Here is a 72089-nt window from a genome sequence, read left to right as displayed (position 1 = left end):
ATCTTTAGATTTCACAGTTAAGTTCGAATTGCTAATCCATGATTAGAAGTTTTAAACATTGATTGAGTCATGATTTCACATGTCACATCTAGCTTACACATTAAGGTTTTAGTTCGATATTGAATTATTAACCTGGTAATCACTAAGCATGGAAGGAACCAGCCTAGGGAATTTGTCCATCATGATCATTGAAAAAAGAGAAAAAGAGAGAGAGAGAATACCCAGCTAAAAAAAAATAGTTGTGTTTGAAAACGACTACCTGTTAAAGATCTTTAAAAAGGTTGACACAGCATGAAGCCATCGATGGAAAAATCAAAAGCTAGAAGAATAAAAAGGCTGAACTGTAAGGCAAGTTTCGGTTTAAGTTTGGCTATTTAGAATGCTTTTATTGATTACCAATAATATCATGAAAGTTGAGAATTGGACCTTTAATTGTGATAAGCAGATATTACACTATACACCCATGGAACTCAATGTTTAGAATTGTTCTAATCGATGGATTAATACTTTGAACTTGACTATGAAGTTTACCGTGCGCTTGAGTACAAGAGAGTAATGCCCAACATTGTTGTATCTTGGAATTCTATGATCTAGATTACTTTTCAAAAAAATTGCTTGAGTTTATAAAAATTTATCTTGTAATTCTCAACTTATTTTTCACATACTTTTCTCATGTTGAGCTTTTGACTCCATGCACAGGCACATATGATTTCCACTGTCAAACGCAAGATGAACAGCGAGAGGATTCGAACCTTTGGGCCACACCAAACCCAAGCAAAAACATCCATTTTCGATTGAAATTTCAAGGGGAGTTCAATGAATGGAGTGGATTTTTTCTTCCAGAGATGATCAGGGGCGCACCGATCATCACAGCGTACTCCGTTTACTCAGGTCCTGCGTCTGTGAAAACCGGTCATGGTGGGCCATTCAACAAACTTGGTTGTGATCGGTTGGATGATCTGAGCCGTTCAGAAGATGCCCAGGCCAAGGACAACCCCAACCATGGAGTCAGATTCAAGGGTTGGGAGCATTAGCCATCCCAACATGTGTCCAAACATAGCTGTGTAAACAGAGTCGGTTCGTCCGACTCCAAACCGCCTTCTCTAGCCGATTGACCTAGCCTCCTTACTGGCTATAAAAGGAGAAGAAAGAGAGAGAGAAAAATCATTGAGGGACGTGTGAAGCAAAGGCGAGAGAGAGAGAGAGACCGTGGGACGGTCAGCCAGATAAGTTTTCCTTCTTCCCTTTTCTTATTTTTTTTCCTATTTATAAGTTTAGGTTAATCATGCTTATGGCTGGCTAAAACTCTTAGCTGGGGCTAAAAGGTGAATCTTGTAGTGTAATGAGATTGCTTCTATGGTTTTGATTCATGTTTAAATGAACTCTCTTTGATCATAGTTTGATTATAAGGAATGCCTTTAGTTTTTAATGGTTTGTTGTGACTTAAATTACAATGGATCTGTGATATCTTTGAGCATATTCTTTTCTTTATTGTGATTATGAAATTAGGAACCCTATTGTTCACCATCCCCCCTTAGACATGGTTAGATTGTAAGACCCGTATCATAGTCTGTACCTTTCCGTAGGCTTCCACGGACCTTCCGGTCAAATTCCGGCAACCCTCGACCAGTTTCTGACGTTTGTGCGCGATCCTAAGCTGAGTCCCACATATCAGAGTCAACTCGACTCGAAACTTGTACCCCTGTGATCGCGCCATCGCCGCAGTTTCAACACCGTGACTCATGCACCGATCCATACCCAAGCCGGGAGATGTAAGCCTGCGTTCATTTCGAAGAAACGCCACGAGTTATGAATTTCGAGAGAATCTCTACAACATGTTCCATCAATCAATCAATCAATTAAGTCAAGTACACACCATACCACAAGTACAAGTAACCTATCCCTTTTTATTTTCCCAAAGTCAACTCTCTCTCTCTCTACCCATCCCTCTTTCACCCAAATTTCAACCAAGCTCATACCCTAACCATCCTTTCCTTACAACAACCACTCCATCCATCCCTTTCATCCATCATTTCTCTCTCTCTCTCATTTCTATCTATACTCTCCAACCCCAAGAGCAACAAATTCCAACATCCAAGCTCTCTCTCCCAAATCCAAGTGTGGCCCACTTTCCCACTCTCTCATCTCCCATCTCAACCATTCATTCATCATTTACCTCCATTAAAATTGAAGATAAGGAGTATTGGAGTCTCAGGGACCAAGGAGGAGTGCAATAGGTGGGTGATCCACCGTTGATTTTTATTTTAAGGGCCCACTTGTTGTGGGACCCACTTGATGTATGTATTGTAAAGAGAGGGGCCTGTAGTGGCGGGGTCCCTCCATCTCACTGATTCGTCTCTCTTTCTCTATCTCTTGCTTTCCCATCTAGTGGCCCACTTTGATGCATGATATTATCCACGCCGGCTATCATATGGACGATGGAGTGGAAACCCGACCTTGATGTTTGTGTTGCACATCAACCGTCCATCCATTCATAGCTGGGACGGGCAGGAGCTTTGAGTAGCCACTGTGATGTATATGTTACTTCCAAATCGTCCATTCATGTGGGGCCTAATATATATTAGGTGGGCCCCTTTCATCCAGGCCATCCAGTGTCCCTGGACGCTGGACGTTGCCGCTTACACGGCTTCACACACACACATGTATATATATATATATATATATATATATATAATACATATAATATATATATACTATATAATATAATATATTATATATGAATTACTGTGGTGGGCCACTGCTACGTGGGACCCACCTTTATCTTGATCATAAATACACCGTCCAGATCCATCTGGACGGTGAATATGGGCAGTCTCCTATCACAGCAAGGATATATATATATAATCTATAATACTATATTATACAATATATATTATATTATATAATATATAACAATGAATTGGTGGTTCCTTACATGGACCGCACCATGATGTATATTCTACACCATCCAGTTGCTAGACGGTGCAGCATGCATGATAGCCGAGCCGTCCATCCAAATCTCATGTGGACCCACCACGTTAAATGCATCAGATCTGAACCATCCAGAACATCAGACCCTCTGAACGGTGGGCTTTTTATAATTTTTATATATTATATTATACTATATTATAATATCTTCTAGGGTGAGCCAGGTACGTGGGACCCCTGTGATGTTTGGGTCCCATCCACGCCGTCCAACAACCTGGACGGGTGGAGCCCACCGTGATGTGTATTTATATCCATGCCATCCATTCATCATTTGAACGGGTGGAGCCCACCGTGATGTGTATTTGTCTCCACGCCATCCATTCATCATTTGAACAGGTGGAGTCCACCGTGATGTGTATTTGTATCCACGTCGTCCATTCATCATTTGAACAGGTGGAGTCCACCATGATGCGTGTTTGTATCCACGCCGTCCATTCATCATTTGAACGGGTGGAGTCCACCGTGATGTGTATTTGTGTCCCACGCCATCCATTTATCTGGTGAGCTTTTCTTTGGCTCAAAAAAAATAATGATGAAGCAGATTCAATCCCCTGGTGGGCCACGCACGTGGACCCCACCCCTGATGTTTGTAATACACCCAAACCGTCCATCTATTTGGCGATCCCGCCTCAATGCCTGAGACCAAAATAAGACAGATCTAATATCAAGTGGACCACCCTACAGAAAACAGTGGTGTTGAACGCCCACCAATGAAACCCCTTTGGGTTACAAAAGTTTTGATTCAATATAATATTTATTTTTATGGTTCAGATGATCATTTAGATATGATTCATTTTCTTTATGCATATATTGATCCCTAGCAATGGATGCATGGTGATTGGACCCGGTCCATTCAACTCGGCCTATTCAACTCGACCATTTGACTCGGCCTATTTGACTCGGCCTATTCGACTCAACCCGTTCAATCGGCCTATTGATATAGCCCACTTGATGTATATGAGCCCGTTGGTGCAGCCCATTGATATGGCCCACTTGATGTATATGAGGCCCATTGATTCGGCTCACTTGATGTATATGAGCCCGTTGGTGCGGCCGACTTAATGTATTTGAGGCCCATTGATTCGACCCATTGATATGACCCACTTGATGTATATGAGGCCCATTGATTCAGCCCATTGATATGGCCCACTTGATGTATATGAGCCCGTTGGTGCGGCTCATTGATACTGCCTGATGTGATGTATTAGGGCCCATTTGGTAAGGCCCGATGGGATGTGTACGAGGCCCTTGTGTGTAGCCCAATATGATGTATTTAGGGCCCATTTGATGAGGCCTGATGTGATATATATATTGGCCATTTGTTTGAGACCATGGACCACTATGTGTTAGGCCCTATGTACGTCACTCTTTGGGAGCAATGTTGGTTAAATGTCCACATTAATGGCCAATGATGGTCGAATGTTCACATTGTGACCTTCCCTTAGGCCTTATTAGACCCATTCTCACTGATTCCAATTGTCGAGGCTAATTCTGACTGTCGAGGTCGATTTCGATTATCGAGGTCGATTCCGACTGTCTAGTCCAACCACCGATGCCAATTCTGATTGCCGAGGCCGATTGACGAGACCCAATGTGATATATATGCGGCCCGTATTTGAGGCCCATTGTGATGTGTATTCAGCCTATGTTGAAGGCCCATTGTGATGTATATTAGGCTTATGTGATGGGGTCCATTACGATGCATTTGAGGGCCAGGTGATGGAGCCTGTTGTGATGTATATTAGGCCCATGTGAGAGGCCCATCATAATGTGTATTAAGCTCTTGAGTGAGGCCCATGGTGTTGTATATTAGGCCCTTGTGTGAAGCCATGGGTCCACTATATGTTAGGCTCTATGTGGGTCATTCCTTGGGGGCAATGTTAGTTAAATGTCCACATTGTCGAGGCTGATTATTGATGTCGGTTATTGATACTGATTATAAGTATATGACAGCATAGCATCATGATACATGCACATACGCATCATCTGCATGTTTGTTATGAGGTGTGGTTGACCATTGCATATGTCATTAGGCAAGTTGTTATGAGACTCCCTGATAGGCGGAGGTTATCTCACATGAGCGCACGATATGCGCAGGATTGATGCATGATTGGATTGTGTGACTCATGCATCTTGCATTGTGTGTTGTGATTACTGTACACCCTAGTGACATTAGGGTCGTAGCCTCCATAGGCATATCGTAGACCAGATGGGACATCAAAAATATGTTATTAGCATTGGGCCGTCAAAGATGGCCCTGGGTAAAAATCTCTAAACTCTCTTGATACCAGAGGATGCCTCAATGTCGAGACCAAGTGGATATATATGAGCACATGAGGGCCGTATACCAGTAGGTCGCGTCTCCCACTGTGTCATGGTCGGTTGGGAGGGAGTGTCGTCGTACCCATATGAGGGAGTAGGCATAGATAGGCTGAGTTTAACCAGCTCGTGAATGGGTCCGCTATCGACGTGCCGGGTAGATATTGGCTAACTACTAGCTAGGCAGATAGTGAGGTCTCTTCCACTTACCTAGTTGTGCGCTTGATGGGGCGGCAAGCTAGTATAGAGTGTACTAAACCCCGATGATGATTCCAAAGATGAACAGTACTAATATGTAAACTTATTGAGCATGAGTTGCATATTCATTCATCACTATCCACTCGGGCTGGTGGTGCACAACTATCTGTTACGTGTGTCTTTGCAATGGCTAGGATTTCGGTTGGAGCGCGCGACTAACCTGAGATTAGGACTTTACCACATTGAGTCTGACTATCCAAATTTAGATATGGGACTAGTTTGGATAGAAGTCTCTTGTGATGGACCCCATAGCCTGCGATACTACGTACTATCATCCTGACTTCACACTCCAGCATGGTCATTTCATTCACACCGTATACTTCATTACATCCCCGACATATGGCATTTTGGGTTACTGTGTTTCTGCATTTATATTGTCTAGATAGGCTGACCATATTCATGAACTCATCAGGAATTGTATATTACATTGCATCCTCGGCATCTGATATTTGGCTCTCTATGACTCCTCATTTACATAGCTGATCTATATTGCATACTCTGATATTATATGATTTATAGACTTGCAGTATTTCCGCTTACTCTAATATCGTATGATTCATGATCTTACCAGTATTTTCGATATTGTATGATTATGGCATTATATTGAATACTTGGCACTTACCTTGTGCACACACTTACACCACCCTCTAAGCTTTCTATAAGCTTATGCATGATAGATGCGTGCAGGTGATGTTAGGTTACAGCAGCGTGGAGCTTGTAGCATGTAGCTGACTTCTGGAGTTTTGATTTTGACATATGTGTTTTTCTCTTCAGCATTGTATTTAAATGTGTATATTAGTGGATATGTGATGATGATGTTGCCCTTGTGATTTGGGTAAACTTATGGTTATGCTTCTTACGAGATAAATGTACATTGAAAAATCCTCCTTGTAGGATCCCAGGATCGGAACCTGACATATGGGCGCTGGGAGCCGAGAATGGGGTACTACGGAGGCTATCGGCACCAGGTTCGGCGATCAGGATTCCTGTGAATCCGATTTCTAGTTTTAGGGCGTGACATGGATGATGAAATCCTTCCTAACATTCATACATCTCTCAGATTGGTTGTGGATTGGTTAAATTCTGTTGTTTGCTTTGTCTCATGGGCATAGCCTTGTAATGGAATCCATTCTAATTCACATCCTTCTCATCTCTTGAAAACTAGATCAAAGAACGTTCAGATTTGATTTTCAATTTTATATCCTCCAACCGAATGAAGACGGGACTCTAAATCCAGTTGTGTTCATGAATCAAGCATAGATCTCCCTGATCTCTACAAGTGGATCCTTGGCACCCGAGTTTCCCACCTTTGAATTTTACAAGTTTTAATTAAAGTGATTCACCATTACTATCTCAAATTTTCCTGATTTAGATTACATCTTCTTGTAGTTCTAGTTCTAGTTACTTTCAGATTACGTACAAGGTTCAGTCCCTGTGGATTCAACCTCAGTCTTACCAAGATTATTACTGCATCGCGACCCTATATTTGGGGTGGTGAACATCTGCCATTATCAGTTGATCTCTTCCTCATTGAGAAATGTCAACCGCATGATCGGGTGGAGGTACTGATCCGAGATCTAATCCATCCACTAGGAGGCCCATCTGATGATTAATCCATTATTGTTAGATCAACTAAGATCCATCAAAGAGTAAAAATCTAGAAGCCATCGTCGAAAGAAACTATGCGCGATCTATTATCACACCATGCCGAGTCGTTGAGTCTTGGACCGAGTCATCCTAGTTTTAAGTCGATTCTGGGTCGATTCCAGACTTCTTTTAAACATTCAGAGAGAAAGCAAAGAAGGAGAAGAAGACCAGTAGGGGATCTTGCACTGATTTACAAGGATGCATTGTCGAGTTGCTAGGCGAGTTAGCCAAGTTGTTGAGTTAGCCAACTCGATCGAAGCTTATCAAGAAGCTCACTAGGATGTTTAGAATGGTAGCAGTAGAGAAGGAGAGAAGATAGGGGAGAGAGAGAAAGAGAGAGAGAGAGAGAGAAAGGGAGGGAGGGAGATAGATCGGATCGGATCTCACCGACTGGAGCTGAGTTGCTGACTCACTCAAACTCAGTCAGGTGGAGTACATATGTTTGTCGAGTCCAGAGTTGTGTTGTTGTCCATTGTAGTAAAAAAAAAAATTTAGAGAAAAGAATGAAATAGTAAGTAGGTGAGGATTCAAGGCTTCCCTTGTTACCAAGTCAGCTCGATTAGTTCACACCAGCATTGCCGAGTCAACTCGATTCGGGTTACTGAGTTCAACTTCAAGAAAGTCTAAATTTAGGGATGTTTCGATTTAGTTTTACAAAGGCGGGAGAGTCGCAATCTGTCAAGTCGGGCCCGAGTGGAGGTGGATGCATGTTGAGTCAAATGATTTAATAAGTAATCTATTGGATTACAGTTATGAGTCATTTTACTGTTAATTAGATTCTTATATGGGAGATTAAAAACCTTTAACTCAATGTATAGGTCTTCTTTATTTGAATCATGTCGAAACTAAGGTAAACAGAGTTCTACCATGTGGAGTTGAGTTTGTTCAAGTTGAAGTCTAAACGGGTCACTCTCCTAGGTGAGTTAAACCTATGATTGAAATGTTCATTCGATTGTGGTTAGTAACTAATTGATTATATGTAAGAGATTAAATTCCTAATTCCTATGTGTAGATTATCCCATCTATGTTAAAGTGGTTTGAGTGGGTTTGCACTAGAGTGGAGTTGAATCAAGTCCGCCATTTAAATCTAGAATTTGATCCTTTTGACCAATCTTACTTTCCATTGACACTTGGTTGAGAATTGTATTGAAAGGTAAGAATTCACCCTTCAAGTTTTCCTTCATTATAATAGTTATATTAGTTAACTTTCATTTGTCTTTCATGCTAGACTTATTATTCATGTTTAGTTTACATGGATGATCTAGTTGCATTTAACTCTATACATGTTTTAGGACATGGCTTAAATCATTATGTACATTGTCGAATTGATAGGTTTTATATTGTAGAATTGTCTCTCTAACCTAATTCAGTAGAATACCTTATTTACATATCGATGCTAGCTAAGTAGAATACCTTATTTGCATATCGATGATATGCTTGTAAGTTAATGGAAGTAATATTTGTTTGTATTTGTAGGGTTGAATTGACTATGGCTTAGTTTGATACTTGGTTGTGTTAATAAATTGTATTTGAAATCTATTGTTATATTTTGATGGATATACACATTAGAGGTTCCTCAAACTAGTGGCCGGTTGTGAACGGATTAAATATTATTTGGTCATACACTCGTGGATTTTTTATGCCAATGTGACTTATAGATTGTATTATTTTGTTATGTCCTTGAAGGACTTAGTGTAAGACCCTACCCGAGTTCCTGCAAGTGCATGTATGTGTGTGAATATGCATTTCATTTCTTGTGGTCCCGCGGTCTTACCGGTCGAATCCCAGCAACCCGAGACCCTCAGATAGTGTATGCGGTCATCCTTGAGTCCGGTCCTGTTGACCTGACTCGGATCAGCCCGAGACCCATGCCATATTGATCGCATCGTCACCGCGAATCCAACGCCGCGTCTCATGCATGATTTCAACATGTGCATCTTGAGATATAGATCCCACCATTTTTGGCCATCCATCTTGCATGTGGGACCCACTTAGGCCCTTGCACATTTTCCAAGAGTGGGCCCCACCTAGCACTCTAACCTAAGCAACCTACCCTACCCTTTTCATCATGCCTACCCCTATAGCCTAGCTAGTAGGTTTGCTTCTCTAGAAGCTCATGATGAGCTTTGGTTCCCCATGGGCAATGATGAAACCACCCTTCCCAAGCAACCCTCTCTCTAAGAACACTCATTTCTTAGCTAGAACTCTCCCTTCCTCTCTCTCCTCTTTCATTTCTCTCATTATCCTCTCCGGCATGGTGGAACATCCACCACCTTCCCCATTTTCCAGCAATCCCACTCTCTTCTCTCTCCCAATCTCACCCTCTAATCCTCATCACCACCATTAGAAGCCTTCCTTTGGAGCTTTGGAGTTAGCCCTTGAAGAAGGAATGAGTGATCTTAAGGTGGGTACTTTTCTTGGCTTCATCTCTCCTTCTTCTTCTTCCCTTTCTTTCTTTCTCTTTTGCTATATGCATGGAAGCATGTAGGGCCCACCAATCTATGGTGGAGACCCTATATGGTTCCTAGGATGAAGGCCAAGGGCCTATATCCTTCACAATCCATTCCATGAAGGGCAATTTTCTATGGACCCACCATGATGATCTCCTCTTATTTCTTGCATCTCATGGGCCACCTAGGCCTTTGCATGCATGTAAGCAAGGGATCCCTACCATCCAGCAACTTATTTTAATGTATCTTGGCTTGCATGTAAGTGTATGATATAGTGATGGTGTGGATTTGTGTGTGGGTGGTCCATTAGTGGCGAGACCTCTCACCTATGGCCGTTCTTGCTCCTTCTCTCCCCCCTTTTCCTTATCTTCTTCTGTACATTCTCTGATGATGTGTGACCTACCAAAGTAAGTCAACAACATCCCAGGCCCCTAGCAAGATGGGACGTCTAAGCCCACCTTGATTGGACGTTCAGGCCCAATCATGCATGCATGGTTTGGATAGCCTCTAAAATGAATTTTCATGGAGGCTTGAGAGCTTTGATGGGTCTGAAATTTTGTGAACCTATCAGCGTGGACCCCACATGAGGAATCAGGGCTATGGACCCCTTTGATTTATTTGCATGGGCTGAAATATGGACAGCCTATGTTGTTGTCCAGATTTCAAGCCTAGTTGGAGCATGTGTTTTGAGCTACTATTTAGACCTATTTGCAGGCATTTTTATCCCAAATTTCTTTAGGGTTTTGTAGTGTGTAGACCCCACTTTGATATGGTATGGGGCCCACACCCTACCTCCCATGTTTGAGGCCCATGGATTGGGCCAAAAATGGCTAACTGTCCAGAAATTTCTGGACAGTTCAGCAATACAGTATGGCAGAAAACACTATATTCACCTGACTTTCTGAAATAAGTGGACCACCCCAGTGGACCCCACTTGTTGTCCAGATATAGGGCCACCTTTTCCTCTAATTTTCTAAGGGTTTGGGTGGGTCCAGACCCACTCCATGTGGTCCCAAACATAGGGAGATTTATAATTCCAGCAACATTTCACTCTAGAGAGATTGTAATTCCGAATTTAATTAAAATACTTCTGAGTATCCAAAAATCATGAAAATTTATAGAGATATGTATCACCTATGGTAGGACCCACCTACCAATTTTTGGAGCCAAAAAACTCCTGTGCACAACGTGGAAAGTGCTGGACCAACCCAACACGTTGGGACGTCCTGATCAGGCAGATTTTCTAGATAGACTATCTTCTTTAAATTAATTAAAATATTTCTATTTATCGAAAAATTATGAAATTTTTTGAACGTGTGTCCCACCTATGGAAGTACCACCCTGTGAATTTTTAGGGCCAATAGGCCCCTATACCGACCGTGGTGCGGCCTGGAGTGGCCCACCGGCTGGGTCGTCCAGCCTTGGCTAGCCGTCTAGGATACTTTGTGGGCCCACCTTAATGTATTTTATATCCCACCATTCATCCATGTAAGGTCCATAGGGGACTTGATCATCCTCCCCATCAGTAGTATTTAATTGGGGCCCATTGGATAAGTTTTTGGGGCTAAATACCCAGGCCCATAGAGCTGCCTACACATGGAACGCCCAGCCCATTGGGCTGCTGCTGGACGTCCAGTCCAGCAGCATGGTTCATCTGATTTATGTGTTAAATCTACTCTCTTCATCTGCTGGACCCCCCTGTGACATGTATGGGTCACCAAGAACTAAAATAAACATATAATTTAATTAATTTTTGAATTTCCAGCAATGCCAGATTATGAGAGGGCTGGAATTTCAACAATAGGCCCATGATTGCTACCCATAAATGGATGTTTTGGGGCAGCATGGTCCACAAAATTTGGAGATATTGTTACACATATCTTGCCCTATTTTTAATTAGATTTTGGGCTTAATTAGTGCATACTTAAGGCCAATTCCAATTGAATTTTTATTGGACTAGTCTTCTTAGTTATTTGTTGGGTTTTCCTAGGCCCATTGTCTTGAAACTTTTGATAGGCCTATTGGACCCTTGGGGCCTATATTTATCTTACCATTGTAATGGGTTTTATGGGCTAAAATATTTAAGTAGTTAGGACCTTGCTTGCCCATTAAAATAAACCCATACTTGGGCCGAGATGTGAGGCCCAACTTACTTACTTTAAATATAAGAATCACCCATATGTTGGAATAATGGGCTACCTGTTAGGCCCACCACAATAAGTAGACTCATGATCTTTATGGTTGGGCCCAAACCTTGTTTAAGGGCCCACCACCATGTTGCCTAAGTATTGGGCTTAGTGTATGGCCCACCAGACCATAGATTGTTTAGGCCTTGGGCTTTGCCTTATGTACGTGTAGGTGGCGAGCTACCTTTTGGGACCCAGTTGAGGTTAGATGTCTTCCTTGGTGGCCCTAAGGTAGGCCCATAGGTTTCCTATAGGTGGTTGAAGGCCCACCTTGGGCCCTTGATTAGGATCGCTTCTTCCTCGGGTTTATAACCCTCTAAGCTTGTGGGCTACCCCAAAGCATTAGGTCCTCACTAGAGGACTTCACTTCTTCTCCTTAGAGTAGTTGTCTATGTATCTAGACCTTGTCCCTCCTTGGGAATGAGGAATATATTCTACAGGTAGCACACTTACATCATTGTGACCCATATGCATCATGTGTGTGAATTGATTACATTGTGTGGTGGTCATAGAGGGATGAAGTTTCTCCCCTTGTGCACATTAAGTGTCTGAAGCTTGTGCATGATTTGTATGTGTGACTCATACATTGGCATCGCATTTCATGATGACACCGCCCTTATTTCACTTGGGCCTTGCCTCCACAGAAACGTTCATAGATGGTCGTATGTGTAGACACCGAAAATATTACTTAAGCATACCGGGTGCATAGGATGCCCATGGGTGAAATTTCTAAAACTTCCATGGAACCAAGGATCTGCTCCAACGCCGTGACCGAGTGAAATTATGAGCGCACGAGGGCCTTATATCATTAGGTTGCGACTCTCACTGTCGTGCAGTTGGTTAAGTAGGGGTGTGGCCTTACTCACCTAATGTAAGGAGGCATTGCTAGGCTGAGTCTGATCAACTCATAAATGGGTCCGCTATTATCAGGCCTTGCTGGTGATTGGTTGTCCACAGGCGGGTAGTGAGGTCTCTTACACTCATTTGACTATGCAGGGTCTGTAGAACGGCAGTCATCCAGCAGTGTAATGGACCACGGTGATTTCCTTATGATTGGAAATGTATTTGATATGCGGATTGGATATTAGCACTAGCATCACTTTACATCGCATTCGCATCGGCTGTATAAGCCCCTTTATGCATCACCTTGGTAAGGGGCCCAGTACTCATTACATCGTATTCATGACAAGCCTTAGTAAGGCTGGTGATGTTGTCATTGAGCATGTTTCCCTTCGTGTACCTCCTATTATTCTCCTGTGCACTATTGTCATACACTTTCACCACCCTCTAAGCTTCTATAAGTTTATGCATGATTAATGCATGCAGGATACCCTAGGTAGGCGTCGTAGTGGCAGAGCTTGGATTAGAGTTGAGCTTAAGGACCCCGGTGTTGCAGACTTTTCTTTCCTTCTTCTATTATCTTATATATGTCCTTTTGGACCTTATGAAAACTTGTAAAAGTTCAAATTCATAGTAAATTTTGTGATGTGTGTCTTTGTTATTCTCATATATACTTGTTGTAATCTTGGGTATGCTCATATTAAAAATAATTATACTGTTATGAAAATCCTCCTTGTAGGATCCCAGGATCGGAACCTGCCTTAGGAGCAGAGAACGGGGTACTACGGAGGCTGTTGCGGCTAGAACCAGCTATCGGGTTCCTAGTGAGTCCGGTTGCCGAGCCTGGGGCGTGACACTTAGTGCCAATGTGGCTTGTTGGGAGGACTCTTTTGTTGGAACTATATCTAGATTAGTGATGGTAATGTCTACGTGTTGAATCATGAGTGGCCACTAATTGTAAAGGTTCTTGTAAATGAAATTCTTTGGGTTCTTTATTTTACCATCACTATTTATAATTATTTGAGTGTATTAGAATCTTATTTGTTAAAGTCTCATGAGCTAGTGATGATGGTCTAGGACACTATGCCTGAGCTGTCGGCTTATGCTAGATTGTGTGTGCCCCCATAGTGACCTTTAAGCTTGCATTATGTAGAAGTTTGTAAATTAGACTAATAACGATTGAATTAATCATGCATACTTGACATATGGGCATTATCAGGTGCCTAGTTAATGTTTGAAAGACCAGTGTATTACTCGAACGACCATTATTTTTGCATTTTGAATTGGTCGACTATCTGAAAGACCTAATCTCTTGCTTAAATGGGCCAACTGTTTGAAATGTCCATTCATTTATTCAGCTGGATGTGCATTCCCAGGCTGATTGCATTCATACATTCATGCACTAATCAAGATTAAATCAATGATAGAATATTGTGATAGTTTATGTTATATTGGTGAAAAGTGGATTGTATCCTCTTGTGTCATGCCTTGATTTGTAATTTGAATATTATAGTTATTCGTGTTATATTTGTGAGGAGTGGATTTTATACCCTTATGTTATACTTTGAATTGTAGTTGGATGTGTAATTGGTGTTGTATTTGTGAGTTGTGAATTATAATTTAGATATTATAATTTCTTGAATTGTACTTGAAAAAATTTGGATTATCCATTCTTCTTATTGGCAGGTGATATCCTTTTATATTATACTTATGAAATGTAAATTGTACATTCTTGTATTTTACATGTGAAGCATAGATTGAATATCGTATTTTTCTGAGTTTATTTGAATATTACTCTTAACTATTATGATGCATTGGTAATCTTGGAGAGAATAACTCACTGAGGTAATCATTGACGCTATCAAAACATATTCAATTGGTGAAGGAGACATAGATGATATGCTGGTTGGCGCTCGCATGGAGTATGAGGAGCTAGACAATCTTACAGCTCTAGATTCATTAGATTCTAGAATCTCTTTCACTATTAAGTTGTTCCATTTTTTAGATTTAGGTCATTAGTTTGTATAAGCCCAATGAGCATACATATGTATATATTGAGATATATATTTTAGACTTTTCCTTTATGCGTGATTTACCTTTCTTCCATTACGATACTCACCAAAAAAATTATGTGAAATGTGAGCTATTTTTAAAGGTTAACACTTGGAATTTTAGAAAACGAAAATAAAACTCCAGTTATAAAATCTGAGGCATTACAATGAACCATGATGAGTTCACTCACTAGGCCTGGCTAACTGACATTATATTGATGAAAAAACGGTACAAATTTAGTGGAATATAAAATGGTTGCTCAATTCCTAGGACAATATGTTGAACCAGTGGACAATTCACAAGGGCAATGGCCCGATCTTGAAAAAGATGAGTTGAATGCGCTAAATCACTAGCATATCGGGCTGAAATTTATGTTATTTTCTTTAATCATGTTTCTAAGTTGATTTTAGTTGAGTAATTGAGAATTTTGAACATTTTAAAGTATTTGTTTAGTCAGTACTTTAATAAAGCCCCAAATATGTGAGCTGTAGTGAAATGTCTAGTTCTCGATAATTGTCACGTGGACTGAATACCTATAAATTTCTTGGTAGTTGATGTATGTGAAATGTTGGAATAATTGAATGTGAATTGTCTTGTAAATGTTTGAGTTTGTGAATATAGAGTACATTTAAACTAAGCCTCTGGGAAATAATTTAAATATGTAGTTTTATTACACTTAATGTATGAGTCATAGTCTGTAACTCGGGTCTGAGGGTGCACCCTCTGCATCTGAATTGCAGGGTGTGACATTGACTATCTTGCGTCCACTTGGAGCCCTTTAGACATCGGATAACGGATCAGATCCATTCCATATGTTTTTATTTTATTTTCCCAGCAGATATCTGATCTTAACTGTCCCGCATCCAATTGGAGCTCTTTGGATGTCGAATGACAGATTAGATCCATTCCAAATTTTCACTTCATGCATTGCATTTCATCGTAACATGCATTTGCATCTATCTCATTTCCATATACCATTCAATAAGGGAACCCCGATTCCAACTATCCAAATTTCCAAAAAGACCTTTTGGACATCGGGTGGCAAATCAAGTCCATTCCATTTCATCCAGCATCTTCGATCTTGATCGTCTAAAACTTTGATTGAGGCCATTAGACATCGTACGACAGATTAAATCTGCATCATCCACATCAATCAAACCCTGATTCCGACTCTTTGAATTTTTCAAAAGAACCTTTTGGATGCCATGTGGCAAATTAGGTCAATCTCATCCAACATCTCCGATCCTGACCGTCTAAAGCTCTAATCAAGTCATTTAGAAGTTGTATAACGGACCGGATCGACACATATCGATCACCCAAGATCTTGACCACCCAAAGTTCTCATCGGAACCTATTGGACATTGTATGATGGATAAAATCTATCTCGAGCCATACCACATTTTGTACACGCAACAACTACACAAATGCTAGAAGGTAGGTATCTTTACTAAACACAAAATCCACAAAACAATAAAAAATCATAAACTTCTAAAAAAAATATCTAACACGTTTGACATCTTATATACTTATCAGTTCCCCATATTCCTTAGTGGGTGCCAACGCAACAATGAATTTGATTTCAATTTTATCCCAAGTGGATTTCAGTGAAAGATTTTGAGAAAAAAAAACAGACATAGGATGGTTGACCTAAACTCATAGTGTTAGTTCGATCATTTTGGAAAAATGATAGATTCAAAATAATCTGTTTTGGTACTTAGATTAGTGTAATCGCACTCTAAATTGCGAAAAGATCTTTTGACAAAATTTAGAACTCGAATGGCTAAAAGCATAATCCAAACAACTCTAGTCCAAAACACTTGCAAAATTATTGCATTGTAATGCGAGAGATCCATAAAGCAACAAAATGCACAGGTAACTACCCATTACAAACAATATGCTTGCAAGCGATCCTAGGGGACTGTACAACATCGAAAAAAGTACTCTTCCAGGTCTAATGTGTGTTATCCTAGTAAGGCCTTGTGCACGCAGGGGATCTAACCAATCAAACATCCAACCCGGTAAATTTCTTCGATGCGTAAGCCAATCAACTGGGTGAAAGAGTTGCAATCAGATATTGGAACGCTTTCCCCACCCTCATGAATTGTTTGAGTTAAGCTTCTAACCAAGCAAGCTTCTCGATCACGACACTCTAACAAGCAGAGGAACCAATTGCCTCATCATCTACTCCAGGTGGAGTGTTCACTCACTTTGGCATTCGGATGTATCACAACCTCTGCCAAAGATAGGCATCTGTAGACACCCCACAATCAAAACATGACCACTTGGTTTTGTAAATTGGGTGGTCCCTCGATTTAAATGGCTAAAATTGTCACAAAAGGAAACCAACGGTCTGGATTGAGACAAGATAAGCCCAACACCGTACTGAATGTCATTTTTTTGCCTAATGACAGTGGTACAACCGCCGTATTTGCGCGAAAAACTGGAATTTGGCATTTTTATGGGTTATGGCCCTTCAACCGCTCGCTGACACGTGGCTTGGCTAACATGAGCCTCGCACAAGGCTCTCATACCTTGATCGTCGCTATCATCCATGCCATGACACATGCCATCATCCATGGCCCATGCATGACCCATGTGAGGGTCTAACTCATATGAACCTAATATAGAAACCAAGCCTGTGGCTCGTATGATCCGAACCAACCCTCTCCAAATGCCTATAAAAGAGAGGTCAGGGATAGAAAAAGGAGAGCCAGGAGAAAGTATATGGGTGTCTATCAGAGAGCCACCTAGAGAGAGAAAGCCAGAGAGAGAAAATGACAGAGATAGAGACAGAGACTCTGAGTCTTTGTTCTCTCATCTCATCTAATTCTTCAATCTTCTTCTATTCTATTTCAACTTCAAAATCAAGCTCGTATTTTCAATCTATCCTTTTTCAGTCTATACATTCCAACCCCCCTAGCTTTGAACGCCTGAGGTAGTAGGCTCTACTCTGACACCATGTAAAGTATGCTCTATAATCACCTCTCTTAAGGATCTTCTGTATAAGAAAACGTGACTAAAATGAGCAATAAAAAACTCTGTGTTCTTTTTTTCATACTTTTATCAAAAATTTTATTTTTTACTATTTTCATTTTGTTTTCAATTTATCTTTTATAATTTAAATATTTAAAACTTAGTATTTTATTAGAAGTTCTTGAATCCCCTTTAAAAGCATACAACCTGGCAAAGTAGAGATTGTGTTTCACATAGGCAATAAAAGGGTGCCTAACCTCTTCATTTTCCATAACCTAAGCCCTTATCCAGAATCCACGGTGCAGATCTATAACGCCTCCAGTATTTGCGGCTCGAGTACATACTCGTGCCCGAGAATTCCGGATGTTAATAAAATAATAATTGGATGCTTCAAAATCACACGTCGTGTTTTTTTTTCATTTAGATCACATTCATAAAGGTAATTTCATTATCAAATTCAACTATACTTCTTATTCCATCAAAGCATAAAATTCAACTAATTGTTTAATGCTCTCTCAAATGGGAGCTTATTACATTATCAAATTTGCAGCGGAAAATAAATCTAAACAAAATACTATCGTTCTCATTTATTTGGAATAATCTTGTATAGAGCGATCATCAACCACATCCTCAGTCTGTGCTTCACCTGCAACGTCTGTATGGTTGCAGTGGGTCAATACCCTACTCATAGTGATGGTAATCCTTTAATATTAACATTAATTCAATAGATTTATAAAAATAATGTGAGGGTTCCGATACATCTCGTACTCCACCACTATGAGTGGTATCGGTATACACAACCAATCTACATGAATGCATGCCTAGCATAGTGCATGCAGTCCATCATACATAATGATCATCACAATGTAGAATATAATTCATAGAAAACTCGACTCGCCATGCATCCCACACTACGGAGATTCATTGGCATGTCCAACTCTATCGTAGATTTACATGAATACCTCGAGGCGGTATAACACATGATCGGAAGATTTACATGATACGATTTATTCATAGAGCGACTATTTGCGACATCCAATCCCGTAAGTGATGTAACATGCATGGCAGTTTACTTATATCGATTATGCACCACTACTCAGATCCATGAAATTACATGTCAACTAAGAGGGTCACTACCCAAAGTGTATTGCGTCCACTATAAAATATATGAATTATTAGATGTAAGACATCTAATACATCACTTGCATCAATAGGGAAATAAATTAAACCATGAGAGTTTTGAAATTTCAAGACACATGCCCAAGCCATAAAGGGAGGTAGCACGAGGCTAACCCAATAAAGGAGAAGAGTAGCATTAAACTAACTCAATAAAAATAAGGGGAGATGAGCAAAAGCCAACTTAATATAGAACGGAAACATGCATCGTTCTCAAAATTGGCAAAAGGCAAAACTTGTATCAATCGCCCCACAAGAATTCATAAAAATCACGCATAATTAAAATCATACCTTAACCATAATTCTCACAGGGTTAAATAATTCATAATGGTCCATCAATCAATTGCATGGAAATCAAAGTAGAATGAAAATATGCAAAAATAAGACAAACCATGTATAAATCAATTCAAATTAGTGTAAGCTTAAAGGAATCCATCACATTAACCTTAGATGTAAACCCTAAGTAAATCTCGATGTATGAGGGCTTCTACATGAACTATGATGTTGCTCGAGGAAGAGGGAGACAACACATGTGTGGGGAATGAAGAAAATGGATGGGCGTCTAGGCTTGGACATCTCTTGAAATTGTAGTAAACCGCTATTAGTGAAGTACGAAATTATGTCCAAGTGTCCTAGAAGGGGGTGAATAGGACTTTTCAAAACTTTAATCCTACTTAAAAACAAATACTAACTATCAAGCTCTAATCAAACTAGATTAAAATAAGATCATTCACAATCAAAAGCTAAGATAGTGAAGCATCAAACATGTAATGTGTAGGAATTAATCAAATCATAAATCACACAACATAAACAAAAGCATGCATCACAAACACATCGATATATAGTGGTTCAGCTATGTGCCTACTCCACTCTCAACAGACGCACTCATCCCTATAAGTGTACCAAATTTCGCTATCCAATGGTTTTAATTAGGTTAACCATAAACCTTCACAACCTACACAAGGTTTTATAAGTTCCTTCACAAGACAACCTAAGGTGCTTACACAAGACCACTAACAATGCCTACACAAGGCAAACACAAAATGCTTATACATGGCAATAGGTCCTACATAAGGACACTACATGTATTCTCCCATCGGAGGCCTACGAAAGGTCTTAGCAAGTTTGTAGAACTAAACTCTGAATCCCAATCCTACACGAGGAAATGGCTTCAGACTCAATGGATTCTAATACTTACTTGTAAGTGAGTGAGCCCATTTTTAGCACATGTTGATAAAGATCTTCCTTGTGATGAAGAGTCTTCAGCTCCATTAAACTGCAACCATTATAGATGCTCCAATCGAAGGTACGAGGTTGTTGGGTTAGGGTTTGGTTCGATCTATTCTAGTAAATGATGATTCTTTAAGATCTAGAAAAGATTCCTAAAAGCTAAGCATTCAATGATCACAGCACAATGATTTGTCATTAAAGAGTAATGCTAGATGATCAATAAAGGCTGGAGTTCATAATCAATCTGGGCTATGAATATACCAATAAATGCCTTTAAGCCGTGAATCGAATGATGAACTCCTATCGAAAAGAGGGCTTGAGAGTAAAGGTATTAACTCCGGTAATCATTATCCCAAAGCTCTCTTCAATGCTCACTCAAAAAGACAAGAAGCAATGCCGAGTAGTATATAAAGTTAAATCCCAACGGTAAAAAAAATAAGCAGAAATATGTCACTGTCGATGTCATCGAAGGGTCTACCTTCTTTGATGCCATCAACTTCCTGCACCAAGATTTTTCAAATAGGTCATGGACAGATTCTGTCCGATGCTATTGAGCGTCCTTCAATGTCATCGAAGGGAACTTTGATGTCATCGAGAGATGGCTTGATGCCATCGGGATTTTCCTTCAAAAATTCACTGGTTGCTGGACAAGTTGCGCACTTTTTAAATGCCATCGAACATACTTCGATGCCATCGAGATTTGAATCTTGATGTCATCGAAGACCCTTCAATGTCATCGGGAATAAATTGATTTTTCTATGAAAATTCACTAGACAGTTTTGTCCATATTTCGATGCCATCAAAATTTGAATTTCGATGTCATCGAATGGCCTTTGATGCCATCAAGAATATATGATTTTCCTTGAAAGATTGTTGGACAAACTGGTCCCATTTCGATGTTATCGTTAGCTTCCGCGATCCTTCCGGTCAAATTCCGGCAACCTTCGCACCGTATTCGGTATTTGCGCACGATCCTAAGCTAGGTCCCGCGCACCGACGTCGGCTTGGTCCGAAAGTTATATCATAGCGACCGCGTCGTCGCCGCGGTTCCAACGCCGTGACTTGCGCACCGAACCGATACCCAGGCAAGAAGATGCCGATCAGCGTTTATTCCGAAGAAACACCGCGCGTTGCGGATTTCGAGGGAATCTCTACAATTAGTCCCATCAATCAACCATTAAAGCATCCCATACCTCAAGTACAACAACCCATCACCACCTTTTACAAAAGTCCACCATTCTTTCCACCTCACCACTCCTCTTTTCCAAATTTCAACAACAACCATACACCTTTTCACAATTTTCAACCCAAACCATCCCCCATCACTCCATCACCCATCTCTTTCTCTCTCTCTCCCTCCCTTTACAACTATCTCTCTTATTCTTTTTTTCAAAAAAAATCCAAATCTAAGAGAGAGCACCATGAGTCCCCCATGGTGAGAAAACTTCATTTGTGAGGTCCACCTTTCCCACCCCTTCATCTCTCATCTCAACCATCCATTTCCCATCTTCCTCCATCAAAGAGGAGCTCAAGGATCTAAGGAAGCCAAGGGAGCAAGAAGATCAAGTGGTGGGTGCCTTGATAGGGTAGATTTTCATATTTTTAAGATGGGCCAAGTGAGGCCAACCGATCAATGGTTTGGATCTCACTGACCCTAAGATGTAGCCGATGGCCCACTTGGATCATCATGATCATTCCATGATGGGGCCATTCTCCATGGACCCCATCATGATGTTTATTTTCTTGTATGTTTAGGGTCATCTAGACCGTTTAATTTGGTGGAGAAGGGATCTCCACCGTTGGATTTAATTTTTAATGGGCCACATAAAATGGGACCCACTTGATGTATGATTTAGTGCAAGGGAGGGCCCATAGTGCCGGGGTCCCTCCATCACACGGTCTCACTCTCTATCTCTCTCCCTTTTTATTTTTAATTGTTTTATTTTTATTTTTATTTTTATTTTTATGAGGTTATGTGTGGCCCACTTGAATGGACCCCACCATAGGGTATGTATTCCATCCAACTCACCTACGAGTGGGGCCCACCTTGTGTGTAGTATACACACCATCCTCCATGAGGTGGCCCACATAAGCAAGGCCCACCTCTAGTATATTTGGAGAGAGTCCAGCGTCCAGGGACGCTGGACGTTTCATGGAAAAGGTAAAAGAAAAAAATATAATTGCTTGGTTTGGGGATGGCCCACTGGTGTAGGCTCCACCTTGATGTATGTATTAAATCCATGCCGTCCATTCCTTTCCCAAATCTGTTTTAGGCGTTGAGCCAAAAGATGGGGTTAATCAGACCTTCGGGCGGGCCATACCATACCAAATGGCGGTTTTCACCATTGAAACCTTCCCTAATTTCCTTGTACGCCAAAACATGTCCGATATTGAACTTGAATTGCTCGTGGTGAGCCATGGGAGAGCACTGGACGGAGTGGATTCGCTGGCTTGGGCCTAAAACACAAAACCCATAAAAACAAAAAAATCAAAAAAAAATAATCGTGCACTGCCGTGTCGCAGCGCAGCCGCGCGCATTGCGACGGCTGGCCGCCAGACAGCCTACCCACGGCAGCCTGTGGGCCCCACGCTTGATGTTTATATGTCATCTAGTCCGCTCATCGTGGCCCACTCAAGTGGGCCCATCTCAAAATCAGCCGCTCCAAGACTCGGGTGGCCCACATCGTGTGAAACAGTGAAATTGAACATTTACTCAAACCCTTTTTGGGCCCACAGAAGTTTCGGATCAGGGTGAAAATTATTTTCACCCTTCATCTAGGTCTGCTGGACCTTATCAACGGTCCGGATGGGATATAAACACTATGGTGGGCCCCACATGGAGCCCACATTGATGTATGTGCTTCATTCCCACCGTCCGCCTGGACGGTGGACGTGGACCCACTGTGACGTGTGTGGGCCCACTGTGATGAGTGTGTGGGCCCACTGTGATGTGTGCACGTGTGTGTATATATATATATATATATATATATAATATTATATTTCATATAATATTATATACATGTATTATGTATATATATTATATACTATATACATATTATATACTATATTATATGTATATATTTTTTTTACTAATGTGGAGGCCCGTGATTGAGGCCCACCTCAGTACTTGTGACCCATGGTTGAGGCCCACTTTGATGTATATAAAAGGCCCATGGGTCGAGGCCCATTCAATGTATTAGAGGCCCATGGGTCGAGGCCATTTAATGTATTAGGGGCCCATGGGTCGAGGCCCATTTGATGTAATGGGGCCAATGAGTTGAGGCCCATTTGATGTGCACATGGGGCCCAATTGGTGAGGCCCATTTGATACATATAAGGCCCAGGTGAGTAGACCCATTTGATGTACATATGGAGCCCAACTGTCGAGGCCCATTTGACACGTGTAAGGCCCATAAGCTTAGGCCTATTTGATATGTTCTGAAGCCCCCGGGTTATAACCCATTGCAATGTACATAAGGCCCATTGGTGTGGCCCACTTAATGAATATAAGGCCCATATGACTTGGCTAATTTGATGTATTTAAGGGCCCAATGGATGTACCTAAGGTCCATTGCAATGTGTGATCCCAAAATAACTTATGAAATGATATTTGTGGCAGTCGTGCCTTAGGAGCAATGTTGGTTTGACGTCCACATTGTAAGTGTAGTGTGGTTAAATGTCCGCATTATGACTTTCCCTTGAGCCCGCTGATAGGCCCATATGTGTAATATGTAGGCCGTCTAGGCCCGTCTTCATTATGAGCATCATCCACCCCATATGACATATTTAATTCCATGATTCATGATCATATGCATCATACGTATGCTTGATATGAGAAATGACTGATCATAGCATAGCCTTCGGGCAGATTGTTTAGGGGCTCCCGTACAGGGGGTGTTGCCCTACATGAGCGCACGATACGCGCAGGAATTGCTGCATGACTGAATAGTGTGATTCATGCATTCGCATTGTGTGGTATAGTTACTGTACGCCCTAGCGACATCAGGGCCGTAGCCTCCACAGACGTATCGTGGTTGGCAGGATTGGATACCGAAAATACTGTTCTACATGGGGTGCGATAGATATCCCTGGGTGAAAGTCCCTAAACCCTTATGGTACCAGGAGGTTGCTCCAACGTCTAGACCGAGTGGATGCATGAGCGCTGATTGCCGATTACCAGACGGTTGCGCTTTCCACTGTGTCGTGGTCGGTTGGAAGGGGGTGCGGCCTTACCCGCCCGAGAGTAGGGGGCAATGCTAGGCTGAGTCTGACCAGCTCGAGGAATGGGTCCGCTATTGACGAGCCGAGCCCGATATTGGCAGGCGGATAGTGAGGTCTTTTCCACTCACCTTATTGCGCGCGATGGGGCGGCAATCTGGCTTGGAGTGTACTAGACCCCGGTGATATTCCAGATTTGAGCCGTATTGACATGTGGACTTAGATGAGGATTTGTATGCTTGACTTGCATTTTGCATGGCCTTGGTATGGCCGACATCATTCTTTGCACCGCATGGCCTTGGTACGGCTAATGGGATTCTTAGCATTCATCAGCATGTTCCGTACTCTGATACCGCATGACTACATTATCACCTTGAGCATACACTTTCACCACCCTCTAAGCTTTCTATAAGCTTATGCACGACCGTTGCGTGCGGGTGACGTTGGATCGCAGCAGCGCTGACGCGTTGCTGATCTTCTTTTGGAGTTTTGGTCTAGATTCATTGTCTTTCCCTTATGCTCATTGTACTTGTAAAGTTTTTGATTAGAGTGGAAATGTGATGGAGTTTTTGGTCGTTGTTTGTGGGTTATGCCTTTGGTTATGCTTATTACGAATCAAACTGAAGTTAAAAATCCTCCTTGTAGCATCCCAGATCGGAATATTTCGATGCCATCAAAATTTGAATTTCGATGTCATCGAATGGCCTTTGATGCCATCAAGAATATATGATTTTCCTTGAAAGATTGTTGGACAAACTGGTCCCATTTCGATGCTATCAAATCGCGTTTGATGACATGTATAAGTTACTTCGATGTCATCGAAAGGGGTTCGATTGCATCAAGTATACTTAGAATTTTTCAAAGCTTGCTAGAGATATTTGGCCTATATTAATGTCATCGAAGTGGGTTCAATGTCATCGAACTTCCTTCGATTCCATCGAACTTATCCAGGATTTTAACAATTTGGTTGCTGGATTGATATGCCTCTGTTTCGATGTCATCAAATAGGTGTTCGATGCCATCGAAGCTGCTCAATTGCAGATTTGATTACAATTGACAGAACATGAATTTACCAATTTTTGCTTATATCTCCATAAACTTTAAACAAACTCTAATCTAAGCTTACCAAGGGTTTTGCAAACATAGTTTTAAGTGGGTCTTTTAACTGATAGGGTTTAGTTGGGAAGTGAGGCTTAATATACCTGTATAGCACACTCGAACTTCTTCAACTTGGTGAGTCTTTGGTCTTGTAATCTTCATATGGGACTCACTTGACTCTAGGACTTAACATTCACGTACATTGACAAACAATGGCACTTTCATCTCTCTCTCTCTCTCTCTCTCTCTCTCTCTCTCTCTCTCTCTCTCTCTCTTCCTTAAACATGAGAAGGTGGTGGGCATGGGATTTTGAGTGGAGAAGGAAGCACACCCCTTTTTGTAAAGGATTTCTCAAATTGGTTTCGCATCCCACTTGAATTGGGTTTTTCTAATTTGTCTCTTCTGACAATCTTTCTTTAAATCTAATTCACTCATGGTGATGGGGATGTCGAATAGGGCTCGAGTACATAATTTTCTTGGTGATTCAAAATTTAGAATAGCTTATCTTGAAAATTCTCATAATGGGTGCCAAAATGGACCTGATATCAATTAACAGTTCACACTTAATTATCAAGACCCAATTTTGGGAGAAGTGTGTAGTCAGGATAGGCAAACGATTAGACAAAAGTTGGTGGTTGATCGATGGTGGAAAAGACCTAAATCTTAAATTTCACCTTTTACACAAAAAAGAAGGAATTAGATTCAAGGCGGTCATCATTCAACGTTATAGGATAATAGATCGGGGTCTAAATTTTGTAAGATCTCATAATTATATGAAGCCAAAGTGTGGTACAAATTTAAATTACGATTGATGGTGTAAAGTAGGTCAATCAGAAGCTCCAGATTTAGGAAGAGTTAGTAAGCCTAAAACGGCTAACTTGGCGCCTAAGAAAAAGTCCACAAAAGTAGGGTTCTCACTTTTCACACTCAGTCCATATAATGGAAAATACAAGTCATTCATATGAAGGAAAATATTCTACTACGACTACCCACGAGCTTTGTTCACTCAATGGACACCAAAATCAACGGTTACGGGGTTGATTTATCAATTGGGTCATTTTTACAATGATCTAAGGGTTGAAATTCGACATATATGGTTAATTTATATTATATGGGCATGGTATAAAATTTTACTTCAAACTGATCATAAAAATCATATGATATATAATTCAAGGTTCTAGGTTAATGGCATTTTCATAATTATTATTGATCGGAGAGTTTTGGGAACTCTAATGATTCTACATGATAATAGACATGTTTCTAAGAAATTCTTACAAAAGAACTCATATTTAAATCATTACAAATAAAGAGTTCTGTACCAAATAAATTAAAATTATTCTTAATTAAGGCGAGATACATATATCAAACAACATGATGGATGGTCAAATGACATGTCAAAAATAGGAAAACTTAATGGTTAGTACTCTAACCATGTATGTAGGTGTATGTATGGTCAGTTTTGTAAACGTATGAACACAAAGTGGATTTTTAGAGTGATCAATAGGTAAAACATGTATACCATTAGATTTAAGTGACTTGTTCACATATGTAAGTTCCTCAAATTATAGTTTTGATGGTGAGTTAAGCATGTAAACAAGATGAACGGATCAACATCTTGATTCGATACGTATACGAGTGGATATAAAGATCAAGCAGTTAGTTTACTATGATCAGGTAGTCCAAAGTCAAAGTGGACAGTCAGATATCTTACATAGTGGCGAATAGCTAACTGAACGTTTGGTTATGATGAACAAGTGAGAATAGTTATCATGTCTTAAAAATCAACAGTCGGATGACTTGATATATGGATAAAGATTATTCCGAACGGTCAGATGACTTGATATATGGATAAAGATTATTCCCAACGGTCAAATTCAGGTTAATGAATAGATGTAAGGTTGGGATAAACTAAATTAGTAACATACACATGTATATATTAAATTAAATTAGTGCACGGCTGAGCATTTGGCGCGTGTATATATATAGAGAGAGTCATGCTCACCTGCATACCTACGCACATGCACACTTTTGCACACATGCCATAGGCATCTAATCCAAACGGTCCATGTGATGCGGAATCCCATGAAACCCCAAGGGACAAATTTTGACCCTGATCTAAAATTCTGGTGGGCCATGGCAAAGAGAAATGCAAATCAAGGTAGGAAACTGTTTTCATTTTCATGGCCCACCAAAGTTTTGGATCAAAGTAAAATTTGGGCCGGAGGGGTTCATGAGGTGCTGCTTTCACGTGGACCATTCAAATTTTAGAGTCACATCACGTGTGATGAGTTCTCGCACGAGTTAGAGAGAGAGAGAGAGAGAGAGAGAGAGAGAGTTCACCTAGTGAGGTAGCTTGTAGGGGGGAAACCTCCTGCTAGCGTCCAAAGTAGGAAACCGTCGTGATTGAATCCCCACCATTAAAAACTTAACAGGGTCCACTGGAATATGTATTTAACATCCAACCGGTTGATAAGGTCACAAAGATCCAGATGAAGAAACCACGTAAATGTAATCTTGATCCAAAATTTTCATGGCCCATATGAAGTTTTTAATGATCATTTCTACTATTTCATTACTATGGTCCACCTGAGATATGGATCTACTTCATTTTTTGGGTCGCGGCCTAAAATAAGTTTTCAATGAGGATGGACGGCATGGATGCAAGATGCATACATCACAGATGGCCCAACAATTAGGGATCCCACCCACCTCAGTGGATCTAGGGATCCACCGCTTCCTTTCCTTCGGTGTGGCCCACTTGAATTATAGGAAAAATTAGTTATTTTCCGTGAGCACACATCTAGTGCTTGGAGTGGATCTCATAGACACATAACTGAAGGCCTGTAAAAAGATCAAAGGTGCAGTTGGACCAAAAACAACCGTCCACCCAAATGATAATTTCCAATGCATCGTGTGTATGTGACATCCAACCCTTCTAATGGGTTGTCTCCAGTGTGAGGATCTCCTTGTAACAAAATGTTACACCCCCTGGGTTGATATTTGATGACTTAATCCCACCCAAACTAAATAAAGGAACCAAAATTCGGCAAATAAGGAACCCAAATCTAAATCTTACTGTTTGCACAAATGGTATGGGAACATTATTGATTATATACAACAATATGAAATAAGAATGCAATATGCTTGTGTATAAATCCTAAGAAAGGCCGCCAGTTAACCTAGAGACTCATTTAATTCTACTAAAGACTCCAATTTCAACCCGATCTCACAATTAGGGCCCATATGGCCGGGTGGATTGGAAGGGATTGAATGGTATCAGGGTGGATGGCATGGATTTCAAGGTGATGGTGTTGTCAGTGGATTGTCTTAAGATCCATGGGATTGCTATATCAAGTCTATTTGGCACGCCCAACCAATCCTGGCATTAAACCTTCCCATCCCTTCCAATCCCTCGAACCAAACACGTCCCAAGCAAATTTGAATGGATTAGGGTGGATTGGATGGGATTTAAAGGTAATGATGGGGTTGTCAGTGTATTGTCTTAAGATCCATGGGATTGCTATATCCCGGGATTAGATCACCTAGTCTGTTTGGCACGCCCGGCCAATCCCGGGATTTAACTTCCAATCCCTTCCAATACCATCCAATCCCTTCCAATCCGCCCGGCCAAACGGGCCCTTAGTGTTTTAACTCTAAGTGGGCATTAAATTTTCCCAATGTCAAGTCAATATGTCAAATGAAGACATTTATGGGACAGATTCCTCTATGTTGGAGGTCTTAGACATATCGGATTAGGAGCAAGATATGGAATATAACATGGTAGTTGTAGCAGTCACAGCTGCTGCGATGATAACAGCTTAGCATAAGACAAACTATATGAACGAAAATGCACAAGAACATCGGCGAGATTGGATAGGCTCTCAATCTGCACTTGCAATTATAAATGGTCCGGGGTCCACATGATACAATTACATTCATATACATAAGGAGGTCTTTATTCGCTTTTGAGACATTGTGAAAGATAAGTTAGACATGCGTGGTATATTCGGAATATCTCTAGAAGAAGAACTAGAGATGTTTCTACATACACTTAGTAATTATGTCAAGAACCGTGTAGTGCAACACCATTTCAATCATTCAGGAAACAATTAGCCGCCACTTCTATAGGGTACTTGCCGTAATCATCACATTACATCTTATCTTTTTCAAACTACCTGGAAATGAAGTCTCCCGAAATAATGTACGGTACAAGATTTTTTTGAATATTTTCAAGTTAGCATACATGCCTTATTCATTTCATGATTATCTTCAATTCATAAATAAAGTAGCAAAACAACTCATGAGATTTATTTAATGTAGGGTTGTGTTGGAGCCATAGATGACACACATATTCCAGCAATGGTTCCCTTGAAATAGCAACCCAAGTGGTGTAATCAAAGGGATTTGTTTTTCAAAATGTATTAGCAAGTTGCCCTTTTGATTTAAAGTTTCAATATGTTCTTGTCGAGTGGGAAGGGTCAACTACAGGTTCACGAGTGCTGACAAATACATTAACTTAGAAAGATAAGCACGTTATTCCAAAAGGTGCTAGCTTTATAACATCAATGTGTAATAAATATAAACATTACATATTTAATATTTGGTGACCCGTGCTCTATTCTCCTTATAGAAAAATATTTCCTAGTAGATATTGGTTTTCTGAACATGCCCAGTTTCTTAGCATAGTTTTGTAGGGTGCGGGACCACCATAAGGAATTTAGACAGGGTTGTCAACCAAGAGATATGAATGAATTTTTTAATCTTTGGCATTCATCATTACGAAATGCTATAGAACATACCTTTGGAGTATTGAAGGCACGACTTCCAATATTGAAACAGCCTCCACTTATCCATAAGTACACAAGCAAAGATATTTGTAGCATGTTGTATCTTGCATAATCATATTGTGGATGAAAATCAATGTGTAGACCTTGAGTCTTAAATAAATAAAAACAATGAAGATGAAGATGAAGATGAAGATGGCTAGGGACAAGGCCATTTTGAAGATACGCATGGTAATGTGGAAAATGAAGATAGATATGACATCTTAGATAGAGTTATCGAAGAAGGGCTTGACCAAGACGGTGTTTAGAGTGAAGTGGCAAGAGTTAGGAATGAAGGATTGAGATGAACCAAGTTTAGGTTAAGCATTGCCAAAGCAATGTAGGACAATAGAGAACTTGGACAATGTGCCAATTGATTGTATTGCAATATCTTTTTTAATTACAATAGATTATTGACTGCATATATTAAATTATTATTTTTTAGTAATCTTCATGATTTTTTTATGAATATCTCAATATTTGAATAATATGTTATCATGTTTTGCTTGAAATTGATTTTTTCTTATGTTATATCATATCATTATATGTTAAGATTTAGGAATGTCGCAACAAGCGAAAGCAAGTAACAACCGAAAATCAATCATTACTTGGACAACATTTATGGACAAGTGTATGACTAATATTTTGATTGAACAAGTAAGTTTTGAGTTTAGGAATAATCATGGTTTTAAGGCATCTACAATGAACGTGGTAGCAAATGCGGTTGTGGAGAAGTTTCATGTCCCTGCAGATGCAAATAACTGCGGGAATCATTTACGTACGTTGCGCACTTATTTCAATTTTTTTTTTTAAAAAAAAAAAAGAATCAAATAGTGGATTTGGTTGGGATGAGAAACACTTGTGCGTAACTGCAGAGGAAGATGTTTTGAAGGAATTTATTAAGGTTAGTTAAAAATTTTGTATCCTTCGCATTTTTCATATTTCTCTTATGGAGTTCATTTTGAAGATGATCTAATATCTACTCATTTTTTCTACAGCACACTCAAAAGCTACCAAAATAAATAAATAAATAAATAATAAGCCATTTTCACTCTACCATGATGTGGAGATTATATTTGGAGAAGACAATATTATGAGAAATATCACAAATAATGTTGTCGAATTTGCAAAAGATGCCCCACCACATCACCCGATAATATTCTAACATCTTCGTAACCATTTGGAGGATTTAGATCATATATACCATTGGGCGATGACATCTCAATGAGGACATATTTGCCAGTTGAACAGTAGGAGGAGGAATTGTTCCGTCAAATGTCAAAACATCATATTCAAGGCCGCTTAAGAAGAAGCTAACTCACCATGGGATATGATGCAAAGATTGGACCGCTTCTACAGCACTATCGATAAATACAATGAAAGAGAAATGGAATTGTCAATAAATGTGTGAGACAAGTTGAAGAAACTTACAACCATCAATGAAGACCTAATTTATGCATGCTTTTTCTTAATATTGAGCCTGAACTTAGATATACATGGCCGGAAAAGAATATTCCATTTTAGATTTTTCTTTTATAAATTATTTACAGATATTTTCTATTTGGATTGTTAAATACATATGTTTAAACTTATTAGAGTCTATTAATTTGGTTTATAGTTAATTGTTTATTTTCAATAGTTTTCATCATAAAATGGAATTTGAATTAGTAGGTCTACTTTTATGGCCAATAATTTGTTTGGTGTAAAAGTCGGCCACAGGCTTTATTGCAGTTGGGGTTATCCCAATGATCTATCTTACAAGAAGATTTTATATATCACTTGATAATTGTTAAAGGATTTACCACTCCAAGCTCTGTGGCACTTGAATACCTAATTACAAGGTAAAATCAAATTTCAAGTTATCCAAACACTTTACACCTGTAATCATCAGAATATTTGTAAACGGATTGCAACTTAAAAGACTATAGGCATCCAAATAACCCCTGTGTAATTTTTGGGCCATGGGGCCATCTATAGTAGGCCCCATTGTTCAAGACTTGTATGGATCTTTAAGATACAATGTTTTTCTATTTTCTGCTAATGTGCCAGTTGGGTAGAAATTTTGAGCTATGAAAATGGTGGGCCATAGCATGCACATCAATAATTAGCCCAATCTACTCGTAAGGTGGACCGCATCATATATTGAGTTAGACCACCGGTTGTCCATGAATTTTGACAATGCAACTTGCCTGATGGCCTTTTCACATGCAGTGATCTTTGTTATTGACGTAGAGGGATGGATGTGACGAGGTTAACCACTGTCTTCCTCAAGGATAACTACTCTGATTCCATAGAGTTTCCTGGACTCTTCATAAAGGTTTCTCAAATCCAGGAGGGAAGAAAAATAAAAAATATTTTTTAATAATTCTGAAAATAAATTGATTGATGATAAAAATAAGATTACAACCCTTTAAATAGTGATATCAAACTTAGGAAGAAGTTTCAGAATCAAAATCCAACTCAAACTCCCTAAAAACGCGATGTACTTATCATGATTTCTACTAGACTTCTAATTATGACCGTTATCGGAGAATCTTTCTTGTGGAAGCCAGCAGATAATGTGACTTTTTTCTTTTTCGTACGACCCCTTCTACCTTCGAAAGGGTTCAACCCATTTCGCGAAATACTCCGTCGCTACCAGAATCAAACAATGCCCTTCATCAACCGTGGGGGAGATCTTGCCGATGACATCTAAACCCCACATTGCTAAAGGCCAAGGGGCGGCTGTGGCATGATTTTTGTCCAAAAATAGTTAGTGTCCAATATGTCTTAACCACATTGTTCTCCTAAATTTTCTAAGCTGCACAACTCCTAAAGCTCAAAGGATCAATAGCTATGATTGAACTAAAACTCACTATAAATAGTAAAAACAAAATTAAAATGAATTTTTATTTGATAGAATCCCACAAATTTGGCATGGGCAACCCAATGTAAGAGGGTAGGTTGGCTAAAGTAGCTTCTCCTACCTCAAAATCATATATTGTATGTCGAATAGTGCATTCCGATCTGCGAGATGCGCCTACATTAGTATTCTGACGGTCATAATCACTTTCGCCTTCGATCAGGCCTTCTCCCGTCCATCTTGGCCATGAAATTGTTCGTGACCCCTCATGGCAGGACTATGAACAGTCGTGATCATACTCAAAATGGTCTGATTATGGATCTAGACACACATCATGTGGGTGGATGCCACCTTTGATTGCTTGTCATTCCTCTCAAGAAAATGACTTTAGATAGGTAATCCTAGCCTTCCAATCAATGAAAAGGGAAGTGGATGTTTCATATTGACATAATTGATTAAGACCCCCTCCATGCGGGTCCCACCAACTTTAATTGTACATCCCTTTCAAAAAATCAGCATGATCCAGTGTTTTTAAGGTGAGATTTGGAGAATCCTTAGTGGACAATGGAGTGAAATTCTATAAAATTAAAATTAAAATTAAAAATTAAGTCCGTAATAAAATAAGGTGCCAGTGAAAAGCGTGGTATAGGCATGGACCGACACTGAAAATAAATCTCTACATAAAATGACCATATTTGCCTTTTCAATGTGGGTCCACACCTGTACAGCCGCACGTAAAGGTGCCTTTACACTATCATGGTCTATATGTGGGTTTAACATCTAATCCGTCAATTGCTATGATGTTTTTGAGTGGCTTATATTAATTTAATTTTTTCCTGTATCTTGTAATCATAGTGTGGAGCATTTGTTCGGTGGATTGAATGTCAGACATATACCTAGTGGGCCCCACAAATCTCAATTCACCACTTTTAAAAGGAAAGACTAAAATGGAAAATCTTTTAGCATTGCAATGCCCATCATCCACCAAACACCCGAATAATGAGGCTTTTGGAATGCTAGGCATGCTACTAATTCCTAGAATCCAAACAACCCATTAAAACCATGTGTTCCCAAAACAAACGCGTGATAAGAGGGAGAAAAAAAAAACATGCGGCCCGTTCCGCATGCACCTTTACACCGAGCACACGTGCCAGCAAGCGTGTGGGGCATCCAGCTAGTGCATTAGTGGGGCATACCATGTCCTTAGGGGCGCGGCTTCGGTGGATCCCTGACCGTAGAGCTCACCCGTGACGTATACGTTATAAACAGTGTTCAAATTATCTCCGATATTATCGAAATATCCCCGATATTATCTTTATCTTCAGCTCAGCGATACCGATAACGCTAGTAGTATAAAAAATTCCAGGTATTAGCCATGTATCGTTAAGTATCGCCAATGTATCAATATCGCTAATGTCATCACCAATATTTTCAACTATGTAAATTTTAGGTGTCGCTTGTACTGCCAATGCATCAATATTCCCAATGTATCACCAATATTTTCAACTATGTAAATTCTATGTAATACTTGTATAATAAGTATATTGATGATATTGTAATAATATCGCCAATGTATTGATATCACAAAATTTTGTTTATTAGAAAAAAACTATTTCATTTTTTTTTCACAAGCACATGGTTGTATGTAGTGTTCAATTTGTCGTTGATAATATTAATTATATCTCGATATTATCAATATTACAACAAGTGCGATATTCAGACCACAATCCTTCGTTTCCTTTCCAATTGTTGATGATTTCTTAGTGAAATATCATGTGTTATTGATATTTTGCAATATCGATGGATGTTTGGACGGAGGGTTGGATGGTTAAATAGGCCAGATGGGATGATTGGACTGATTTCTTACTACAACACGTGCTTTTAAGGCCCCATTAAATGCAAATTTGTTATGTATGCATTCTTTTTATAAATTTTCTAAAAATGCAAATATATACATTTTAACATCTCCTGAAGTTTCGCAGAAAATTCCACTGATTTTTCCCATGTTTCCCAGCATTTCAGGTTATCAGCGATATTATTAGTGATATCGATATTGTTTCCGTATCCCTAGCTAGTGAAACTTGTAATGATACCGATACTTCGAACACTGGTGATAATATTCATGTCATCCATCAGTTTTGAAAACTCATTTTATGGTATAATCACAAAAATGAAGCAAATCCAAATCTCAGGTCGACCATAATACAGGAGACATTGGTAATCGATCATTAAAAACTTCCCATGGGCCACACAATAGTTTTAGATCAAGCTGATATATGTATGGTCTCTTCATCAAGGTCGTTCAGACCTTATCAACAGGTTGGATGGAAAATAAACATTCTCGTGGCCTCATGAAGTTTTTAATGGTGGTGATTCAATCACGGCTACTTCTTATGGTATGGTCCACCTAAGATTTGGATCTACTTCATTTTTGGGACCATGCCCGAGCTATCAAAATGGACGGACTGTGCATGTAAGGCACATACATCAAAACGGGCCCCACAACATTCAACGTTGGGCATGTTGGGACTCGTAAAAGCATAGAGAGAGGAATCCAACAAAGTAATCAAAATTGCACAAGTAAATCTAAAAGAGAACACTCCAAATTTATGTGGAAAAACACTAGTGGGAAAAAACCATGGCACAGAGAGATGATGCACTATGAATAATAAAGTTATAAGAAATTAAACCTTATCAATTCAAAACTAAAAAAGAAAAACCCTAGATTTTTCTCTCTCCAAAACCCTCTCAAACCCTTTTCCTAATCCCGATTACACCCATATATTTAAGATAAAACGAAAATATAAATAATCATGCAAAACCACAAAACTGCACAATCCATCAACTTGTTGATTCGATTGGTTGAGACGCATCGATCAATCAGTTCGACCTGTTAACCAGAGTTTTCTACCCATCGAAAACTCCAAAATTAGTCCAGAGAGTTTTGTCAAAAAAAAAAACAGAATACTTTCAATATCCTTCAACCTATCGGTCAAACTGTCAACCAGTCGATGGCCCCTGTTTTAGCATAGATTTGAGGCATCCAAGTTTCGAAAATCTCCACTGTGCCTCTAATCTTCATGTTACAACACGCCACGTCGATCTTCTTAGTTCGTCTCCATCATATCTCCACAATCATCACTTCTTATGCACACTCTGTCTTCACTCTTATCTTCGTCAGTGTCAAGACATAGTTCTGCGTACCTCGAATATATCGAATTAGCCATTTCATTGCCTCCCAGTGTTGTTTGCTAGGGTTAGACATGTATCTGCCAACAACACCCCCCGCATGTGAAATATCCAGTCTTGTACAAATCATAGCATACATCAAACTACTAACCGCACTTGAATAAGGCACACGAGACAAAACCTACTTTTCTTCATCAATTTTGGGACCCTGCTCAGGAGAAAGCCGAAAATGAGCCGCGTGGAGAATGCTAACTAACTTTGCCTTGTTTGTCCATACTTCACCAATACCTTTTCAAGGTATTTAGTCTAAGATAACTATAGCCTATTCTTCTTTCTGTATCTATGTAGGAAAATGCCGAGAACCCTCTTTGCAGGCCCCAGATCTTTTATTTCAAATGTCCCTGAGAGTTAGGTCTTCATTATGTCGATCTCAAACATGCTATGACTAGTGATAAGCATGTTATAAATATACAATACCAAGATAATGAACTTCTCACCACTCAGTATGTTTAAATAGACGCAATCTTCATACTCACTCCTGGCAAACCTCTGACTCATTATAAAAGAATCAAATTTCTTATACCACCGCCTATGCAACTATTTCAGGTCGTACAACGACATCTACAACCTTCAAACCTTATTCTATTTCAAATCCTTCTAATTGTTTCATATAAATCTGCTCTTTCAATTCCTCATCCAGGAAAGTAGTCTTCAGTCCATCTATTCCAACTTGAGATTATCTTGGGCAACCAGTACCAATATGAATCTAATAGATACTTGTTTCACAGCAGGCGTAAAGATTTCAGTAAAGTTGACACATTTTCTTTAAACATATCATTTTGCTACCAACATTGCCTTATACCTATCATATTTTTTTCCTAAAGATTAACTTACACCCAATCGCTTTACAACCTATGGGAAGTTCCACCAACTCTCGCTTCTCATTCTTATACAAGGAATCCGTCTCGTCATGCATCGCCGCTTCTCACTTTTCGGTATTTACATTATCAATAGCCTCCTGAAAAATAAATGGATCCCCCTTATCCATAATGAGAGCAAATGCAATATTCGAGTCATCCTTATATATCGCCGGTAACTTACGATCCATTAGTGAATTTTTTTCTCATAGTTAGCTTCTCCACCTACTCCTGTGCATCTATCTGCCTCAATATTAACCTGTGTCTCATCTTTGCCTATCTGAACGTCCACAACCAACTTTTCCGCTTGCTTGTGCTCCTCCTTATAGAACAAGGATCCCTTATCGAATTTGACGTCAAGACTAATGATGATTTTTCGTGTGACCGGGTCATATATCATGTACCCCTTCACACCATCAACTGATGGTACGTGTGAGTAAGCATCGCAACTAAATACTCGCAACCCTAAGTAATCTACCTACTGATCACTTCACACTTCCTCTAAAATTTTACAATCAATAGTCATAGAAGGGGATCGATTCAGCAAGTACCAAACAGTGTTAACGGCCTCAGTCCACCCAACTTAGCATTACTATCATGCAACGGGCCCTCTCCACGAGAGTCTGATTCATTCACTTAGTCACACCATTCTGCTCTGGTGTGTGACGCACTATGTTGTCCCTTATGATCCCTTCATCTTTTAAAAAATATGATTGAATTCCCCATAAATGAATTCTTCATTATTATCTGTCCTTAGCACTTTCACATTTCGCCTTAACTGTTTTTCCATCATCGTCTTCCATTGTTTGAAGTTGATGAAAACTTCGAATTTAATTTTCAGAAAATAAACTCACACTTTCCTAAAATAGTCGTCAATGAACATAACGAAATATGACGACCCTCCACCAGAAACTACGGGCGACGGCCCCCATACATCAGAATGCATATAATCCAGAACCTTCTTACAAATATGTTTCTCATACTTAAAAGTTAACATTGACTGTTTACCATATATATAATACTCGCATATAGTAAAATCAATACTTTTAAAAATTGGAATCAAACCACGATCAAAAAATACCTTCATGCCCTACTTGCTCATGTGGCCTAGGTGCGTATGCTGCCACATATATGCATACGTGAAATCCACTAAAGACGTTACAGCTCCAACCGATGAAGTGCTTGCGATCAACCTGTAAAGGTTATTATTCATCTGTGCTTTCATGACTACACCTTGAATACACGATCAAACCCTATGAATTTGCACTCAAATGCCTCGAGTGCACCTGGAGATATTATACTCTTCCTCAACTCAGGAACGTGTCTCACATCCGTCAAAATATGTTTCATGCCATCAAACATCTTCATGCGTACCAATCCAACACCAACCACATTACAGACATTGTCGTTACCCATAAACACATGGCCACAATCGCACTCACTATAGTTGGTGAACCAACTCTTATTACGAATCATCTAATACAAAACTCTTATATCCAAAATTCATTCATCGTCGAAATACCCAAATTTTTATATGGTGAGGACGTCATTGGATTCCGCAGTGTTAACCTCTCTGGAAGAACCATTTGATTTCTCCTTCCTAGACTTACGATTCTGACAATCCTTCTTCATGTGTCCTGTTATGCCACAACTCCAGCACTTCAACTTGTCATTGCCATTGCCATTGCCATTGCTATTATATTTAAATCTCAATTGCAAAGATCATCTATCCCGCTCAGAATTCCTTCCCATTGTAATCAGCACATCTGTACAAGCACCCACATTACCACTTTTCTTTTTCATCGCATTTGAGTAAAGAGCTGAGATAACAGTCTCAACACCAATAATCATCTTACCGGTGCACAAAGAGACTTTGAATGACTCATATGATTCTCGAAGAAAATTCAACAGAATACAAGCTTGATCTCTATTCTTTATCGCCTCATCCATATCCAACAATCTACAAATAAACCTACTGAAGTTATTAATGTGGATCTCAACTTCAACCCCCATATCTACATTCATATTGAAAAACTGAAGCTCCAAATACAAACGCTTTTCAAAAGACTTCTTCGCATAAATATTCTCTAACTTCGCTCATGTATCAGGCGCAATCTTCTCTCTCATAATATTGTAGAAGACTTCATTCGTTAGACACAGCTAGATTGAGATATTGGCTTTTTTATCTAACTTGTTCCACTCTTCTTCTTTCATAGTTTCTTGTCACTTTCCAAGGAGTATGTCTTCCAATCATTTCTGAACTAGAAGGCCCTTTATCTTCACCTTCCATAGTTTAAAAAAAAATTTCAGGAATATTTCTCTACATCAAACTTCATGTTAGATGCCATAAATACCTTGTTTTCATATTCGATCTGCTTCCCAGCATTATCTCTAATACCACTTGTTAGGACTCGCGAAAGCACACAGAGATGAATCAAAAAAAGTAATCACAATCACACAAGCAAATCCAATAGATAATACTCTGAAATTACATGAAAAAAACCACGGCACAAAGTGATGATGCACTATGAATAACAAAGTTACAATATATGAAACCTTACCAATTCAAAGCTCCAAGAGAAAAACCCTAGCCTTTTCTCTCTCTAAAACCCTCTCTAACCCTTAAGCATGTCTAGCCATCTCCCTAGTTCCAATTACACCCATATATTTAAGATAAAACGGAAATAGAAATAAATCACACAAAACCGCAAAACTATGCAATCTGTTGACCTATCAATTCGACCGGTCAAGACACGTCGATCAACCAGAGTTTTCGACAAACTCTAAAAACATTCTAAAGAGTTTTGCCCAAAAAACAAAATATTTTCAATATCCTTCCACCTATCATCCAGTCGATGGCCCCTGGTTTAACATAGATTTGAGGGTTCCAATTTTCAACAAAACATGAACGCCGCTTGCCAACACCAACCAGCTAGTTAGTATCAAAGTTTTGTGGGCCGACCATGATGCATATGTGCTTTATCCATGCCTTTATCCATTTTGCAAGCTCATTTTATAGCATGAGCCAAAGGCAATTCCAAAGTTCTAGTGAACCACACCACGGAAACAAGGGGATTAAACGCTTATGGTTAAAAACTTCTCGGGGCATATAAGTTTTGGATAAAGATGATATCTATGTTTTCACTTCATTCAAGTGTGTATGTATGACCTTATGAATAGGTTGGATGACAAATAAATATTGTTGTGAGCCCTAGAAAGGTTTCAACAGTGGTGCATTTGAGCCTTGGATATGCTTCAATTTTGGGCCCATACCCTAAAATGATCTGCCAAAATGGATGGAAGGCTGGATAAAACACATACATCATGGTGGGGCCCATAAAGCTTTGACACCAGCTGGCTGGTGTTGGGGCCACCAGCCAAATCGTGTCCATTGGGCAAACGCGTATTGCGTGCTGCCCCGCCCGTCTCCAGCTAGGAGCGGGTAGGAGCTTTGAGTGACCACCGTGGTGTATGGGATTTACCCACACCGTCAATCCATTTTTCTGTACCATTTCAGGATATAATCCCAAAACTGAGGCAAATCCAAGACGCAGGTGGACCACACAATAGGGATTAAACTCTTACCGTTGAAAACTTATAGGGGGCCACAGAAATTTGGGATCGAGCTGATATTTGTGTTTTCTCTTCATCCAGGTCTACGTAACTTTATAAATAGTTTGGATGGCAAATAAATATCAAGGTGGGCCCTAGAAAAGTTTCAACGGTAAGAATCCTCAATTTTACTTTATAAATAGTTTGGATGGCAAATAAATATCAAGGTGGGCCCTAGAAAAGTTTCAACGGTAAGAATCCTCAATTTTGTGGCCTATAAGGAAAAATGAATTGAATAGACAGTGTGGATAAAACACATACATCACGGTGGCCACTTAAAGCTCCTGCCCCTTCACTGGGGGAGACGGGCGGCTGAAGGACGCAATCCCCGTTCCCGTTGGGCATACGAAGAAATAGGAATATTCACAAGGACGCGGATTTCCCGCCAAAACCTTTTGTACGAAGTTTCTGCGTTGGAAACATAGATGGGCAGACCGTGATGTTTGTGAGAAATCTATCCTGTCCGTCCATTTTGTGAGCTCATTTTGGGATTTGAAACAAAAAATATATATATATTTTAAAAATGAGAAGGATCCAAGACTCAAGTGTGCATTGAGACAAAAAATGAGAAGTATCCAAGACTCAAGTAGGCTGCACTAAAAGAAAAGGTAGGTAGGGAAATTACTACCGTTGAAACCTCCCGGGATCATTCCTACTGATATGAACTGAAAACCCAAATATTATCCTGATTCAAAACTTCTGTGGCCCCACGAGTATTTCAACAGTAGACATTCAATCCTCATGTTTTCGTCCCACTTCAGTATTGGATCCAGCTCATTTTTTGGCCCATATCCTAAAATGATCTCAAAAAACGGATGGACAGGGTGGATTTCTTACAAACATCGCGAGTCCGTCCAATCCCACCATGCATGGATCATTACTCAGGGATCTCTCAAATCAGAATTCCCAATAATCAAATAATATAAGAATTTTCAATTTAATTTAAACCTGTATCTCTCATCTTAGCCATTGATCTACATAGGCCACAAACTGGAAGTTCAAAATTGCCTCCTATCAAAGATTCTCGAGGCATATCCATCCATTGCTGTACACAACAGGCCACAAATTTAGAAAGCAGGCATCACCCACCATGAGACATGGGCCCAGATTAGGTGTAACCCGAGCATCACCCAATAAGGTGCAGGGCATTACTGTGATGTATGTATTTTATATCCACGCCGTCTATCCATTTTTCTAGATCATTTCAAGACATGAACCCAAAAATGAAATAGAACCAAATCTCAGGTGATCCATTCCATAGGAAACAGTGGTGATTGACCATTAAAGACTTCTCGTAGGCCATAAAAATTTTGGATCAAGCTGATATTTGTTTCCCCTTCATCCAGGTTCATGTGACCTTATAAAACAGTTCATGATGTCAACCAAACATAAAGGTAGGCCTATGAAATTTTTAATGGTGGGGGCATTTAATCACCACTGTTTTCTATATTATGGTCCACCTGAGATTTGGATCTGCATCATTTTTCTGCACATGACCTAATATGATCTAGCAAAATGGATGGCCAGTGTGCATGTAAAATAAACACATCACGCTGGGCCCCACGTTAAGGTCCGCACCTAATCCGCTCCCCTGTTTTTCAACCTGACCCATCCATCAGAAGAATGGGTCTTGGTGGAATTATTTAGTCATGGTGCATCAGAATGTATGCACCAACGTCTCAATCCTTTCCAGTTGGGCCCATGGGTCATTGATCCAAACCGTTGATCCTATTAAGACATACCACAAATGGTGAATGACCCAAGATTCTTCAAACTTAGAAAATTCCAGACTTCCAATCTTGGGCATTTTATCTGAACCACTGCTATGTTTTTTCTACAAACCTTCCGTTCATTGGCCAGTAATACAAGGTTGGGACCACAAATCCCATCCATCCCTCCCCCCCGCCCAACGGTCTGGATCATGGAACTATAATCCTCATGTGAACAGAATGGTACATCATGATACTGTTCATGTGGGGACCTTAAAATTCCTCTGCAGCGAATGATTACGGTCATTGAATAGTATTCTTGTACTGTGTACATAGCTAAGACATATATCTAGACCATGGATCTGATGGGTCCACCTTCAATTATTCATACCCAAAACTATCTCAAATGGCACAACCCTAACCCTTAAATCAGCATAAAAAATATTCAGTTAATCTCAGAAGCGGATTGCGTACTGAGTAAACTGTGGGGTCCACTGTGATTTCTGTATTTTATCCACTCCATCCATCCATTTTAACAGATAATTTTAGGGCTTGAGACAAAAACTGAAGCACATCTAAAGCTCAAGTGGATCACACCACATGAAACAGTGTGAATTGAAGTCTACCATTGAAAAAATCTTAGGGGCCACAGAAGTTTTGGATCAAGTTGATATTTATGTTTTCCCTTCATCCATGTCTGATTGATCTTATGAACAGGTCGGATGACAAATAAACGTCGCTGTGGGCCCTAGGAAGGTTTCACTTGTGGAATTCATTATTCCCACTGTTTCCGGTAGTATGGTCCATTTGACCTTTGGATATGCTTCAATTTTAGGTTCAAGCCCTAAAATGAGATGGAAAAACAGATGGACAGTATGGATAAACCACATACATTCATGGTGGGCCCAACGGAGTTTACTAGTACACAATCCGATTTTGTTAATCTTGCTTGCCCATCAGAAAGATAATTCCGATAAGGAAAAGAAAAAGAAAAACACCAGCAATCCACAATCAACAAAAAAAGTTCAAAGATGGGTCCATCCATCCATCATGAGTGAGGCCCATCAGGTCAATGGATGGTCTAGCTCAACAAACATGGGCCCCACAGGAACAAAGTCACGCCTCAACCTCAACTGTACTATTCATATTTCTCTGTAATTCCTTGCAACTAATTGCATGCGGGAGTAAGATGCAGTAATGTGTATGTTTTAGGGAATGTGTTTGTTTGCACGAAGGAGTAAAATGCAGTAATGTTTGTGTTTTAGGGAATGTGTTTGTGTACCTAATCAAGCATGTGTACTGTGTATATGTTGTTCTTCCTTTCCTTTTGTATTAGCCATTCATTTCTGTGTGAGATGAAGGGCCAGCTCTTGCAACTTCCTTGGGCTGCACCAGCTTCAGTCTCTCCTTGTACTCCTGCATCTCCCTCTTGTATCTCTCCTTGTCCTTCAATCCACGGTCCTGATAGATCTGCAACCAAAAATGAGATGAATTGAATACTTAAATCCAATGTTTTAAATAGCAGCCGCGTGTTGTAAAGCGTTCAGCCCTATGTAGTGTGTAGCGTAAGCTACATGATACTTCTATTTTTTAATTTAAAATTATAATAAATAGTAAGAAAAAATAGGAAAATGCCTAAAAGATTATTCATTTGAAATTTTTTTCAAGCATGCTCAAATAAGTTATTAATTATCATATATCAAAAGCCAATCCATATATAAACAAAATCAAATCATTATCACATCAACAACTTTCTACGTAAACCACTTTAATTAATAATATTTAATTGAAACCGCAGGTCACAAGTACTAAGAGAAATTAAAATCCCACAGGTTGAGATTATTAAGTACCAAAAAAAAAAAATTACAATTATTATCTATAAACAAAACAGTGTATGCTTCCACGCTACCTACACCATGCATACACTACAACCCTTGTAGTGTACGTTATAGGGGATTCACGCTACTTGTTAACACTATATAGCGTCGTAGCTACGTTAGGCTACGCTACAAACGCAATTTAAAATACTGCTTAAATCTTCTTTGACTAACGCAGTGTGTGCTTGATGTGGCGCACATATGTGATGATCCAAATTGCAACTTTCTAAGTAAACCACTTTAATTAATCATATTTAATTGAAACCACAAGTCACAAGTACTAAAAGAAATTAAAATCCCACAAGTTGAGATTATTAATTACCAAAAAATAATAATTTACAATTATTATCTATATATATATAAGAGCATAGCGTATGATACATACGCTATGCGAATGCTACCACACTACCTACGCCACCACGCATACACTCCGACCCTTGTAGTGTACGCTATAGGGGATTTAAGCTACTTGCCAACGCTACATAGCGCTGTAGCTACATTATGCTACAGTACAAACGCTATTTAAAATACTGCTTAAATCTTCTTTGACCAACATAGTCTGTGCCTGATGTGGCGCACATATGTGATGATCCAAACTGTCATGCTCATGGGCCACATTTTGGATGGATCATAGCGCAAAAATTACACTGATCACATGACATTAACCATCTCAGTGGGCCTCTTGAATTTGATCCCTAATTGTTATTTGTAATTGTCAGACCGGTAGCCATGAATTGGAAGGTTAGGATAGTCCACTCAATGTGATTTTGAGCTATGATCCGCCAACTAATGGGACCGACATGCAGGTTGGCAACATTTCTGGACAATCTGAAGAGCAAGGAATGTATAACTAAAGTATACCTATTCATCTTCCTATATAAACAAATAAGTTATTAATCGTTTGAAATTTTTTTCAAGCATACTCAAATTAGTTATTAATTATCATTTATCAACAGCCAATCCATATATAAACAAAATCGAATTATTATCACATCAACAACTTTCTAAGTAAACCACTTTAATTAATAATAATTGAAACCACAAGTCACAGTACTAAAAGAAATTAAAATCCCTCAAGTTGAGATTATCAAGTAGAAAAAAAAAATACAATTATTATCTATAATAAAAAATAAAAAAAGCATGGTGTATGCTACCAAGCTACCTATGCCACGCATACACTACGACCCTTGTAGTGTACGCTATGGGAGATTTACGCTATTTGCTAATACTACGTAGCACCGTAGCTACGTTATGCTATACTACAAAAGCTATTTAAAATACTGCTTAAATCTTCTTTGACCAACGTAGTCTGTGCCTGATGTGGCACACGTATCTGATAATCCAAACTGTCATGCTCATGGGCCACATTTTGGATGGATCATAGCGCAAAAATTACACTGATCACATGACATTAACCATCTCAGTGGTCATTGAATTTTGACCCCTAATTGTTATTTGTAATTGTCAGACTGGTAGCCATGAATTGGAAGGTTAGGATAGTCCACTCAATGTGATTTTGAGCTATGATTCGTCAACTAATGGGACCGACATGCAGGTTGGAAACATTCCTGGACAATCTTAAGAGAGAGGAATGTATAACTAAAGTACACCTATTCATCTTCCTACACAAAATATTTGTATGATAATCCACTTTTTTATTATTGTTCTCCCGTCAAATGCAATATTTTTATTATTGATATTCACATTAGGAATGGAACATGAAATTCCTTTTATTTTTCTAATTCTATTCCACAAAGGAAGAATTAACTCTCTCCTCTTTATTTTATAGGGGGTTCTTGACTACTGATCATCAATAGGGGTAGGATAAAAGTCTAGAGAAATTAAAAATAAAAGGGTAATTATCCAAAAACTTTTAACTTTGACTGTGATGAACTAAAGTTTGCTACGAATAATTGAGGCCTAGTGCTTTTAATGCGTGTATTAAATTCATTTGAAACAATTAGGGCAGGAACCACCTTTTTGGGAATAAGAGTCCATAAGAAAACAAGCTGATGCAACAAAGAGAGCCAAACACAAAAGATTTACGTGGTTTGGCTTTGTGCCTTAGTCCACGGATGAGGAAAACACATTCTCAAAAGGATTACAACCCTAAAAAAAATTATAGCCCCAAAAAACCAGAAAATAATTTTTTTGTGTAACCCTAGTTCAACCCAACAAATAGTATTTATACCCCATACATGGAAATACCCAAAATACTAAAGTATACCTATTCATCCTCCTAGAAAAGATATTTGTATGATAATCTGCTTCTTTTTTTTTTTTATTGTTCTCCCGTCAAATGCAATATTTTTATTATTGATATTCACATAAGGAATGGAACATGAAATTCCTTTTATTTTTCTAATTCAATTCCACAAAGGAAGAATTCACTCTCTCCTATTTATTTTATAGGGGGTTCTTGATTACTGATCATCAATAGGGGTAGGATTAAAAGTCTAGAGAAAATAAAAATAAAAAAAGCAATTATCTGAAAACTGCCAATTCTGCCTATAGAACTTATGCTACCCAGAAAAAAAAAAAAAAAATCTTTTGACTTTGACTGTGAAGAACTAAAGTTCGCTACGAATAATTGAGGCTTAGTGCTTTTAATGCGTGTATTTAATTTATTTGAAGCAATTAGAGCAGGAACCACCTTTTTGGGAATAAGAATCCGTAAGAAAACAAGCTGATGCAACAAAGAGAGCCATACACAAAAAACACGAGATTTACATGGTTCGGCTTTGTGCCTTAAGTCCATGGATGAGGAAAACACATTCTCAAAAGGATTACAAACTTAAAAAAAATTATAGCCCCAAAAAACCACAAAATATTTTTTTTTTGTGTAACCCTAATTCAACCCAACAAATAGTATTTATACCCCATACATGGAAATACCTAAAATACTAAAGTATACCTATTCATCTTCCTAGACAAAATATTTGTATGATAATCTGCTTTTTTTATTATTGTTCTCCCGTCAAATGCAATAGTTTTATTATCGATATTCACGTAAGGAATGGAACATGAAATTCCTTTTATTTTTCTAATTCTATTCCACAAAGGAAGAATTCACTCTCCTCTTTATTTCATAGGGGGCTCTTTATTACTGATCATCAATAGGGGTAGGATAAAAGCCTAGAGAAAATAAAAGTTAAAAAGTAGTTATCCGAAAACTTCCAATTTTGCCTATAGAACTTATGTTACCCAAAATTAAAAAACCTTTCGACTTTGACTGCAAAGAACTAAAGTTCGCTACGAATAATTGAGGCCTAGTGCTTTTAATGCATGTATTTAATTTATTTGGAGCAATTAGGGCACAAAAATGATGCAACAAAGAGAGCCAAACACAAGGGACTTACATGGTTCGGCTATGTGCCCAGTCCACGGCTGAGGAAAACATATATTCTCAAAAGGATTACAACCTCCTAAAAATTATAGCCCCAAAAAAAAACCAAAAAATATTTTTTTGTGTAACCCTAATTCGACCCAATAAATAGAATTTATACCCCATACATGGAAATACCCAAAATACCCTATTTTGGCCGGGTCTCATACAATTCAGGTTGGGAGCGCTGCCCCTGAAACCCCGCTAGGGTGCAAAGGCACCCCAGACCCTACGTAGAGGGCAAGCCCCCATTGAGGCCATATCTGTAATTTTCTCTGCTCCATTCCTCAAAGTACATGACATCTATCACAGACAGAGTCAAAAAGCAATACCAAGAATATTTTTCAGAGAACATATTTAATAATCTTTACAGAGATAGTTCACTAACAAAGGGATAAGTAATTTAACTCATTCGCATACAAATCATAATCTCTGGAATTGATATTATCAAGGGGACTTTGCTTCTGCTAATTCTAATTGAGGAGTGATATCATATCAGACTATTTTCGACATCATATTGCATTGTGGGAATACGATAATCCCTTCCATGAATTATTACAACCCGCTGATTCACACTTTACCAAGATCTTCAGTTTCTTTTCCGAAGCCGGAAATGGGAAGCCTTAATACTATGGGAATTTGAGGGATTTTCTATTAAATGACGTGAGATTCTGCATAGACAAGGAAAACAAAATTAATTATGTACCATTTGGACATTTGGACGTGATTTAGTGACTTGTGGTGGATGAAGCTACTATGTGACTGCTCAGTCTGTCCATGCACTTGAGACCATGAATTGGAAGGTTAGGATAGCCCAGTCCGTTTGATTTTTGAGCTACAATCCATCCACTAATGGGCCCAATATGCATGTACATGACATTCATTGATGACAAGTAGACATGATTTACTGAATTGGCGGACCCACACACCCTTCTCCAACAATTGCTACTCACCATCCTCTCTTCTTGGGAGAGCTTGTTCCAGGATTCTCCAATCATTTTACTGAACTCTCTTTCTCGCTGTGGGTATAAGAGTTTGAGCTTGGAATGTTTCTCGGCAAAGAAGAAATTGTAGGCGCTCCGATTGGGTTTTGGATGCGCTGGGTCCCGCCTTCTCCCCCCTCTCTTCCTCCTCCGATGAAGGCGTGGTGCGGCCAAAGGATCAACAGCATCACCTGGGATTCCCAAAGAGGTAGAAGCGCCGGTAGCCGGCAAGTGATAGAGCACTCCATGGAGGATCTCTGAACCCAATTTCACAGTCACAAAGTAGCCATTGTCGAATTTACCATCAATCTTTCCCGTCACGGGACTATTCAAAGGCGCTGCACACAAGAAGACTAGATGTGTGAGAAATGGAAAAGTAGGCCAAGTTGATGAAGATACTTACTCAAACAAAAAACCATTATTTCTTGGATTGATTCCCACCTGACTCGCCGAGTTTCAAAATTTCATAAGTGGGGACCCTTGGTTTAGTGATCTAAACTGTGATATATGATTGGACCCACTTTAGATGGCTCATAAACATACAGATGAAGCAGCACATCAGTAAACTCAAGCCCTGGTGTCCCCTCTAGTAATAGTGTCCTTATTCAACTGAAACAGGTCTAAATTTCCATGGATAGGATCTTTCAACTCGAGAGATGCCAACATGCTCAGATCATCCTTGGTAGGACCTACCATGTGAACAGTTTAGATCATTAATCCATGGGCCCTATTTGTACAAACAGAAAACATGGCCATACTGCTAGAGGACCCCACTCAACCATTGTGATTGTATAAGAGCCTTGCTAAGCCCACACATGTGCAATAAATCTAACATGTGGACCAGATTTATTTTTGGTAAAAACATGTAGAAGGTTGTACCAATCTGATGGATGGATTGGATCTCACACCTATGTGCCATGCTGGCACATGGGTAGCATGTAAATTCACTTTATTGCACAAGCGTGAGCACCTAGCAAAGCTCACTGCATAATACCTTGAGATGAAACTGGATGGGTCAACTCAGGCTGAGACACAAGCTGCCCGAGACACAAGCCAAGTAGCCTTGATCGGCTGTTTTGACAGGGTCCTCTCAGTGAATCAAAAATTCCATCATGGGTTTTAATTGGGAGGTGGATATCCTTCAATCATGGTAAGCAATCCCACAAGGGTAGGGCATGATAGACAAGCAGACCGCATTTTTGCGGTGGATAGAGCAACATCGAGGTCGCAACAACCTAATGGATGGATTGGATCTCACGCCTATGTGCCATGATGGCACACGGGGGGTGTAAATTCGCTTTTATCGCACGAGTGTGTGCCTAGCAAGGCTCATTGTATGGTACCTTGAGATGAAACTAGATAGGTCAACTTGGACCAAGACACGAGCCAAGTAGCCTCAATTGGCTTTTTTGACAAGGTCGACTCAATGAGTCACAGATTCCACCATGTGTAGAGTTGGGCACAGGACGACTTGACTCGGCAGACTTGACTCGTCTGATTCATTCAGACCCGACTCGATTCAAACCGAGTGGATGAGTCGATCCGAACCGAGTAGACTTTGTCCAATCCGAACTCAAACCAAGTCGAGTTCAAGTCATCCAGTAACTCAACTCGACTCGACCCAACCTGAAATCCATCTCGGTACTGACTCGACTCAATCTGAAACCCGACACACACACACACACACACACACACATATGGAAGAAAAGAAAAGAAAAGAAAAAAAACAAAAAACAAAAACAAATCGACGGGTGCATCTAGGTTTTGGGTTGTGATTTCAGCCTGTGGTTATCTGTTGCACCCGACCTGACTCGGTACATGTGACCAGGTCGGACTCGGTCCGGATTAGTCAGGCCAAACCCAGACTCGGATTGGGTCGGGCATGCTGAACTCGGTACCGAGTCGGGTCGAATTCGGGTCAGGTCTATCTCAAAACCAGATCGAGTCAAGTCAGCCCTAACTCGGTCCGACTCAACTCGATGCCCAGCTCTAAATTCATCTGTTTTAATTGTGAGGTGGATATCCTTCGATCACGGTAAGCCATTCCATCCGCGCAAGGTAGAGCATTATAGACAAGCAAATTGCACTTTTGTGGTGGATTGAGCAACATATAGCATAAGCAAGCATGAGCCTAACAACAGAGTAGTTTTACAATTAAAATATGGGAATGTGTGATATCATGACCGTTGCATAGTGGGCCATGATGATGCATGAGAATGGTCGCAGCCAGTCATGGTACCCAGTCAAGTCGTGTTCAGTTGGCTGCACAAGTAGGGCATGGCAACTAACTCGATGGATGCAGTAGGCATGCATATGTTGTGCCATGGCAGCTCACGTAAGTAACCATACACACTGCACTCTCCCCACGTGCGTGCAAGATAAGGGCCATTCATCAGTGGGCCCCATGTATCCCAGATGTGGACAATTGGTAGTTTTTTTTCCAACCATCCATTTCTCCCATGCTCATTAGTCCTCCTGATGGTCAGACATGCCTGACTATTGGAACACGGTGGAGCCCACAAGATGAACAAGATCCGACCCATGTGATGTATGTCAGCATGTGTAAAGGAGTATGATTCAGATGCTTGTGTTCGTCATTTTGAGTGATTTTGATTGCAAGATCATTGTGCTTGTGTATTCATGCACCACATGTGAATTTTACTAGTGGGAATAATCACATGCATCACATAGGTTTGAGCTGTGTAGGGCTGACGTGTGTGGAATCCAAACCATACATCTGGTGCATCTTCTCATGGTCACCATACATCCCAAGAATCATCCCTATCAAAACTTAAGTGGGACACACACAAAGCAATGTACAATCATGACTAACACCTGTATAATCAATCACTTTCTATGGCCCACCTAAATTTAGGAATGGCTTGAATCAGGTGTCTCACATCAATGTGCAGCAGGCGGCACATGACAACTGAGTTGGATGACATATAAACAACACTGGACCCCACATTCCATTTCCAACTTCCATGCTGGGTCCCCCTTGTTCCCTTTGATGTGGCCGACTTGAGTTATGGATTAGGATGGATTGTGGGATCTAGGCCTTACAATGGGAGACACCTCTAATGGAGGGGTTGGATGGCATTCGCACGTCATCTTAGGGTTATTATACAATGATCAGCCTAACGTTTGCACAAGCTTTCAGTCATTCAAACCGCTGACTGATAGCATCGATAGGGATGGGCCCATGCACCAAAAATTGGACTGTTGAGAAAGAATCCACAAGAAGTAATCCTCATTCAAGGAGTTGCGGTGCATGGTCCATCTACGGTCAGATTCATCATTCCAACAACTTGGATCAACCAACCATCGGCCACGATCCTACAAACTTAGCCGATTTACTGTGCAAACCATGTCCCCCAGCATCGCATACTACCTCATGATCTTAACCATCATTTTCCTCCTTGAATCCGGACAACCGTCCATTTGATATTTACATGCAGTGGGGACTCGGACTGCGGAGTGTCACCATCGTTTCTGTGTTTACCTGGAAAAACTATGTGGGCCCACTATGATGTATGATTGGCTACTCCCCCTGACACCAGCTCCGTGGCTGGTGGTCGGTGCTCTGTGGGCCCCACCATGATGTATGATTGGCTACTCCCCCTGACACCAGCTCCGTGGCTGGTGTTTGGTGCTCTGTGGGCCCCACCATGATGTATGTGTTTCATCCATTCCGTTCATTCATTTTTACAGATCATTTTATTGCTTGCTCCCAAAAATGAAGGGATATAAATCTCATGTGGACCACACCACATGAAAACAATAGTGATTGGATATCAACCATTAAAATCCTCCTAAGGCCCACTATACTGTTTATTTGACATCCAATCTGTTGATTAGGTCATACAGGCCTAGATGAAGAGAAAAAACAAATATCAACTTGATCCAAAACTTTTATGCCCCCAAAATGTTTTTAATGGTTGACCCTCATTTAACATTGTTTCCTGTAATGTGGTCCACTTGAGATTTGGATATACCTAATTTTTGGTAAAATATCTTTAAAAACAGATGGATGGCATGGATGAAACACATACATCATGGTGGGGCCCACATAGCACCGACCACCAGCCATATGGCCGGTGTCAGGGGGAGTAGCCAATCCGTTCCCTGCATTTATCCTCTCCGTTCATCCATTTTGCCGGATCATTTTAGAGGAGGAGCCCAAAAATGAGGCAGATCCAAAGTTCAATTGGAGCACACCACATAGAGCAGTGGTGATAATGACGCCCACCGTGGAAACCTTCTTAGGACCCCACATCTTTATTTCCAATCCAACCTGTTTATAAGATCAGGTAGACATGGCTGAAGGGAAAACTCAAATACCAGTGTCGTCCACCTGAGCTTTTTGGATCTGCACATACATTGTGGTGGGCCCACAGAGTTTTGCCACGTAAACATAGAACCGACGTGGGTGCTCTGATCTACATTATGTCATCCGAGTCCATGCACCAGATGATGTCATCGCTCCCATCTTCGGACCCTCACTGTGGGGTCCACCTTGATGTATGTGACTACATCAACGCCGTCCATCTGTATTGAAAACCCATTTTAGGGCACCATAAATAAATAAAATGAAGCAGACCCAAATCTCAGATGGACCATATTACAGGAAACAGTAGTAATCGACTATTAAAAACTTCATGTGGGCCATAAAATCTTCGGATCAAGATGATATTTGTGTGGTCTTCGTGACCTTATCAACAGGTTGGATAGCATATAAACATTCTAGCGGACTCCATCCATGAAGTTTTTAACGGTGGGGATTCAATCACGACTCTTTCCTGTTATGTTGTCCACCTAAGATTTGCGCATGCTTCATTTTTGGGATCATGTTTCGAATATTTGGACGGTGTGGATTTAAGGCACATATATCACTGTGGGGCCCCATAGTCAGGGGTCCCTCCTACCTCGGTGGATCCGGAGTCTCGACGAATCCGCTCCCTGCGCATGCATGCCACGTGTAAAGTGGCGAGACACCACAACTTAAAAAGGTGGCGAACTATCACCCAGTTTGGTAGCCTGCGGTTTCCATTGGCGGAACTGTCAGGGGCCAACAGCTATACTGGGGTTCAAAACCGACCGGGTCAGGACCGTATCCACCCGCGACTCGACCGAGTCAGGCTGGACTCACCGAATTTCTAGCAAAGGGAAACTCACCTCCGATTTGGGAAATTGAAAAGGCTCTTTTTCTCTGCCGCTGCTGTATCGAGTCAGAAGCAGATTCGATTACATTTGTGTTCGCAGGTTTGCATGGCGGACTCTTCACTGCATTCGTCACTGCAAAAATCCACAAAATAAAATAATAATAATTTTTTTTAAATGAAAAACTTTAAATAAAATAAAATAAAAGTAGAAGTTATCAAGTCCAACTAGTTGGCCCCCAAGCTACGGTCCATCCAGCCCAAAACTTCTAAACTTTCGTACGCAAACAACATCCAACCGTCCAATAGGTTGGGCCCACCATGATGATTGCCTCATGTAAAAATCATTCACATGCGCTAGTTAAGTTGACCCAACTTGTATTTTACTAGTTATCAAAGGATAGATATTGTTTTCCATGGTATGGCCCACCAGATGAGTATATGAGGCTGATTTTTGCATTGATTCGTCCTCATGGTAGTGTCAAACTATTTGAAGGATTGGATTTCTCATGCATATGAGAAGTTGGAAGTTATCCGGTGGGTGTACCATAACTAGTCATCCAACCGATTGAACTTGAGACCTCAAATAAAATAGAGAAATCTACATTATTATTTAAAAATAAATAAAAATAAAAATGATATTACCAGCTGGAGGGATTAATGGGCCTTGCAATCTAAAGAAGTAAACCTGCTCGTAATGGTGAAGTAAGCTAATGTAGTATTTTCTCAACACAAATGATGCACTTGTTGTAGTTGGCGGGAACTTAAATACTGCAATCACATCTCTCCATTTCTTCTCCCCAAGAACCTACCCCATCATCATCACCACCCATTTTTTTAGAATAAAAAAATAAAATAAAATAACACCCATTTATTTAAATATCACCCATTCCAATCCCCATCAACTAATCCATTAAAAAAAACAAAACCAAACAAATACACCCACATTTCATATACATAGAAGAAAGAGAGAGAACGCACCTTTTCAAAGCCACCTCTTTTAGTCACCTCTCCATATAAAAGATGCAAATCAAGCTCTTTCCCTCCAATAATAGGAATCCTTCAAAGAATACAATCCACAGCCATTTGGGTTTTTTTGTTATTTCCAAAAAATATACAATAATAATAATAGAAAAGAATTAAAAAGTACACATGGGTTTTTTTTTAAGACATGAAATGTAAATAAATAAATAAATAAATAATCATAACATACATGAATCTTGTTCCAAGGGTAGAATGAAAACGTCTTAGAGTGTCCATGAAAACTCCAGGCTTGTTCATAACCTCTTCATGTAAGGCAAGGGGCGCAGGATAAACCTTCTCCTCCACCACCCCTACACCCATTTCCCTCCTTTTCTTCTCTCCCTCTACTCCCAACATCAAAAAATAATTTAAAAAAGAGCTTATGAGTTGGGTGGCCTGAAAATCAAAAGAAAAATGTGAGAGAATTAAACTTTAATATAAAAAAATGAACGAGAGAGATCTTAATGAAAACAACACCAACCAAAGGGTAAAAATGGAATATTTGAATATATGGTAGGCTAAGACAAGGAGGGTGGACGCGTGGAGTGTAACGGCTAATATAATATTTTGGACTTTTTCATATGGTTTGATGGTTGGATTTTTAATTCTACGGCGGGGGTTATTATTACCACCTCCTCGAAAGCCTTTACAGTAGCTTTTTCATGTACACCTCCGGACGATGACGTACGATACACGTGCATCTGGCCCTTTAGATGTTCCATGTTTTTGGGTACAATCTGAACGGTCCAGATCATTTGGGGTAAGTTGAGAGTCAGGAGAATTGGATGATTCGGATGTTACATTTGGGGCTGCAGAATGTCTACTTTCAACAGGCATATGTCTATCTGTCGGGTTCACCTTTTCTCGAGCAGTCTCACTCTTCCGATGTGCTTCTTGGGACTCGAATGTCTAGCAAGGGAGCGGATTAGGTCAGACCCCAGATGCACCCAAATGGGACAGCCCTTACCGTAGGGTCCACCTTGATGTATGTATTTTGTATCGATCACGTTCATCCGTTTATTTTCAGATCATTTTAGGGCATTATACCACAAATGAAGCAGATCCACTTATCCGATGGACCGTACCATATGAAACAGTGGTGATTGAACGCTCTACCATTAAAACCTTCTTTGGGCGTACTTTAATGTTTAAGTAGTGTTTATTTACTATCCAATCGGTTGATAAGGTCACATATGCCTGGATGAAGGAAGAAACAAATATCAACCTGGTACAAAACTTTCGTAGCCTATTAACGGTTAATCACAACTCTTTCCTTTGTTATGGTCCAAATGATAATTGAATCTATTTCAGTTTTAGGATAATTCCTTAAAATTATCTAGAAAAACGGATTAACAGTGTGGATACAGACTGCATGCATCACGGTGGGCCCCATGGTAAGGGCTGCACCGTCTTGGGTTAGTCTGGGTCTCACTTAATCGCTCCCGTCTAGCAACACCAGTTTTACGCAGCGCGTAAAACACTAAAGCTCTGTGGGGCCCACCACATTGTATATGTATATCTGCTCCGTCCATCATTTGATAAACCTTACTTAAACATTGCATGGAGTTTTATACTGATACAAGACTCCCTTGGATCACACAAATGGGAACAGTGCAAATTGCTCCTAAATTCTGAATTCACGCGGTGTGGCCTGCCTGAGTTTTGGATCATAATAAATTTTTTTTTTCACTTCTTCCTAGGGATTTACACCCGATTAACGGGTTTGATTAAAGATATGCACCATCGTAGCCCCACAATCGAATCTATGGTTGGAATTCCATCCCCTTTGCTCTCTATTTCATATCCAACAAGAGTAACGTATCTAGTTTTCGTATGATTTAGAATTCAGTATAGAGAGTAGATTTCACGTGTAAAAAAACATAGTGGGCTCTACAGCGTAAAACAGGTGTTGAAGGGGCGCGGATTTCCTTACTTTGGTAGTAAGAGTTGAAGGATTGTGGGTGAGGCTCGCATGTTTGTTTACAGAAATCCACCCTGTCCATCCGTTTAAAGTGCTTATTTTAGGAAGTAAGACTAAAAGTGAGGTGTATCCAGAACTCAAGCGGGTAACACGAGAGGAAAAATTGAGGAAAGAAATTCCTACAATTGAAACCTTCATGGTTCTACCTTTATGTTTATATGCCATCCAAACCCTTTTTAAGGACATTCCACTGGGATGAAGTGAAAATACCAAAAACTTTACCAGACACAAAAATTTTATGGCCCAAGAATGTTTCAATGATTTACATAAATCCCAACTGTTTCCTCTCGTGTGACCCATTTAAGTTTTGTATACAAATAATTTTTGGTTGCATGTCCTAAAATGAGCTTTCAAAGCGGATGAACGGTGTGGATTTCTCACAAAAATTTCTGTAGACCCCACCCAGCATCCTTCGCTGGAATTTCATGCCAAAGGCTTTCGCAGGAAATCCGCTGGACCGCGGATTTCATGGTGGCAGGTCACCACGGAGCTCCGAGGTTACCGGATGTGGCGGGATTTAATTGGGCCACGTGGCCCAAACAAAAGCATGCATGCTTGAAAGGGACATTTAAAAGGTGTTTCGGAGGAAGGTTGGATAACGTTCGATCGAGTACGTATCCGGGCATCTCTGCCCCAATCAAATTTCACCACGTCCGGTCACCACGGACGTCTGTGGTGTGATGGTCACCATGCAATCAAGGATTCCAATCCGCGCTGCTTGATGCGCATGTATCTGTCCAGTAGATTTTGCTTGGCGTACAGCCACCTTTCCGTACCGCACATGTGCCATCCTAACCCTCGTTTTGGAAATCTGAGCGGTGCATATGGTAGATCCCAGTGTTAAGATAACCCCACCAGAAAATCATGCTATTCCACCCATCAGGCGGGCCACATATTTAGTTTGAATATGGACCATTGAAAAGTTGATTTAAACGATCCATACTTTTCCATATTGAATCCATAGGATAATATAAATATAAGCCGTACAGTAAACCTCATGCACGGTTAAGATATCTAACATGCATGCGAGGTTGTCACGTGTGCTTCTTGCCGAGGTGCGGATGGAAATAGAGTGCGTGTTGAGGTACCGAATCTCGTTTGTGCGCATGGATGGTTATAGTCTGGCAGAGTATTTAATCTTTTTGTCTGCCTGACTTAATTTCCATCGCCCCCAGGGTCGGACGGACCAGAATGTCAGCGGCGCTCTACGTACGTCTTACGCTTCCTCCCGTTCTGACCGTATCCGTAGCGTATCTCCTCCGTACCTACTTCCAGTTGAGAAAAACACTGTACTCCGGCAGGGTGTGATGCGTGATACGCAGGCCCTTATAATTTACCAAGAAATTTCATATAATTCAAATTAAACCACCCAGATAATGGGTCCCAGTTTAAATTTAGATTTATTTGACTGTTTGGGCTACCCGATTAGTGGACATTTACTGGACGGTTGAAAGTGAAGAATATTCAGTTGTCTTGTTTCAAACAAACAAGTGCCCACAAATCAATCAGCAGGATTGCTCGACCAATCTTACTTTAGGGATGTTACTTAAAGTCGCTTGGCACCGAGAATTTGGGAGGATTTTAAATCCATTGATTGTTTGGCATCATAAAATAACCGAGTAATCTAGGTGGTTCAAATCCACTTAAAGAGGGGATTTTAATCCACCGTAAAAGCTTGTATTAGAACTAAAATACTTTCCATGATTGCATGTGTAACATGAATGTCAGTATTATTCTACTGGGCACAAGTTCTACTAATGATGCCCCAAAACAATTATATTATCAATTGCAACACTATAATTGATATAATATGATGATCAACACCATCCAAAATTATTCATGTAAATTAATGGTTAAAAATCGTTGGTTAATCCTTCGAATGTGATTTTGTGGTTGTGGCTCATTGGAGACTTAGAATTTCATCATTTTCGAGCAAAGTATATATTTCAATGGGTTTATTGCAACCATTGTGTCGAACGTTGATTTAGTAATTGAATTCAAGCTCTTGTACGAGGGTCGTTTGGCATAGTGGATTCAAGGGGGTTTGGCACCATAGATTTGAAGGGATTTGAGAGGGTTTCAAATCCCCTAGTTGTTTGGGAGTAGCATAAAATAACTAGGGGGTTTTCAAATCCCTTCTTTGATGGAGGGGTTTGAAATCCACAGCTTAGATTACACCTAAAATTATTCCAATAGTTGCAGGCATAACACGTGTATCACTATACTGTCGTTCTATTATACGCTGGCCTACTAATGATGATCAGCACCGTCCAAACATCGTTCATGTAAATCAACGATTAAAAATATTGTTGGTTAGTCACTCAAACATGGTCCGGTGCTTGTGGCCCATCTAAGACTTAGACTTTCATCATTTTTGCACAAAAGCATACATTTCAACAGGCTTATCACAACCACTGTGTCAAAATTTACAAATCTCACTAATTAGAGATATTAAAGTTGATTCAATAATTAACTTCAAACCCCAGTAAAAATACCAAGCACAGCTAGTTTTAGATTAAAGTTGATTCACACACGAGAGCGCAAGGTGGCAAACACATTGTAAGGATTTCAAACCCAGGGGGTTCTGATCCAAAGGGGTTCCAGACGCTCCCAAATAGGCCCCAAATATATGATCTATATATGTTGTTGACCACAACAGGAGGATTTCAAATTTTAAGGGTTTGATATCTGGGAGCGGATTGGCTGGTGTACCCCACACCAGCTATATAGCCGTTGTATTGACATTAGCAAGTTCTGTGAGTCTAATCATGAGGTATGTGTTACATCCAAACCACCTATCCATTCAGCTAGCTCATCTTAATGCCTACTAGAAAAACAAGACAAATCTAACTATCAAGTGGATCACACTGAAAAAAGCAGTTGGGGATTGAACGTCTGCCATTGAAACCCTTTTTAGGGTCACAAAAGTTTCGAATTAATATGAAATTTATTTTTCCTCTTCATTTAGGTCTTTCTGACCTTATAAATAGATTGGATGGAAAGTAAACATCATGTTGGGCCTACGATTTTTTTAACGGTGAAAGTCATTATCTTAGCTGTTATTTTTGGTGTGGTCCAGATAATCTTTGGATATGATTCATTTTTTGGATAATGATCTAAAATGATCTCTACAAACAGATGAACGGTGTAGATATAATAAATGCATCACTGTGGGGGCCATGTAACTTTGATCTCCTTTGAACTGTTCGTACAAATTAGAGCTCGAGGAGCGTCAATGCTCGTCTTCGCACGATACATACTTACAACAGCTATATAGCTGCTTTGTGGTACACTAACCAATCCACTTCCTTCATATCCAGGGTTCCAAATCCATTGTCCCAAAAATGCCTCAAGGATGGCGATCGTGAGCTAATGTAATGCGAGTGTACCATTTTAGCGTGCGTGAGAATCAAGCGTCATACACGGCCGGTGTAACAACATTTTATTGTTTAAGAAGTAAAGAGAAATTTTCGCCTGTAGACCCTACCTTTTACCCACTGTCTTTTCCACACGCTCCCAAGCTAATCATTTAATGTGGAACGCTATTTTTAGATTGCCCATATTGTAGACTTATAGCTACAGATTATAATCGTAGCTATTTGTAGCGTAAAAAGCTGGTGACCCTAATAGCCCGGCCACAAATAGCTACGGTTATAATCCGAAGCTCTAGGTTGACAGAATGTATACTGCAAGCGTGCTGATTGCAAGGGTACTGTTGTACGAAAATATTGTGTCCGTACAGAATGGTCTATTTTGGGAAATTAAATTTTGGTAGCGTCAATAAAAGAGAATGGATAAAAGGTAAAGCTTCCAGTCGGAAATTTCTTAGAAAATAAATGCTCTTTCACTACCCTATGACCCTATTCATCTACCGTGATGGCACGAGACATGCGGTGTTACATCACGAAATGTCGAAACTACCCTCAGATTCTGGGTTTTGTTAGAATGAGAGGCCTCCTTCCGACCGTTGGATCACTTGCATTTAAGAGATCCGGACCAGTTACCAGGTCACGTACTGTATGAACATTGCGGATACGAAAACGACAGGGCTAAGCTAACTTGCTATGGCACGCAGAAGATCTGACTTGCAGTGGATGATAGCTAGGTGGGACAGACATGCACAAGATCCAGCCGTCCATCAGGTGAGACCTCGCATTTTCACCGTCGATCCTAAATTTCAGTGAAAATGCAAGACTTATGTGGGCCACACCACAGGTAAAGTTATCACGCATGGATTTCTAAATTCACGTGGTGTGGCCTACAATCGCATTTGAATGTGCTGATATTGACGAATCTATTCATACTGGTGTGGCTCCATTGGATGGCTATATCACACGACCATGGACCCCACACCCAATTTGGATGATTTTAACGGTGGACTTCCCATCTCGGCTTGTCTAATCGGTGCTGGTAGCTCAGCGTTAAGTCGACCTGATCTTTTCGGAGGCAGATTTCCCGATAAAGCCTTTCGCAAGAATTACTGTGCAAGGATGCTGGTGGGTCGACAGAGATTGCTGTGAGAAATTCATGTGGCTCATTCGTTTTTAGAGCTCATTTCAGGTCATAGGATGAAAAATAAGGTAGAACCGAAACTCAGGTGGGTCACACGAGAAGGCAAATTGGTGAAAGAAATTGCTAAAGATGAAACCCTCCTAGGCTCTATCTTGTTATTTATATGCCATTCCAAACTGTTTATAAGGTCATTGCCACTGGGATGAAGTGAAAAGATTTATAAAATAAAAAAAATCCTGATACAAACAATTTATGGCCACCAGAATGTTTCAACCATTCACATTGAATCCCGCTGTTTCCTCTTGTGTGACCCAGTTTAAGTTTTGGATACACATATTTTTTTTGGTCGCCTGTTCTGAAAGGAGCTCTCGAAACAGATGAACGGAGTGTATTTCTCACAAACAAGTCGGTGAGCCCCACCCAGCATCCTTGTGCAAGAAATTCCTGTGCAGGAAATCCCCGTCCGATTTTTGTTTTTTATGCCCGGCCGATGCACGGGGCAGCTTGCCTCATCAACTGGGTGGAGCTCATCCACACTAACTCCAACGAAACTAAGGGCCTGTTTGGCCGGGCAGATCCCATGGTATTAGGAGGGATTGGACCAATTTTAAGGTAATGATGGTGGTGTCAGTGGATTGTCTTAAGATCCATGGGATTGCTTATATCCCGGAACAAGTTCACTGGGTCTGTTTGGCACGCCCTGCATATCTCGGGATTTTACCTTCCAATCCATCCAACGAAGGGATAGGATCAATTTTAAGGTAACGATGGTGATGTCAGTGGATTGTCTTAAGATCCATGGGATTGCTCATATCCCAAGACAGGTTCACCGGATCTGTTTGCCTCGTCATGCCTATCCTTGGATATTGCCGATCCCATCCCTTGTAATACCGTGGGATCTGCTTGGCCAAACAGGCCCTAAAGGCGTGTTTGGGCGGTGGGATTAGGAGCGATGGGATTGATCTGATAGTGGGCCAATTCCACTCCATGTTGGGAAGAATGGAAAGCTTGGAATTAGATAAGATGGAATTGCATTGGCTCCCGTGCCAATTTTACTTAATGTTAGTAAGTTGTGTAGGTCCCACCATGATGTGTGGGCTATATCCACACCATCCACCTATTTTTCGAGATTATTTTAGAGCATGGGCCAAAAAATCAGATAAATCTAAAGCTCAAGTGGACCCCACCATAGAAAGTAACAGGGATTGAATATTTCCGTTGAAAACTTCTTTGGGGCCACATAAGTTTTGGATCTACCTCATTTGTAGGCCCATACCATAAAATGAGGTTATAAAACAAATGAATGGTTTAGATATAACACATGTGTTATTCTCAGCAATTTCAAATGATGGTGGGTATATCCATTCAATGTACCACCGTGTTACCAACAAAGCATGGCATTAATCTTATCCCATGGCAACTGGGGATAATCCCTGTCTTGAGTAATAATTATGTTTTTTTTAATCCCATCCCACCCAATCCCTTCTAATCCCACGTCCTTAATATGGCGTCCGCGCGGATTGCGTCCCACCGCCGCCCGTCTTAGGCCCCGAATGGGATGGTTGGTTCTTTGGGCGGGCCCACACTGATGTATCTGTGTAGCCGGGCCGTCCATACCTCTTATCATATAATTGCAAGGCATTAACACAAAAATGAGACAGATCCAACAGTCAAATGTACCACAGCGTAGATGACTCTTGCATTTAACATGTCTGGCATTTAATGCTTTGTGCATTTAATGCTATCAAGCTTATTATTTGGTGTGATCCACTTAGCATTGGATCTGCCTCGTTTGATGAACGGCCTGGATAAACAGATACGTTGTGGGCCTGCCCACGGACCTGCCCGCTCGGGGCTAGAGACGGTCGGGGGTAGGACGCAATTCGCATCCCCGTGTAAGTCCGGCGGCATGTTTGCTTGGATGGCAGGATTACATCGTAATGATATATAAAATGTATAATGATTATCATTATCATGATAGTCCCGAATAAAGCTGTATGTAATACAGTGTTATGTTTTTGCAGTTTTAATTTTTAATATGTATCATGTATTCATAGGGTTACATACATGTAAATATAAATTGTTTAATATGTGTTATATCTGCACTATTCATTTATTTTGCAATATCATTTTAGGCACGGCTCCAAATATTAGCTTCATCCAACACTTTCATTGTTGCATGAAGTTTTTAACGGCATGCATTAATTTCAACTGCTCTTTATAATATGGTTAATGCCTCTCGTTTTTTTTTCTCTTTCCATGAAATGTTCTAGCAAAATTAATGGAAGTTGTGAATATAACACATACATCATGATGGCCCACAAAGCTATGCCACCTCAACGCATTTTCACTCGTCCAAGTGGGTATCAAGTCCAACGAATAGGGGTGTCAATGGCATAGGCTTATGCCTGCTAAATCAAATTTTTAAATAGGACAGTATAGATGGTCCGGCCTAAAACAATTCCAATTTCAAGCCAAGCCCAACCGCCGGCCCATTGACTGCTGCAGGGAACGCTATGATTTGACAACTTAGTTTATCCAATATACTACAATAAATAATTATGTGAGTTTTTATGGTGGAATCCAACCTTCCAAACATGCCCTTAAATTTGGAATTTTTAGGTGAAAAAATTTTGAGGAGTTTATATGGTAAAATTTTTTTGAGGTGTTTATATTTTACCATGTAATGCCTCCGTCACATAGAGGTGTTTTCTAAGAAGTGAAATTACAAAAATACTCTCATTCAGAGTGTCTCTGATTTTTTTCAATTCATATATAATTCATTGTTAATTATTTTCATTCACTCATTGACAATTTTCATTTGTATTTACTGCACTCTTCCAAATGCTGAGTTGAGAGGGCAGACCTGTCGTCTTCTCTAGCCCGTGCTAACGAACATTGGGCCACTGTGATGTATGTGCCTTATACATGCTGTCCATCCCTTCCACCAGCTCATTTTAGCGTTTGAGCCAAAAAGATGAGGCAAATTCAAAGCTTAAGTGGACCACACCACAAGAAACAATAGAAATTAAATACTCATTGTTGAAAACTTTCTCCGAGGCCTCATAAGTCATAGATCAAGCTAATATATGTGTTTTCCCTTTAGCCATGTTTGTGTGACCTTGTGTAAACATCATTTTGGCCATAAGCATGAAACACCTTTCAACAATGTATATATTTAGAGCTACTGTTTCATGTGATGTGGTCCATTTGAGCTTTGGATTTGCCTTATTTCTAGGCTTATACGCTAGAATGTGATGGTAAAACAGATGGATGGCATGGATAAGTCACTTTCATCACAATAGGGCCCACAAATTTAAATCATACTCGACAACTATTTTTCAGACTGGTTTTCAAGGTAAAATCTCGTGTCCTGGGAACTAGAAAAAAGATTCATTTTTACTCTTTTACCTCTATTTACGAAGGAAAATCGAAAATCAAACAAGCCCTTAGAATGTGTTTGATTTTTCAATTTCTTATATGATAGGAAGTAAATGAGCCATCATTACCAATTTAAGGTGTTTTGTAAACAAACATTATAGCTTGTAAATTAAGAGTCAAATACACTCATAAAAGAAACAAGTAAAAAAAATCCCAATTATTATATTTTTTATGTTTTAAAACTATCATTTTTATAACAATTTTGTGTAATTTTTAGACAAAACAAACAATGGTAGCAAACTGACTATTATAAGTAAATGTAAGTAATGTCATGTACAACTAAAAGAGTAAGTAATCATTACTTGCTTTATATAACCATTTCATTAGAAAACCAAATACCCCATTAATTTTTTTTCTTTAAAAAGTAATGAAAGTCGGGGCTTTTAAGGCCCATGCGGTATGTGTATCACATCTAATCCATTAAGGGGTTGTTTGATTTGTAATTTCCTAGTAGATACATGGAAATAAGTAATTATTACTTACTCCACCTGTTTGAAATTCGTTAGGATTTACGTTTCGAAAATCGGTCCATAAAAACCCTGTTATTATTGATTTAAATATGTGGACCCAATCATGATACATGTGAGTTATCCACACCATCCATCCTTTTAAAAAACACATTTTAAGCAATGATTCCAAAAATGAGGAAAATCAAAAGCTCAAGTGGACCACACCTTAGGAAACAATGATCATTAAGATGTCAATAGTTAAAAGTTGTTTTCTGCCTAGGGCCTACATTGATGTTTATTTGTCATCCAACCTGTTTATAAGGTCACATAGTCATGGATAAAGAGGAAAAAAAAATATCAGTTTGATCCAAAACTTCTAGGGTCCTCAAGAAGCTTTCAATAGTAGGAGTTCAATTCCCATCGTTTCCTATGGTGTGGTCCACTTGAGGTTTGTATTTACCTCATTTTTCGACTCATACCCTAAAACGAGCTGTCTAAAAGGATGGACGGTGTGGATAAGACACACACATCATTGTGGGCCCCCCATGATTTAATGTTTTTCTCCTCGGGTGACGTGTGGAGTGCTATAAATGAAAGGTGTCTGTCAACATCACCTAGAAAATCCAACCAGAAATACGAAGGTAAATAATTATTACCCATTCCCCTTGAATTACCACTGTAATTAGAAAATCAAACAACCCCTAAATGTATACACCACACCATATTGTTAACACAAATAAAACATTAGGTCAATTAGATCATCAAATGGGCTACACTTGAATTGAGATATTTTGAATGGTGTACATTATTTTTTATGAAATGGCCCGCCTTATGATTTGATCTTCCATATATTTTTATTTGTCTAATAATAATGTTGGTGTGCATTTGTTAAATGAGTTGGATATGAAATGCATACCATGTGTGCCCTGTAACTTTTGACTTTCCACCTAGTTGCAAAGAAAAAGCAAAGTGGGCGGTAATTTTGTTCCTCCTTTTGAAAAATACTTCAGAAAATGTTATGTATCAACTATTGGAGGCAGCATTTGATAAAATCTAATTCTTTGAGGAATTTTATGATAAAAATCCGTTCAAATTATGTAGGCGACTTTTATACAAAAAATATGGAAACATGCTTGTATTCATTGCCTTTGGTACCTACTTATAGAGGTGGGAAAGATCCAACTCAACTCATCAGATCCGACTCAACTGAACTGGTCGGATCCGATCCGACCCAAACCGAAAGCCAGGGTCGGGTCGGGTCGGATCAAGTAGACCCACTCAGATTCTATATCAAACTAAGTCAAGTTCTGGTCATGTAGCAACTCGATCTGATCTGATCCGGTCCAGATGGTATAAAGTCAGACTTTACTCTTTTTCTTTTTTCTTTTTTTCTTTTTTTACATTTACCCCTTCTTCTACCCAAACCCTAACCCTACCTGAGCCGGCGCCACCAGATGAACCTTTATGGCGTGTTACAATTGCAAACATACTAGCCTTCTTGTCCTGTTTATTGAAGCACGACCAATGAACAGGGCCTGACTTGGTTTTGAGGTCCTACCTGGTGTGAGAGGAGAGTTTGGGTTGGTGACTAAGGTTCGACGGATGGCCTGGCGTGGTGCGGCACTGCAGCCCGAGCCGACTTCCTCTCCTTCCCTCCTCTCTCTCCGCCTTTCTCTCTCAATTTCCCTCCTCTCCTTCTGTCTCCTCATTTCTCTCCCTCTTTCTCTCCCGATTTCCTTCTTATTTCCTTTATAGCACCAGTCTCCATCTTGGTTTGACTCAACCCAATCCGAATCAACCAGACAGACTCAACTCGATTTGACTCAGTTTCCCTAACCGAGTTGGACTTGGTTCGGGTCAAGCCAGCAAGGAATCAATTCGGATTGAGTCAGCCCTGCTAGACTTGGTCTAGAATCGGATCGAGTTTGGGTCAGGTACTTGCAAAAACCGAATCGAGTCGAGTTAGACCTAATCCAATCCGACTTCACTCGATGTTCACCTCTACCCTAACGCCTCGAAAAAATCCGTACAAAGACCCGAGTACCACCTTAGGCAGAAATCCCTAAGGACCGTATTCTGTAGAAATTTAGGCGAAATTTAATTAAGTACTAAACTGAATTAATTGGTGGAATTAGCTCAGACCACCATTTACACAAATGGTAAGACCCAAAACCATCAAAATTGCCAACTCAACACTACTTGAGACCCTAGGAGAAATCCCATGAGCCTGTTGCTCTCGGGAGTACATTAAAACTCCGTATCGGACTTGGACCGCATGTCGAAAGTTCGATAATCACGAAACTATAGGGTTATATCCGTCCTACTGGGCTTGATAACCATCGCAGGAATCGAGCCTAGACTATGTCCAGAAACGCACAACTTAAGCCCGGAACGAAGTGTGTGAGAAACGCGAATACCTTTAGAAAATGTATTGAAACTTAAGTAAATTGGGCCATTCACTCACGCACGAAATTGAGGATTTCAGATCGTCAGTTTCTGACCGAACTTCATCCATGGGAAAAGAAAATTTTACCTGCACATATTCGTATACTTGTAACCTCGATTAAGTAAGAACGATCGTTGATCTGACACAGGTCCTCCACGGCTGATCGGCCTATCTAATCGCGTCGAAATCATATCCTGGCATACATCCATTATCAGGGAACTTACTCTGTGACGTAGTTGAGTAATGGACCTCTCGAGCCCCGTTTGTCAGAAACAGGCACCCTTTGGATAGAAACTAAGTATACCATGGCTCTGGGGTCATTTACATCAGTTCTGGGCCTATATAAAGCCCTTAAACCACCCCATTTCTATTCCATACGAATTTCTCTAACCCTAGGAGAGAGAAGAGAGAAAAGCAGAGAAAGGAGTAAGGAGAGAAGGGAAATCTTTGGAGATTGCTGCAGTGGTTTTTTCCCACTACTCCACGTACGGATTCACCTTCCCATTTCGCTACACACTCTGATTCAACCACGATTTACGTAAAAAATCTTAACCCTAATCTTGATTTAAAAATCTGAATTAAGTAATCGATAAACTAGCTAACCTATTTCATGGTTTAGGTATCCGTTGTTTTGTATTCGGAAACGTAGTGTTTGAATCGAGTCCGAATCGAGTATTTTGAAGGAAGGTGCAGACTATAAACGTTTAGGTTATGGTTTTCAATGCTTTCAATGTCAGCTATTGATTTATGTCTAACTTGATTGCTGCCATATGATTTTAATTACGGCGTTTTCGATATATTATGCATGTGTGAACTATGTTGAATACAAGATGCATTCCATGTGTTTGTTGAAATGTTTGAATGAACATGAAATTGTGATTTATGCTTGTCATGACTATAAATCTAGGATTCATGTTTGTCATATGTATGACGATCTCTTTGTGTAAGGATTTGCCATAATATATGTCGTAACTAATCTAGTTTATGTATTTGGTAATGTGTAGTCTATGTGTTTGATAAAATGTCTGAATGAGAAATTGTTGATAAATTGTATTTAATAAGGGTATTGAGATAGAATTCTCAATTACCTTATCCATATGTATAGTTTCCTTCATGTAACTTAAATTTTGACTACGCGATTTATGGATGAAATGCAAATATTTGGTAACATGTTCAATGTGTTTGATGCAATGCTTAAATGAGGAATTCACTTGAATTATTTGTTAAATGCTGATATGATTATCGCATGTATTTACACGCTACATTTGAGTAAGATTGGGAGTACAACGCAGTCCAGGCAATCGGTAACAATTCCTGTCTGGGTGGCTGAATTAGTCTCATCATATTAAGTAACTCGACGAATCCGAGTCGCACAACGATTGACGACAGTGGTTAGGCCACAAGGGGTGTTTATGCACTTCATGTCGATTAAGTCAACGTGTGCTCGTACCAATCGAACTTACCACATAAATCGATTTCTCTATTGTGTATTTACCATGTATGGAAATTACTGCTTGAATTTAAGGTACCACTTACCAATGTAAAAGCCCGTTTCAACCATGGTACCATGATCCGCTAAGACTCATGAGCCGGACATGGTGTTATGGGACACCGTAGTCGAGTTGTCAGCCTACGCTGGGTGACGATCCTCCCCGTAGTGACCAGTGAACAACCCAAACTCGTGAGCCAGGCATGATGGTATGGGATACCGTGTTCAAGCTGTCGGCCTACACTGAGGTGACGAGCCTCCCCGTAGTGACCGCGAGTATAAATTATGAATTTGCCTATCGACTGCTTTACACTAGGGGTGATGCCCTACAACTTGCCTATCGTATGTGATTTACTAAGACTGACGACCCTAGATGGATCCTTCAGTTTAGGTTAATAATATAAAGGGAGGTACCTTAGTTTTTCAAATCTGTTGTATGAATAAGCTTAATTAAGTACTCGGCTAACACAACCATGCACCGCATTGCATGTGTTTTGGCGAGGAAGTTGCACTTTAGAGAGGTTGTCATGAGCGAACTTGGTTGTCGGAGTCGCTTGTGAGGGAACTTCGTGCGAGGGCATGCATCATTACTGCATTCTATCCCTGCATTAATAAGAGTAGTTAGGGAATGACTGTTATACTGCTTTATCATTACTGCGTAATTGACTTAATAACATGTTAACCTTTGCCTTATAGTACTACTGAGTTGATCACTCACTCCCACCCTGGGACTGTTTTAAAACACCAACTAGACTCTAGTTTAGATGTAGGTGATGAAAAAGTCTATGCAGCGGAGTTGGACTTTATAGATGAGGAGGAAGAATTCTCCTACGTTCAGCTCTTAGGCGGGTTTATGTAGACCTTGTGCTAATTCGATGAGATTATAGGGACATATGGATTAGTTGGACACTTTACATTTTGATATTTTATCTATTTTGAAACAATACATGCATATATTCAGCCCGGTTACATAATCGTACTCTGGAGGTTGTGAAACACTTACCTGTTCAAATATATATATTTCAGTCTTCCGCTTGCTTAATTTAATTATATTTGGAGTATGATATGCTGTTTTGGTATAATCTTACTCATGTTTAACTCATTAATATGGACAAAATCTGAACATCATTATTCATGTTGCATAAGTGATGTGCTGGATCTCGGGAGTAGAGCTTTGCTCGTCCCTCGAAATCCGGAGCATTACATCTACCTACCTAGGTTACTTTTAATAACATGGGAAATGATTTAACTTGCATGAAATCCACCCTGTCCATCACATACACCACTATTTTTAGGCCTTGATCCCAGAATGCAAGATGATTTAGCATTAATGTGGGCTACTCCAACAAAAATATACTGAAAACTATTAAATTCACTTGGCATTGCCCACCTGAGTTTGGAATACTGTGATTTTTGGATAATTCTTTAATCTCGATGAGGCACATTAGATGAATAGATTTGATGGCATATAAACATCACGTGATCATCATACAAAAAATAAAAATAATCATACTTAAAACAAAGTTATTCAAGCACAAAGACCCATATGGTAGCTTTGATGTGAGCTTGTCCTATAAAAAATCAAAACCTTTGGGGAAGGATGCGCGTTGCATGTGTTCCATATCCAGTAATTCCATGATGCCAATAAAAAAGTGTTATGTGCATATGTCAAACATAGGACCATTTTCACGTGCTTTTTTACGCATCCCAACTCTCGTAAGTAGAAACATTAAAAAATATGGAAATTTTAAATTTTCCATAAACGAAATTATCTAGAATGCTTAATAGTGGTCATCCTCTCCATTGCATAGAAATACGTGTAAAGACAAATGAAAGCACACAAGGAATGTAGATTATCAATCACAACATAAGAAAACATCATATATACTATGGAATTTCTAGATTTTGGTACACTAAGGTTTCTAATGGATAAGGAATTTCTTAGAACTAGGGATAGAGAAGTGAGATAAGGTCCGAGAAGTGTCTCAAACCAAAGCCTTATACTTACATTTTTATTCCTCCATCATAAATGAATCCTAATTAGAAGCTAACTATAGTATCTCTTATTTTATAATGGTAATGAGGTGTATCGAATTACCATGCTCCATTTTAATAAGAGATTTTGATTTATGCTCTTTAATAAAGTAGAACAAGTATGAGACCTCCGAGATTATAATCCTCTCTAAAAGCATAATATTGAATTTTTAGACGAAACGAGTCAAATTTAAAGTTTTTAAAATTTTCATATTTTAATGTCCCTAGTGGCTTTCCATTCGTGATCATGTCATGTTTTAGAACATACAAGATATACATTTATAAAAGTATACTTGTGCATGAAAAAATTCATCCATTTTGCCATTAATGATCTCTATACATAAAGTGCATCTCTCCATTTTATCTCGGGTTTAAGAGAGTGGAGAGCCTCATCGGATCCTTTGGTAGGGGCCAATAGTTTACTAAAGCCATACAAGAAGTGGACCTGTAATACCCTTGTTCTCATGACTTGAGGATGATCGCTCATCATTGATAACCCGAGTATTACATTAAGAAGTCTATTACGAATAAACCTCCAATGTTAGAGATATCATGATATAATATTAGTCAACCACTACATCAGGTATAAATGTCAAGAGTATTAACGAGAGAAATTTAAAACATGTAAATGTCAACATAATGAAATCCTTTAGTAGGAGAATTTAATTACAAACCGTGGAACCAAACGTATAAAGGCCTAATGACAAAAGTAAATCATAAATTACTAGTTAAGCTCAAACGACTCAACTGCACTAGCATAGTATCCCTCCTCACCAAACTCAT

The 72089-nt window shown here is 39.7% G+C and overlaps 1 protein-coding gene across 3 annotated transcripts; it reads right to left on the bottom strand.

Annotated features, from left to right (window-relative positions):
• Window positions 1–43650: 43650 nt before the first annotated feature.
• LOC131237120 (high mobility group B protein 9) lies at window positions 43651–55545 on the bottom strand. 3 transcript variants are annotated; one of them, XM_058234775.1, is made up of 7 exons: window positions 55436–55545; window positions 55145–55350; window positions 54913–54991; window positions 54577–54739; window positions 53948–54067; window positions 48743–49110; window positions 43651–43997 (listed from the first exon to the last, which is right to left on the bottom strand). In XM_058234775.1, exons 2-7 carry the CDS (start codon window positions 55309–55311, stop codon window positions 43860–43862), a joined length of 1035 nt encoding a protein of 344 aa, XP_058090758.1. In that variant the 5' UTR covers window positions 55312–55350; window positions 55436–55545; the 3' UTR covers window positions 43651–43859. The 3 variants fall into 3 exon arrangements, with proteins under 3 accessions (XP_058090758.1, XP_058090760.1, XP_058090759.1); XM_058234777.1 differs by having other exon boundaries at window positions 55145–55298; window positions 55436–55517; XM_058234776.1 differs by lacking the exon at window positions 55436–55545 and having other exon boundaries at window positions 55145–55383.
• Window positions 55546–72089: the final 16544 nt, after the last annotated feature.

Source organism: Magnolia sinica, chromosome 2, assembly GCF_029962835.1.
Source record: "Magnolia sinica isolate HGM2019 chromosome 2, MsV1, whole genome shotgun sequence".
NCBI lineage: Eukaryota > Viridiplantae > Streptophyta > Magnoliopsida > Magnoliales > Magnoliaceae > Magnolia > Magnolia sinica.
The sequence above is the reverse complement of the archived record's forward strand: the minus strand, read 5'-3'. Positions and strand labels throughout refer to the sequence as shown.

What these genes read in the sequence shown, in the direction of transcription:
- LOC131237120 (XM_058234775.1), bottom strand. Translation starts at nt 55,311, where the DNA reads ATGTTGGGAGTAGAGGGAGAGAAGAAAAGGAGGGAAATGGGTGTAGGG. An exon ending in AAAGAGGTGGCTTTGAAAAG is followed by an intron (nt 54,740 to 54,912) that starts GTGCGTTCTCTC and finishes ATGATGGGGTAG; the next exon opens with GTTCTTGGGGAGAAGAAATG. An exon ending in TCTCCCAAGAAGAGAGGATG is followed by an intron (nt 43,998 to 48,742) that starts GTGAGTAGCAAT and finishes TTTTGGTTGCAG; the next exon opens with ATCTATCAGGACCGTGGATT.